This window comes from Talpa europaea, assembly GCF_964194135.1.
Source record: "Talpa europaea genome assembly, chromosome: X".
NCBI lineage: Eukaryota > Metazoa > Chordata > Mammalia > Eulipotyphla > Talpidae > Talpa > Talpa europaea.
Window position 1 is genome coordinate 27534876 of NC_140081.1, and position 72089 is coordinate 27606964.

A 72089-nucleotide genomic window follows, 5' to 3' on the forward strand; every position below is an offset into this window, starting at 1 on the left:
GAGTCATGGAAGGGGACTCACGGTAGAGGATGGTGAAGGTGTCCTGTAGAGAATGAGCCCAAAAGATTTTTGGGATTGATCTTGAATGTGCTGTAGCAGCAGAATTGTTGCTCTCATTATAAATATATAAAAGAAGGGGCCCACTGCTCTCTGTTTAATCAAATGTTCCCGTTGACTTTGTGAGGCTTTTGCGCACATAGAAAGAAAAGTAGAAAGAGGAATGAGCAGGATGGGTTTTCTGGCATTCCTTCCAACTAATTCTCCACTGTTGTTTGCATTTTCTCAATGTTAAACAGAGTCACATAAATGTATATTCCTCAAAGGCAGAGTAAATTTTTCTTGCCTGATGGTTCTCCACAGGGAATTGTCACGGTAACAGGCCTCATAGACCTATGCATATTTAATAGAATATGCTTTCAGTACCTGATAGTTGTAGGATATACACTTTGCAACTTTGCAACTTGTTGATGTCCCTGAAGTCTCATCTTACAGATGGTCCCCTGCAGGTAAGGCTGACCATATTTCTCCCAACATACTCCCTCCAACAGCCAGTCTCAATGGCTCTCAAGCCCAATTTTCTCGAGGACTTCAATTAGGGTTAGATGGAGAGAGCCTCACATGTGGTGATCATGTTTCTGATGTCCTATGAGTCCCCTGCAGCTCCTAATGCACACAACAGGGGCTTGATAAATGCTCTCATTAATAAATAGCAGGGATCAATGCAGGCACATCCATCAGATAGTCATTGGGACTGTTCCAGCCATTGGCTGCCTTAGCTCTCATAGAAAATCCTCCCTTGGACACAATTCTTCAAAGAGATTAACCCCATCCCAGTGTGAAATAGTCACTGTAGAAAATTTTGCCCAAAATTATAGGCTTTATTATTAGGGATTTTGAGAAATATGCACTTTAAAAAAAGATAAAAGAGAAGATTGCTTCATGGTTCAGGCAATATATCTCTGTCTCTATTGTTTAAGTCTTACTAGGGTCAGTTGTACCCTGATTTATTCCATTTCCCATCTCTCCATGCCATTACACTTCCAAATAATTTGAGACCCTATTTTTTTTATTTTAGTTTTTCATGGGGAACTACTGAGTATGACAAGGTCTGTCATCACCAAATAAGAAATGACTTGTGGCCATTTATAACTGTTATTAAGATCATGTTTTCTCCACTGAGTGTCAACAAAAAACTGACACGCATGGACTCTTAAAACAAAGGACACAGAAATATTAATTCAAAAGGGCACCTGCATCCCTATGTTTATAGCAGCACTCTTTACAATAGCTAAGCTATGGAAACAACCCAAATGCCCAAAAATAGATGACTGGATCAAGAAGATGTGGCACATATACACAATGGAATATTACTCAGCAATCAAAAAAAGATAAACTCATGCCATTTGCAGCAACATGGATGGAGATGGAAGGGATCATGGTCAGCAAAATAAGCCAGAAAGAAAAAGAAAAATACCAGATGGTCTCACTCATAGCAGGAATTTAGAAAACCTAAATAAGGGGACCAGGAAAAAGATTAACTATAATAAAGTAAAAATCAAAATCAACAAGCAACTATAAACTAGAGACACACTACAGGGTGGGGAGGAGGGAGTAGGATCAAAACAAGGGGGGTGGGAATTGTATGGGGAATATAACCAAGATGAAAATGCATGCAATGTGCAAAGATGAAAAAATGATGTAAAAATATATAAAATAAAAAAATATATAAAAGGAAAAAAAAAACAGTAACAATGAAAGGCCAAAGAAAAGACAATAACCAAAGAAAAATGGAAGAATCAGGTTTACAAGTTTAGGCTTGAGCTGGTAATATTGTCAAAGACATCTTTGGAAATTTTCCTTTAAAAAAAAAAAAAAAGCAAAATGACATGAAATAAGTGAGATCTAGTCTATCATGAGGTTTATTACTTTTCAATAGGCTCTTGCTTTAGTGACCCAATCTTCTCACAAGGAAAAAAGTCTCTCCCATTCTCTGTTCATCAAGAAACCTGGAGAAGGTCATTTCCAGATTGGTTCTGAAAGTCAAGATGAAAATCATTAGTATGACATGTATGTAGACACAATGCATTGCTGTAAAATTGGTACTGGTTATCACACTGCAGACATGAAGTAATGTATAGAAAACCTCCGCAAACTATCGAATACTTCCAAACACCATTTTTCTTTTTTGACAGCATAATGAAAAGTTTCAAAGCACTCTTGTCTTTCAAATTGTAGTACCATTTTATTTTATGATTTCATTTCCCAGTCGATCTTTAGAAATATGCCAAGAGTCATGGGGATGAGAATGGGTATGAAGATGAAATCACAGACTCAAAACTGTCATAACTAAAGCTTGGAATCTTGAAAGTTAAAGCAACTACCTGAGTTATGAATTGCAATTTTGTGTGGAAACCAACTTAATATTGAGTAGCAACTTTTCTCTAGAGAATAGCTTTGCTCCTTGGCTAGCACAGCTATGTTTGAAGGATGAAAGGTCATCCAAAATTGTGGCGGCATGGAAGCAGTGATATGGGGTTAGATTTTATTGAAAATGCTAATGTCATATCTAGTTCTATCATTTTTACCTAGATACCTCAGATCTCTGAATTGGCAGGAATTCAATATTTATCTAGGCCAGCGCTCTCAAACTTTAATGTGCTTGTGAGTCATCTGGTGATCTTGTTATAATGCAGATTGTCTTTCAACAGGTCTGGAGGACAGCTGTACTGTTCTGCAGGTCTAGCAAGTTCCCAGGTGAGACAAATGTAGCTGATCTGTTGAACACATTTTAGGTTGGAGTTCTCAGGTTTTTTTTACTTCGGCTTTCAGACATCCCAGGGTCATATAACTTTGTTACAGGCAATTTGTTATCAATACTAATTAAATCACCAAGGTTTCTTTCCACTTTAACTCTACAGATTCTATGTCTATTGCATATTTCTATCTCTGTTTCTCTGTGTCTCTGTTTATACTTATATCTATGAATGAAAGTAATTTAAGATTCCACAAAATAACATTACTCTCGTGACATCTAGCTTCTGACACAGTATCCTTAATATAAGATAAAATGGAAGAGTCTTCCCAGGGAATTGCACATAGTCTTAGATGCACCTTTGGGAATGTGTTACACATGTGAATGTCATCAACCATTAGTGGAAAAAAGATTGTGGATGGCTAATCTAATACAATCACTCAAATGTTGACCTGCAAGCAGTTGACATTAAACCTTAAATACATCTGTATTGGATTGTTTTTTAATTTACAAAAATAATGTATCTCCATTCAACTCTATTAATTGCTTGCTGTATGTGCTTCATAACAGAGTTTTTCTATACTTATATAAGTATATATAAATAAATATATATAGTAAACATATAAATATAATATATATGTGTGTGTATGTGTGTGTGCGTGTGTGTGTGTGTATATATATATATATATATATATGTGATCAACTGCTTTGGGTCCATTAAAAAAATACAACCAAATCTTTTCTTATTTAACATTATAATCAGCTTAAAAATAACTTTCTTGGGTTTTAATTCCACTTTTATGATCCTTAAATACCTTTATTAAAAGGAAGATGAATACCAATCAAAGTGTTTTCCCTGGATATTAGAATATAAATTTCATGAATGCCAAGATTTTTATCTGTCTGGATCAGGATGTATCCCAAGCTCCTACAATGGAGCCCAATACAGAGCAAGTGCCTGATGAATACGTAAAATGAATCAACATCAGTCAGTATCAGGATAATGGAGAGTTCGGTGGGGATGTCAGGGTAGACTGTCAAGAGAAGTGGGGCTGGAGCATGCCATATATCAATTAAATGTTTGCTATTGACATCATTCAGAAAGAATCAAAATATTACTTGGATAAATTGTGCCTGTTTCTAAATGTTGTTCAATAACTGGTCACATAACAAAATGTTTCTTCTTGATCTTAGCAATGTGATAAAGTGGATAAACATTTTGCTTGCTTTTCTAAAGTACTAAGATTACTCAAAGGAGATTATTAATTTAAAATAAACTGTAAAACACTGTGTAATTGACTAATTAAATTCTATTATTTACTGATATTATCTTCCTGATAGCCATGATATATATATATATATATATACATACCTCTGTGTGTGTGTGTGTGTGTGTGTGTGTGTGTGTGTAAGCTTTTGCCTGCAATTCTTTTCAACCTTCAGAAAGCATTTTATTAATTAAGCAAAGTGCAAATATTTCATCAGGACCTGTAGTGAACATGTAGATAGATCTTAGCAGTAGAATTAGGATGTAAGGGCAGGATGGATGACTATCAAAATAATCAGGACGTTCATCCTTAGTATTATTCCTTAGACTGCTGGAAACCTTCACAGTCAATCAGTTACTATCATCCTCAAGTTCCAAGTAAGAGAAATCTGGGTATTCTTTTTGTCAATTAGGAATAAAAGAGGCTTGGCCATATTTCGTATGGTGCTGATAACCCTGAAGTGCATTCTTCTATGGCCTTTGGCTCCATCTGGGGACCAAAATCATCAAGCCATTTGGTTTACAGATAATCTAGGACATCTAGAATTTTGAAGTTGTTATGCAAAGGAGAACAAAGACTCCTTTGCTTCAAGGGAATTAGTTATAAAGATCCACTCAAGCTTTGAACTTGTTTGTATGCAATTCTACACCTTTTAAGATTCAAATCATTTTGTCTGATAAGCCAGAGGAGAACTATTGAAAAAAAAAATACCGTAGACTTTGGCAGTTCAATAAAAGGCCCATTTTCAAAACATTGCCTTATGTAGTGTGGGTCATGTCAGGCTATTTCACTTTGATGATACTTGGAGTTAGTGAAGGAGCAATAACGTCTAACAAACAGTGTTGCACTGAAATAAAGAGAACACGGGAAGGATGGCAGGAGCCAGTTGTTATCCTCATTTCTATAGCTTAGAATTTTTGTGAACCCAAACAAATTGCTTAACCATTCAGAGACTTGGTTTCCCCATGTACAAATAGGATAAATGCTAATATCTTCTTGATAGGGTTGTAGAAAGGGTCAGTGGAGATAGTGTGTGGAGCATTAGTTCAGTTCCTAGCATTCAATAAGCGGTCAACAAAATCAATTAATGTCATTACCATGCAGAACAAAACATACCTCCTAAGCTTGAAGTGTTTGCATCAGTTTGTTTTACTGTAAATTCCTTGCTCTTCTCTATTGGAGCAAGGTCCAACCAAGTAGTGGCCTCAGCTTCCTGCCTTCATTTGGCCAGCATTATAGTTTGCTTTTAAATTTTTGCTTGGCCATGGCAGCAGACCTCTCCTGTCTCACCCGCTTTCCCCCTCAGCAGTGTATTTCAGTAGATCCACCTGTTCTGCTCCCTACTTTGTCTCTGGTGAATCCTCTCACCGCCCTGCACCTCTGGCCTACACCCCAGTTCTTGTATGCATAAATAAATAAATCTTTAAAAAATAAACTTTTGCTTGACTGCAACTTGAATGCCAAAAAATTTAAAAGCAAAGAACACAAGAGAAAATATTATTTTACAATTTCACTGACATTCTTATCTTGAGTTTCTTTGGACAGCAGTCCAGAGTGATGCTAAAGGCATCTTTTGCCCTGTCCTTGGCTGGAGAAGAGCTATCAGAAATTGATTTCCCCATTCCATTTTAACAAACCCATTCTAACTCATTATAGTTTCTTGGTTAAGTACTTTGGAACACATATCCTTTAAAGCTATTGCCATTGATTATACTGCACAATCTTAGTATTCAACTCTCATTCAATTAATATGTATATATGCAGTGGAAACTGATAGAAGTAGTGCTTTCGATAGAAAAACAAATATTTCAAATATGTCATAGTATGACTGTGTGGTTATAAGTCATATCATTTTTGATATATAATTTAGCAGTCTTAAGCTTACATCTCCCTGAGATAACATGAATTGTTAATCTTGTTATTGTCTCCCATTACCTCATGATGATAGATATTGCAGGAGATAAATAAACTTGTCCTTCCCCTCATTCTTTCTGGTCTTTCCTGTTAGTTCTATACACTCACCTAAAATAAAGAAACAAACAAACGCAACTACATACAATAGAAAACAGATCATTTCTGTCCCTTCTGACACCCATTCTCTGGGCAGGAGCCAGGGTGATCTTTTGAAAAAGTTAATCAGAACATGTCATTCTTTTGCTCAAAAGGCTTTATTGTCTTTCCATTGAATCTAGAAAAAGAATCCAAATTCCTTCCCCACCAAAGAATTGTATTATTTGGATCTTCCCTCCTCCTTCTCTGTCTTCCTTTTCCTCTGTCTCTCCTCAATGGGTCACCTACTTGCTGTCCCTCTAATTGCAGAGTTGGCTTGAGCAAACTGGAGACCTGGCACTTGCTCTCTCTTTAGAGCCCTCTGTCCCTGATCTTTTGCACTGCAAGGTTTTCAGATCTTAGTGTAAAAGTCACTTCCTTTGTGAGCCCTGCCTTGACCACCCACACTAAATTAGCACCTTCATCTTCCAAACACAATCTACTAGCCTGTTTTTCTTTTTTTTTTTAGAAGATTTATTTATTTATGCATACAAGAGCTGGGGTACCGGCCAGAGATGCAGGGGTGAGAGGATTCACCAGAGACAGAGTGGGGAGCAGAACAGACAGATGTATTGAAATACACTGCTGAGGGCAGCGGGCGAGAAGGGAGAGGTCTGCTGCACCACATGTGGGTTAGCTCCCTGGCCGGGGATTAAACTTGTGCCGTGCTGCAGTGGCTGCTGATAGCTTCATAGTGCTGCATCTTAAACCCTTGTACCATCAGGGAGGCCCCTACTATCCTGCTTTTCATCACCATCATCATTATTTTTTTAGCCCACCTTTTATTGCCAGCCAAAGTTAACTTCATCTACTTTCTCATTTTCTGTCTTTTCCCACTGGCAAGAAAGCAGGACCTTAGGCATCTTATTCATTGGTGTAAACCCCACTGCCAAGTACTGAGTAGATATTCAATAAATATTTGGACGAATAATGTAGCAATGGCTCAGAGAGATAGCACGTCTCTTTTAGGTACTAGAGAAAGTGTGTTAGTACATAAAGGCAGGTTTCTCATTCAAGCTCTGTATTTATGTCATTTTAGACAAAGTGTCCACATTGCTTAGCTGTACTTGATTTATCATTAAGATGAGGAAAAGGGAATACGATCATCTTTCAAGTTAGAACCAAAAAAATAATAATGGATACTTTCTATTTTTAGTATGTCAAAAAGGATGATGAAAAGCTGACATTTTATCATTATTTTTGTAGAGCTCAAATACAATGTAATTTTGTCTGTGTTTTCAATTTTATCAGTTCAGAATAATTAGCAGCTTTGTCTCTTTTATTTATAAGGGTGAACAAGTCAAGGATAATTTAGCTTTCTAGGAAAAATTTCAAATGGAAAAATAAAAGAATGGGTTACTGGGGCTGAAAAGACACAGAGGCAAGAGCAGCAGAAGAAATGAGCTGTAAGTGTCTTATCAGTGCCAAAATTCTATGATCCTTAATGCATATTTCAGAATTCCTAGCTACAAGCAACAGAGTTCATTCTATTGAGTTACCAGAGAAGTGGATTTAAGAATGGCAGATACCTCATAGAATCTCCAAGGCAGCAAGTAGCAATGATTAAACATATGTTGGGACTACAAAATAGAGAACTCTAATTCTATTATTGTCAGAATGAATTTTTATATCAAATTTCTTGGTTACAGTATTATTTATATTAATATTATATAATATCAATATATCATAGTATTAACATTATTTATTATATAATAATATTATTTTAATATTGTTTATGTTAGGTAATAATTTTCACCCACAAGTCATATGACCAACATTGAATGGGAGAGGATGCCCCTTTCCCTCACATCTTTTACAGCACCCCAAAGCATTAAGAGTTACTGACCAATACAAAGTAAAAATCAAAATCAACAAGCAACTATAAACCAGAGACACACTACAGGGGTGGGGGTGAGGGGCGGGGAAAGGAAGGACTAGAGTCAAAATAGTGGGGGGGTGCAATTGTATGGGGAATATAACCAAAATGAAAATACGTACATTGTGCAAAGATGAAAAAAGGTGTAAGAATTCTATAAAATAAAACATTTAAATTAAAAAAATGAAAAAAAAGAGTTACTGACCATCCATTTTTATTTTATTTATTGTTTTTATTTATACAAGCACTGGGTACAGTCATAAGTGCGGGAGTGTGAGAGAATTCACCAGAGCCAGAGCAGGGAACAGAACGGGCAGACTGACGAAATACACTGCTGAGAGGAGTAGTGGGCACAGCAGGAGAGGTCTGCGGGCCATGTAGGAACCTCGCCGGCGGCCAGGGTTCGAACCGGCACTGCAGAGGCTGCGGGCAGCTTCACAGCCCATTGCTCAATTGCTGAGCCACCAGGGGAGGCCCACTGACCATCCATTTATTCACGTCCATGCTAGGGCACATCTTTCCTCTCTGCAAGGTCCCTCACAACCATTTGCTCTCCTAGACTTCATTGTCATTCTGGGAATCCAAATAGGCATTTAGGTGATGAATCCCTTTACCTTTGGTTTTTCTAGCTTCCCATGTGGTCTTTCTAATACCCCCAGACACTAATCCAAAATCATGGGACCAGAATTTGTCTGTCTCTGGGAATCACAGGACTCTGGGTTCCTTGCTTCCTTCCTGTCTCTTCTCCTTCCTCTCGCCCCAAGAAATATTCTTTTAATTTGAGCGATGCTCTATTGTCACTCACATGATTCTTCCAAACAATGTTTATGTCCTGGGTCTACTGTAACTTCCCTAAAACAGAAGTCACAATATGGCGGTGAAGGAGCCAAATTTGACCACAAATTAGTTTTGCTTTTCTGGGGTAGCATTTTTAAAAGAAATCCAATTTTAAAGCTTTTAGGTAGGACAAAAACTTTTTCACCCAGAAAATATTTATCACAGCAACAAACATCTTTCTTACATTATTTTACCCATCTTTTCATTGTCTTTGAGTCAATTAGCAATTATTGGAAATTCATTCAAATCTCAACACTAGACTCTCCTTTCTGTTCCTCTTTATTCTATCCCCAGGCCATTGTATCCATGCTAGATGTTCTAATTATGTATGCAGTGATTCTCAAATTTATATCTCTAACCTAGATCTTTGATTTCTACCCCCTTATTTGACATATCTCTACTTCTATGTCTTAACTATTCTCTGGTTCAACACTTTCAAAGTCAAATTTATTATCACTCTTCCATTTTGTCCCATTTTAGTGAGTTGTACCATATCCTCTTGACAGTGCAAAGTCAAGCAAAAGGAAACACATAAATGACAAAGGCTGGAGTCACTCTTGGCATCTTTTTATTTTCTGTATCTTTTCAGTCTTAACTATTGACAATTCTTTTATATTGTTACCTTCAAAACATAATGAGTCTGTCCACTCATCTCTGTTTCTACCCAGTTCAAGCTATCATTTCTTGCTTGACCAATCTCATAAGTGATCTTTTTGCATTCATTTATTTCTCTCTAATTAGTTTTCCACAAAGTATTCTCTTCAAAATGCAAATCTTATCAAGTTTGCCAAGCCTCCTCTTCCCCAACTAACTCAAACAGTAGAAGAGCTATGATTTTTAAAATGAAGGTCTTCTTCGCAGATTTTACACAGCCCTGACTTTCCTGTTATATCTTGTGCCATGATGCTTCTAGATTTTCCTGTTCTTATCACACTGGTTTTCTTTCTGGTCCATCCACGAGCCATATTCTCTCCTGTCTTAAGACCTTGGCAATCCTACCCATCCCCTAATCAGACTCTTGCATAGGTAACTCCTATTTCTTCTTTAGATCTTTAGCTTAAGTACCTATCACCCCTCAAGGAGACTATCTCCAACTCCTCAAGTGATCCTCAAATCCTCCTGGTGCAAGTGCCACAATGCCACGTACTTCTTTTCCAGTCAGGATGGGGACATTTTTTTTTTACCTTTTTTCCTCCCCACTAATTGTCCTTAGGAAAATTACCTGTTGTGGACATTTGTAGTCAACATATTCAGGAACAATGCAAATGACTCTTGGTAAACATACAATTCAGTTGATGTGGAGTGAAAGAGCACAGGAAATCAAGAGTGAGGCTGTAACTCTCAAATACACTGTATGCCGAGGGCACCTGTCAACTAGTTGAACTGTGGAAATGGAGAACCCTCCCAGATGTCTACTATTTGTGGAGTTATCTTTGTAATGTCTGTATTTTAGTTTCCGATGGCTGCTGTAACAAATGACCAATAACTTGGTGACTGAAAACAACACACTTTATTCTCTCACAGTTCTAGAGGTCAGAAGTCTGAAATCTATCACTGTGCTGAAATCATGGTGGGTCTCCAAGGGCATATCTGTTCCCACTGTCTTTTCTTCTTGAACTGTCTTCTTTACACTTACTATTATTATTACTATTATTTTGATTCAGGGCCCCTTCCTCCATCTTCAAAACTATCACTGTAGAAGATTACTTCAGTTGTCACATATATTTTCTTCTATAGGACTCCACCCACCTTTTTTATTCAAAATCTTCCAGACTCATTCATTTTTAATATATTTTTTATTATTATTTTACTTCCTTAGTGATTTTTTCACAATAAATATATAAATATTTCACTCCTCAGGTATGATTAGCACACTTCTCCCAAAATACCCATAATCCTCCCTTTTATAGGATGCATGATTTCATTGGGTTCACCTGGATAATCCAAGATAATCTCTCCTTCTCAAGATCCTTAACCTAATCACATCTTCAAAAAACCTTTTAATAAAAATGGAAATTCCAAATGATGCAGCAAATACCACTCCAAGGCATTGACCTAAAGAATATGAAAACAGGGCCTCCCCAGTGGCGCAGCGGTTGAGCGCTGGGTTGCGAAGCTGCCTGCAGCCTCTGCAGCGCCGGTTCGATTCCCGGCTGCTCCCTGGCTATGGGAGGAGGGTCCCACATGGCGTGCAGACCTCTCCAGCCGCCCGCTGCTCCCCTCAGCAGTGTACTTCGGTCCTTCTGCCTGCTCTGCTCCCCGCTCTGGCTCTGGTGAATTCTCACCCTCCCATGCTTCTGACTGTACCCAGTGCTTGTATAAATAAATTTTAAAAAAGACTAAAAAAAAGAATATGAAAACAATATTAAGAGAAGATCTATGCATGCCTATGTTAACGGCAGCATTTTTCACAATAATCAAGATGTGGAGTCAAAATAAACACCCAACAACAGATAACTGGATAAAGAAATAATGGAATATATATTCAACAGAATACTATTCAGCTATTAAAAATGTGAAATTATGCCTTTTGGGAGAAAATGGATAGATCTTGAGGTGATTCTACAGGTGAAGTAAGTCAAAAAGCAAATGACAGTTACCAGATATTGTCACTCATTTGTGGAATATAAATAACCAAAAAAACAAACTAACAAGGCTTAAGGGAAAAAAACAAAATATAAAGACTCTGAAAAATGTAATGTTTACCTGTGAGTAGAGGTGAGGAAGGAGGAGGAGATGAAGGGGAGGAAAGGTGATAGGGTATTGGCACTGGGGGCTGTGGTGTAAGGTGAGTGAAGCATCTGCATATACAAAGGTATGAAGTTAAATCTCAAAATCATTGTTGTATAAAAGATTGGCAAACCAATAGAATTGGAAAAACAAAAACCAAAACTCTTTTGTCATGTAAGATCACAAATTCACAGATTCTAGGGATTAGTACATGGACATCTTGGGGATCAATATTTAGCCTAACATAGCTTCTCTCCTGTATTCAACTTTCAGCTCCAAGAAGCAAGGTCTATTTCTATTTTTATTCACTAGTGTTCATAGAAGACTCTATGGCCTATAGTACACACTTGGGAAATATATTCTAATGAGTGAATATGATTCAGCATCTTTTTGAAAGATTATTAATCATATGTGGTTTACTTTTTAAAATTTATATTAACATTGGTTAATATCGCTGTCTCTATTTTCAAAGCATAGGCTCCCTGCTCCACGCTATTACAATAGTGCTCCCACCACCACAGTACCCACAATCCATCACCAGAGTCTACTGTGCTCCCTTCTCTGCTCTCCTCCTCCTAGTCTTCCCCCTCTGAATGTCTCAGTCCTATAGTCTGCTTTTCAAGCGCTAGTCTTTGGTTTGGATTTTTCTGACCCTTTGCCTGGTTTCTTTTGAAAATTTTATTTCATAGTTTTGCACTGGAGTGAGACTAGAACACTCTAAAATTTCATTTACTAATCCTTCACAGAATAAGTGCACAGACACTAACATTAATTAGTATCAGCACTAATATTCTTTAACAGGTATTCAGTAAATGATTTATATAAATTTGTATTCAGTAAATGATTTAAATAAATTTAGGGATGTAAGACAATTTGTTTTAATGTTTATTTCACAGAAGGGGGATTGGAGATCTGGGAAACAGAAAACAATTTGCTTAATAGTAAACTGTGAAAGACAGGTCCAGTTAGGATTTGAACTGAGATTGTGTTCATTACTCCAAGTAATATCATATGATATGTTGAGGTTCTTCATATCATTTACAAGTTGTGAGCTAGGAGAAAGTTGCTTTTCCTTTCCATGGTTTAGTTATAAGTTCCATGGAATGAAAACAATATTTGCCTTTAATATTTGTGGTAAGGTATAAGTTATACAATGCAAATAAATACATCTAAGTCACCAATACATCACTGACTCTTGCTCTTTTCATAATTAAGTTGATGGCATATCTAGGCATCTAAATACATTTTAGCAAGGTGTAAGCAGAGTTAGTTTCACATTAATATATTAACAGATTTTTTTCTTTTTAAGTAAATAGATAATTCCCTACAAATAACCATCTCCTCACTTCGTGGCCATTCCAGGAGTAAATAAGAGCAAATTTCATTACATCTAGGGGAATATCGCCAACCAGGCATGAAACTTAAAGAGGCAGACTGAAGAGCTGGTGAGAAGTCAAGTTCAGTACATGGGCCCAGGCCAAGTCCCAGGAATCAGGGACATGGTTCCCAGCCTATCCAACAGCCCTTAAATGCCATGATATTCTCACATCATGTATTCTCCAATTCTAGTAAAAGAAGACCCTTCTAGAGGGGAAAGAAATAAGAAAAGGCCAAGGGGAACAAATTCCAGAAACACTGCTCCATTCCCCCACCACAGTAGTCAGACCCTGATGCCATCTAATCCCCAGGTGCTGGAGTTAAAGCTTCAAAAGTTGAATAGTGGTATTTCATTGTGGTTTTGATTTTCATTTCCCTGATTATTACTGATGTTGAACATTTTTTCATATACCCGTTGGCCATTTGCATATCTTCTTTGGGGAAGTATCTTTTTAGCTCTTCTGCCCATTTTTTGACTGGATTGGTTACTTTGTTTTTGTTGAGTTCTGTGAGATATTTGTAGATCTTTGTGATCAGACCCTTATTAGTTGTATTGTGTGCAAAAATTTTCTCCCAATCAGTAGAATGTCTCTTGGTTTTGGTTAATGTCTCTTTTGCTGTACAGAAGCATTCGGTTTGGCTTTTTCTGAACCTTTGTCTGGTTTCTTTTGAAAATTTTATTTCATATTACAAGATATCCAGCTGTTTATCTTTTCCTTCACTTTCTTTGCTTTAGGGGATGTGTCTTTAAAGATGTTACTGAGATGTATGTCATGTAGTGTTTTGCCTATATTTTCTTCTATATATTTTATGGTTTCAAGTCTTATGTTCAATTCTCCTATTCATTTTGAGTTGGTTTTTGTGCATGGTGTGAGGCAGTAGTCTAGTGTCATTCTTTTGCATGTGATAGGAAAAAGAAATATATCGGATGGTTTCACTTATAGGAGAAATACAGGGGAACCAAATAAGGGATCAGGAAAAAATAATAATAATAAAAACAGACAAAATTAGCAGGAAACTATAAATTAAAGACATTCTGCAAGGGAGAGGAATGTAGAGGAATCAAAACAGGGGAAAGAAGAACACAAAGGACTGTGGTGATGGTTCAAGGGTGAATTGGTAGTGGGAATTTAATGGGGGGTTACACCTTAAAGGAGAAAGCATACAAGCATACATTGGACAAAAATGAACAATGATGTAAGAAATACATATTATATATAAATATAAATAGTACAAAAACAAAAAAAAAATAACACAAAAGTTGAATAGTGGGGGTAACAATGACCAGGGACAGGGCAAGAAAGCTCAAATGTGATCAGGCTCAGGACATAGGCTGACAATCCAGCAGGAAGGTGGCCTTCCTCAGGGGGCACAAACCAGAGTGCAAAGAATGTGAGTTGGGGCTAAGGAAGCGATATTGGGGGGTGGGGTGAGGTTGAATATAAAGTGGTTACAAAGTAAGGGAGTGAATTGCAGCACGAGAGGTGACCATGGTGGACACTACTAGAACAAAACAGGAATGAAACAGACCCCAGATGTGATAAAGGGGCATGAGGCTGACCCAAAACTGGGCTCTGAGCTGGTGTAGGAAGTTGCGGGGCATACCACTAGTCCAGGGGCTCCTCCCTCCCCTCTACACTTGTGCATTTAAGTGTTTTATCATCATACCTAGAGAAAGGCAAGGCCCTTCCATTATTGCCCCATGCCAGACTCAACTCCACTGGGAGGGGAAAGATAGAGTGATGAGAGTTGGGAAGCAAGGGGAATGAGGGGCCTATCAGGTCTTCTCAGAGTGGGGGGCTTAGTAGCCAGGTGATGGAGGCTGGTTCTTGGGCATGTAGATGCTGGGTTGCCTGGATTGTAATAGGCACTGATAGCTGCTTCTGTGACCTTGGCTTGGGTTGCAGGCACGGAAGTACTTGAGGGCTGCTGACTGGAGGTTCAATGATCCTGGGGTGGGGTGGTGGGAGGGGCTAAACATATCCCATTCAGCATGGGAGATCCTGAATAGAACTCAGATGAGGGGGGTTGATAGGGTAGGCCAGAAGGGGCACATTCCATTGGCAACTTTGCGGGGGAAGATATAGGCCCCACTGGGCATCTATGTGCAGAGTTCCCATAAGCTCCACTGGGGCTTCACCTTAAGAAGCTTGAGAGGCCATTTGTAGCACCCTATGTCCAAACATGATGTCCTTGGTGTAAACGTCAATGTGAAGCCTTCCTAGTCACCTCCTGTTTTGGCCTCACTGTTCCCTCGATGTAGTTTGCACCAAACACAGACTGCTTGATCTCACAGTCCTTCATCAGATAAAAGGCTCTTATGAAGAGCTGCACAACAGTCTTCATCTTGGACAGAAAGATGACCCTGTTAGGGGTCAGGTAGATAGTGCATTTTGGGGTTCCTTTGAAGGTCTCTGGCATGTTCTTCAAGGCATTGCATTTAAAGTCCATATGGTCATAGGAAATTAGGATGCTCACTGTTGTTGACAATCACTCTGCTGCCTACTGAGTGATTCCTGTTGGATGTCAGTCTCAGAAAGACCCAAATGCATTTCTTACTGTGATTTTCTTTCAAGATCAGTCACTAAACACACACACACACACAATTTCTATAAAAGGAGACTTCAGTGTGGGGAGAGTAAGGGTGGAGAGCAAAGGGGTGAAAGGGCCCAAAGGACTATGGTGGAGTGCTTTGGTGGTAGGTGTGCTTTGGTGCTAGGTGTGCTATGGGTGCTTTGGTGGTAGGTGTGATGTGATAACATACATAACATACATTTGCAGAGGTATGAACCTGTACCCCTAAGTCTTATACAATGTTGTAAATCTAAGTTATTTAGTTAAAAAAGAGACTTCAATAAAAATTGTTTAGTTAAAAAAGAGACTTCCTGGGAAAGATGTGATACGAACATTTTAGAATTCTTAATTAGATTTTTAAAACCTAATTGTTAACTGATTCTTAATTATAGTAGATATGACAGCTAACTTACCCTGACAGCCCAAGTTACTGAATAACTCTAGGTTAACAGACACAACAGGTAAAGATTTCTACCTTTAAATATTTGTCAAGGGAATTTAGTCCTATCTTTGTCCCTTGAGGTAGAAAATCATAATTCCATAATGATAACTAAATGTCTTAATGCAGAAATGAATCATGAAAATGTTAAAAGATCTCCATCAGAAGGGCCCTTAACTTACACACCACAACAAAGAAGACAAGAAAAAATCATGGACCCTGAGTGACATAAAAAAACTGGTCACTCTCCACAGAATGCTCAAGTAAGGAAACAAGAAGGCCTTAACATTCACCATGGGCAAGATCAAACAAGAAATAGAGAACAGAGAATTAGGGTAGAAACGTAATGCTTCAGGCATTATAAGGTTTATATGAGGATGTTCACTATAGCGGTGGTTATAAGATGAAAAAAAAAAACTGGAAATAGTCTAATTGTTCACTAATAGTGATGAAGTTGTAGTGCTTCTATACTATGGATTGTGACACAGCAGTACAAAAACAATGATGTAGATGCCTATGTAGATACAGAGAAAGAAAGAACACAGATAAGTTCTTAAAAAGCTAAACTGCTATTTATGTTTAAAATGAGATAAAACAAAGGACTATTTCTGCTTTATTTATGTAGAAAACACCTAAAAGCATACACACCACAATGACAGAAATGATTTATTTAATGTCTTTTTTGTTTTCAAGGGCAGGCAGTTATGTGATTGAATGCAATAGACCATAAGTGTTTTGGTTTTACCCACATTATGTTTTTTTTAATATTATAAAACATATTTATGTTAATTATTATATTTTGACAATCATAAAAAATAGAATTCTAGTAAAAAATCATGACTTAGTGGTACCTTGAAAAGATTGGTGCATGCTCTTTTGACATCCAATGTGGATTATTATGTTAAGGTTAAGGTAATTCTTATTCATGTGGAAATGACATATTTTTATTTCTAAAGGAGGTTTTAGATTTTTTTCTTTGTTTTCAGTATTTGCAAATCTTACAGTGTTTTTAAATTTTACAAAGGCAGACCTTTTGACTTTCTAGTTAATTAGTTGCCTTTCTTTTCAAGTTTTGGAATTTTCTTATTTATTCACTCATTTTTTTCTCCACTGCAGTTTATTACATATTTCTGAAAATTATAGGTTGATTTTCTGTATCTCTAATTTTCTCAAAAATTTTCACTTTACTTTTTGGGGTCAATATTTCTGGGATAATTTTTGAACTCCACTTAACAAGACTTTATTATATTCGATATTCCAAAAATCATAGCTTTAATTCTGAAGATATCTTTGCTGATCTTGGATCATTCCTTTATCATCACATCCTCTTCTTGTTTTATATCGGTATCAATGCCACAATCTCTTTTGCACTCTACTTTTAAATTTTCATCTGCTTCTAAAATTATCTCTTCCTCTACAAAGCTAGTCTCTGTCTTTATTTTCTTTACTCATGTGTAGGTTTCCTTTAAATGTCTAAAGATTCCTGACTTTTAATGCAAATACAAAAATTGGTATTTAAAAGAAGATACAGTTTATGTGTCAACATGACTAGGCCTTCAGGTGCCCACATATTTGGTCAAACATTATTCTAGGTGTGTGTTGAGGATGTTTCTAGATGAGATTAATCTTTGAATCCATAGACTGAAAACATAATTCCCTCCTTAATGTGGGCGGGTCTCATCCAATTAATTGAAGCTCTAAATAAAAAGGCTGAGTAAGAGGGAATACTTTCTTCCTAATTTTTTGAGTTGGGACTTTGCCTTTTTCCAACCTTCAAACCCAGACTGGAGAGCGTACTGGACAGAGACTGAGGAAGCTAACAATTACATGTGTAGATCTTGAGTTGATCACCACTTCTTACCCCTTCCGTATCTGTCATGCCTGACAACTTCCATGTTGAACTTCCTTTAGGATTCTTCCAAGTCAATCATTTCTCATCCCTTCCCCACTGCAAACAATGCCTGTATATATAGTCCAGACTTTAGTACTGTCTTGTTTGCTTCAAGTAGTATTATTTTTCTGTTTTCTATAGTTTATAGAGTTGATATTCCCTATCTGCTAGTGACATGCATTTTCATTTTTTTCATTTTTAATGGGTTTATCCTTTTCTAAAATAATTTTGTTACTATTTGGATAACATTTCCTGAGTGAGAACACAAAAAGGTGACCGTTTGCCATTCTTAGCAAAAGAAGGACTTTGGGATTGAATTTGAAAGGAGTAATTAATTTTGATTATTTCTGTTCTATAGATGCCTTTTTATGGATCAAAACAATATTTCCCTTTTATGATTTTTAGTAGTCTCTTAGTAAGTTAAAATTAGGCTTTAAATACCATTTACAGGAGTGTGTGTGTCTATGAATGTGGGATTGTTTCTTTGTGCAGCATTGGAGGCTCATCAAGAACCATGGCTCCTACAAATAGGGGATTAGTTTGTAGCAAAGCTCTAAAAAGATAAATGGTGGATAGATTGACAGATGAGTGTATGGATGGAAAAGTAGATAGATAGATAGATAGATAGATAGATAGATAGATAGATAGATAGATAGATAGACAAAACTTTGAGTTGAATATGATCTCTGAGTTTGGAGCTGGAGGTTAGTTTAAAGCAGGAAATGAAAATAATGGTCTTGGTTACATAGCAACAATGTCATCCTGGCCTTAGGTTATAGGTATGACAAGACTACAACAGGCTAAATACAGTGTCTATTTCACAATGATGCCTATGAGGCATGGGGGTAGATGGGAGGAAATTTGTAGGAAAAAAAAACAGTATCATATCTGACATTGTCTCAATTGCTTCAATCAGATTCAGCTTTCATCAAAACACTTTCATCTTTCCTGCTGGCCAGTAACAAACAGTTTTCTGGCCTCCCTTCCCTACTGCTTGCAAGTACTGGTCTCCTTGCTCTTAGAATGTCCTTCTAAAAATCCTCTTAAGCTGGTAAAATAGATCCCAATCTTAAAGGTTATTTAAGCCTCATGTTCTACCATCTTTATTTATTAGCTCCCAAATGAGAAATAACCCTAATTGAATTGAAATCATATTTACAAACAAAATGAGGCCTTTCTTATGTATGAAACAGTATCATGCTTTGAGACTTCTCTGGTTCTTTCTGAGCAAGGAAAGTAATGTCTTACCCTCTGTGGCCATCGGCTGAGCAGTCAAAGTAAACCTTTCCTTTCAAATTTCATAGATTTCTTGAATTTGAGGTGTGGAAGCATTCTTAAAGTACTCAATTCACAGGTGAAAAAAACTGATGCCCACAGACATAGTAATTCACCTATAGTCAAATGTTCAATTTGTCAGGATCTAGGTCCAAAACCCTTGTGTTCTGATTATTGTATTCAGTTATTCTTCTATAATAATTAAAATAATATTATAGGCAATATTTTTGTAGCTATGAAGTGCTAAGTTTACATTTACCTTTATAATATCTCTAAGATAGGTAGAACTTTTATCAACCCCATTTGAAAGACAAGAAAGATGTAGTAAAGAGACATTAAACAACCTGCCCAAGGTCACACATAACCTTGCAGACCTGGCATTCAAAACCAAGTACTCTGGTTCCAGAATTTGTATGCTGTGCATTACACTCTGTTGCCTTTCTACACACTAAGCTTCATTTTCGTGGCTGCATTTCTAAAATGAGGCACTTCTCACTAATTTTCAGAGTGATAAATGGCATAAATAACACTGTAAGCACAGAAGTACTTCACCTGAGGCTTTGTCAATGATAAATTGGACAGGAAAACCAAGCAACTTGTATAAGAACATAGCAGAGCAAAGAAATTAGGAAGACATCCCATTTGAACCAAGATGTAAGCAGCAGAGACACTGCTTCATGGCCAGGACAGTGCCATTGGAAAATGAAATAATCAAACACGGACAGAGTTACCTGGAGTTGCAGAAGCTTTTTGTATTTCCCTTTTCTTACTAGGCATTTTGCCAGTTGGTCTTAAAAAAAAAAAAAACAGGTCATGTCTTCTGCTGCACTTTCAGACTGTACATACTAATATAAACTGGAGCTGAGAAACATTCATCATTGTAAAACTTTGTCTTGTAGGCTCAGATGAAAAACCTGGCTCCCATTCTCATTGTAACCATAGGGCCATACAGGAGCCTGTGGCTATAAAACCATGTAGTTCACCCTTGCAGGGGAAGCCAGGTCCCAGCACCTGAAACCTTTACAGACAGTAGCTGCAGCAGTTACCTACTGTTGCGTAACAAATCATCCTAGTACTTTATGATTTTGAACAATTATATTTTTACAATTCTATGTGTTGATTTCGTGGTTCATATGTGTTGAGCAGGAGGGGCAGTTGTTCCGTTAGAATAGTTGGGAGGGTTGGATCTATCTTTTCACGTGGTTTTTCACCCCAAAATTTTCACATCATGATTGTCTCAGGTTTCCAAGAGACCAAAAGTGGAAACTAAACTGTAACACCTCACAGGGCCTGAGCCTCAGGCTTGTGCTGCGTCACTTCTATCACATCCTACTCGTGTAAGCACCTTATAAGGACTGTCTTCATTCAATGCTAGAGGAGTACTGTTCAAGTCCGGGAATTCAGGGTAGTATGATTCACCCTGGGGGCTATTTTCTAGCAATCTAACATTTAAGCCTTCAAAAGTCAGACCAGTCTTTCTCTTCTGTGACTGGCTAGGATAGCACCAGCTTATAAAGAGGAGAAAAAAAAAAAAACATTCATTACGGAGGTCCCCTTCCAGAACAAAAACCTCATGCTATGCAAAATGCAAGAAATACAGTTATTTATTGAGTCTTTCCTTGTTGCATATGATTCCAATGGTGGCTAAGTGATTCTGACATGGTCACGGCCAAAAGGGAGTAAGGCATTGAGGATATTATCCACAGTGCAGTGGAGTATTTCTGGGTTAAAGTTGGTTAGGGTTGAGAGGAGGGAAGAAACTGTACCAACACAGTGTTGCTACAGGGCAGTCATACCCTAAAGTTGGGGTTAACAAAATAAATACCCATGTAGAGAAGATGGAGGGTATTACTACAAGAGTATTAATTAAAGCTTGATAACCCCCCTCCCCTGCAGTATGCTCAGTGACAAAGCTGGAGAGGGTTTCCAGTGGTAGAATCTTGGTCTTTCCTTGTCATTTACTAGGACAAGCTTGCCAGGAGGTAGCATAGCAAGGAATATGCATAGGCATGTGCGTGTGAGTGTGCGTGTGTGGGTGTGTGTACGTGTGTGTGGGGGGGGGGGGCAGATAGAAAGAGATCTTCTAAGACAGATGCTCCAAAAGGATATATATGTTTGCATCATGATCTTAAAATTTAATCCTGCAAAAAATCTTAATATCCTTGTTCTAGCTTTATAGAAAAAAAGCAACAATATAACAAGACAGGCGCTTGGGAACTACAAATGAACATAATAGGAAAAGGTTTCTTTCCTTTACCCAGACAAATTCTGATTATCTACAAAGCAAGTGGGGTAGGTTTGATCAAAGCTGGGTCAGGCTATCTGTTTATACTTTGTTGGTATAAACATCTGAGATAAGTGCCAAAATCAGGGTACCTCATAGGCCCCTGTCAAAATGCCTGGTAAGCATTTGGAATGGTCCACAACTGACCTTCTCTGACTGGAAGGTACATAAATGTTAGGAGGTGAGAGAAGGCCTTTTCTGGAAGAAGATAACAGGTATAAATTTCATTTCATTTGTATTGTTATCAATCCACCTGAAATTAATCCCTGCACACAGAAGTGGCTTGTATCTAACAAGTGGACCTTTAGGTCTATTTTTTTATGGCTCCCTACTTGAAAGAAGATATAATAGCAATCCAACTAATGCAATCCACATATTCTGGCATCTGCCCAGGGGAGAGGCACTCCAAAGGCAATAGTGAAGAGAAAATCATACACGTTTTGCACAGCCCCAAAAAACACTTGGTGGAATATTTAGTAGAATGCAGTTACAGGTAAAGAAAAGGGGGAAAGAAGTCACCTTGCCAGAAGTAGACTGAAACACATCCTTACAACCACTCAGATCCTACGTGACTCAAGAGATAATGTTTCTATTCTTTGATTAAATCATAGCAATTTACCAGAGGGCTACAATGATGAATTATGAACCTCCTTATGTGTCCTGGGTTCCTCTAGGCACATTTTTTTCTGTTTCTCTACTACTCTGTACATGTCACTACTCTAGGTCTCACTGCACTATCTCCTAAATACTATCCACTACTGGATTCAGGAACAATGTTGCGTTGTTTATACTTGCCTAGCACTTAGTACAATGATTGAGGCACATGTAAAACAAAATGTAGATGACTTAGATAAATATATTACAATTTGTGAAGCTTCCATATTACTATCTGAGACCCATTAGTATGTAGTGATGAGATTTGGTTAAAAAAATCAGAAGATAATTTATGATTTTAAAATACAAATAATTTGGTTTCAAATATCATCCATAAAGACTATAAAATAACAGTTTCCTTTACTGAGAGATTTTGCAAGAAAGAATGACAATGTTGTAATGATAAATGGGAATATCTGAAGGTCATGCTAATTAACAACTTAGGAAAAGTAAGAGGAAACTTCAGTACTTAAGTAACAGAAATATGACAAAGGTCAAATGAAGTGTACATTCTTATAATCAAAAGATAAGTCAGAACATGGTAGAAACCCAGTCATGCGGGAGAAAATTTAAGTCTAAAACCCAAACTTCCTTTCCCAGTTATGTCTCCCTTCCTCATGCTAGGAACGAGAACAGCTGCACGCAAGTAAACTGGGTAGTGAGCAGAGGCAGAGCAACCTGTGACCTTGCTAACTTCAATTTAGGCAAAGGCTGAGGAGAAGTCTGGGAAAGCACTGTGTTGCATATAGAAGATTCCATTACAAGAAGGATTAGGTGGTAATAAGAGATTGCTAGGTCTGTGAATTGGTGTCAAATCTGGGGAGGAGGTATGAGTTAGGCAAATATGGAAAGAGAGAGTAAATATTTGACCACTGTAATACTCCAGATCATAGATAATTTGCATTCATAAAATAAGCACTAAATAATTATTTATATTGAAGAGAAATAAATAGATAAATGAAATAATGAATAAAAATAAAAAAGCAAATGAATTTCATCCTGGGCTATTCAAAGAAACTGCTTTCAATCTTAGATCATTTGGGGTAGTACTACCATCTAAACAATTGCAAATCTTCAAATTCACGAACAGAATGTCTTCCCATTTGTTTCAGTCTTTTTTTTTTTTTTAAAGATTTATTTATTTATTTATACAAGCACTGGGTACAGTCAGAAGCACGGGAGGGTGAGAGGATTCACCAGAGCCAGAGCGGGGAACAGAACAGGCAGACGAAATACACTGCTGAGGGGAGCAGCGGGCACGGCAGGAGAGGTCTGTGGCACCATGTGGAACCTTCGCTGGCAGCTGGGGATTGAACTGGCGCTGCAGAGGCTGCAGGCAGCTCAACCGCTGGGCCACCAGGGGAGGCCCTTCTCATTTCTTTCAGAAATGTTTTGTACTTTTATTTCAGAATCCGTATACCTGCTTTGTTGTTTTTTTTTTAACTGACATTGTTTTCTTAATTTCCTTTTCTGATTATTCATTTCTAATATATAGAAATATAATTAATTTTTGTGCATTGATCTTGTATACTGCAATTATGGTGAATTTGCTTTTTTAAAACTCTAATTGGTTTTTTATGTGGATTTTTATGTATACAATTCTGTCATCTCTGAATATATTTACTTCCTTCTTTTTAATTCGAATACCTTTTCCTTCCTTCCTTCTCCTCTTTTCCTTTCTCTTCCTAATTACTACAATGTACTTAGTACAATGTTGAATAAAAGTGGCAAGGATAGACATGCTTGTATTGATCCTATATTAGAAAGAAAGCTTTCAGTCTTTCACCATTAACTATGCTGTCATCTATGGGTTTTTCATAGACACTCCTAACAGGATGAGCTCTTTTTTTTTCCTAGTTTGCTGAGTGTTTACGTCATGAAATTGTGTTGGATTTTTTTCAAGTACTTTTTAGCATCAGCTAAGAAAATCTTTTTTATGAACGAATTCTATGAATATCATGTGTTACATGATTAATTTGTGGACATTAAACCAATTAATAATTTCTAGAATGAATGCCATTGGTCATGATGCAAAATCCTTTTATATATTATTGGATTTGGTTTCCTAATATTCTGTTGAGGATTATTGCATCTGTATTCATGAGCTATTAATCTGCAGTTTACTTTTCTTGTGATTTCTTAATCTTGTTAAGGAATTAGAATCTTATACAATACATGGTGCAAATTCTGTGCACACACTCTATACAAGAGGAAATAACTGCAAGAAAAGAAAGTAACTTTAAGATCTCATTTGAAACCAGTGAGGAAAGGTTGCTGCTGTCTTCCAGGGGAATCAGTTAGTTGTATTTCATAGTTGTAGTACTTTCCTAGAGGTTCTCCAACAAAGAACCATATACTGGTTGACTTGGAGCAACAGAATTGTATCCTCTCACAGCTTTGGATGTTAGAAGTCTGAAATCCTTCGCATGAATGGTTCCTTGTTGGTGCTCTTAGGGACAATCTGTTCCATGCATTTATTCTAGCTTCTGATGGTTGCTGGCAGTCCCTGACATTCCCTGGTTTATAGTTCCATCACTCCAATTTATACCTTCAATTTCACTGATTCCTTCTCTATCTCTTCATATAATTTTCCCTCATCATGTCTATGTCTGAATTTCCCTCATTTTATAAAGATTCCAGTCATTGGATTAGGATGGGTCCTAATCCCATATAACTCTATTTTAATTTGATGACATCTCTACAAAAACCCTATTTCCAAATTAGGTCACTATTGCTTGCATTTCAGATCTCAAGTGCTAAATATTACCTGAGTGGAGAGGTTTCGTTTATGACCTATAATCACATATAATTACAATATAATTACAATATATAATATTCACATATAATTACAATTTGATTTATTGAGGGAAATACACATTGCAATAACACAAGCATGCAATTTAATGGGCAGTAAAAGGGAGGAGGTTATAAGCCACTAATACATGCTTCAGGAGGCTGACACAAGAACCATGGTGTAAGGGGTCCAGAATTTCCCTTGTGGCATCACCTTGTTGGGGTGGCAAGTGCTGTGTCTCTAGTCAAAGCCCCAGGCAATAGATACCAAAATCTGGGGGATGTTTCAGAAATTACACAAGAGACCGCGGGTGCAGGGAAGTACCCTCCTGACTCACCATTTTAGAACAGGGATCTCTGCCTCCGGATCCCACCAAGACTGTGTGGAACTGGGAAAGGGCTGCCCCCACAGCCAGGGGTGAGCTGAAGGCCCCCACAAGCCAGGCCCCGCCTGGCAGAAGGTCAGAGACAAAAGAGGGGGATCCAGTGATTTGGAGCCCAGCGGGCAATCCAGCCACTGCCAGGGCAGTCTGTGGGACGTCAAGAATTAAACAAATACAGGAGGAGGAGATTTTCTGGCACAGCGACCATTAACATATCCATAGTACTAGACTTCTGGCATAACATATCCCTACTAGACTTCTGGCATAACAGCATTGAACTTGATTGGACCAACTGTTTCCGACATCCTAGAAAGAGCACACCAAAGAGATGCCAGCCAGTACCGGCGACACAGTGTCCCAATGCATAGGACAAATTAGAAAACAAGCACCAGGGAGAAGAAAGATTACAAGCAACCAAGCATGTCCCCAGGGAAAAGACATACCACAAAAAGACAATCAAACACCAGATTGCAACTACAGTGACTTAGAGGAACTTAGGAGTCTTCCCGATAGAGAATTTAAAGTTGCCATGATTAAAAAACTGAAAGAAGTCAAAAATGATATGTGAAAAATAATCAATGATATGGGAAAAATAATCAATGACCAGAAGAATGAAACTGAGTCCCTAAAGAGGGAAGTGAAAGAAATGCAGGAGATCAAAGGATTAATGCAGAAATGACACAAGGGTGGAATGGAGTCCAAAGCAATTCTTATTGGCATATTTCAATATTAGTATTTGTACTGCTTTAGATATGTATTATCAAAGTCATTTGTTAGTTTTTAGGACTTGGGCCTCTCAGAATGGCTAAGCTTTTATCTATCTTTGCCTCACTTGTTTATCAATATCCTCATAAACAGGTGGTCACTTTCATTTTAAATTGCTATGTTATTCCATTTACACCCATTTCTTGATCAATGAGGATAATTAAAATATTTATCTATATATCTATATATAATAGTCACATTCTGAAGTTTCAGGTAGACATGATTTTTGGGGAGTTACTATTCAAACTTGTACAGTAGTTAAGAAATGCCGGAAATGGGCCTCCCTGGTGGAGCAAGGGATTAAGCACAGCACTGTGAAGCTATCTGGCAGCCTCTGCAGCACGAGTTCAATCCCCAGCTGGCCACAGAGCTACCACATGGCACAGCAGACCTCTCCTGTCTCACCGCTGCTCCCCTCAGCAGTGTATTTCAGTCAGTCTGCCTGTTCTGCTCCCCACTCTGTCTCTGGTGAACCATCTCACCCCCCACACCTCTGGCCTGTACCCCAGTTCTTGTATGCATAAATAAATGAATCTTTAAAAAAAAGAAATGCAGGAAATGCTTACAGTTTCTTGTAGCATATTGGCAAAAATGTAAATCAAGTATACTCTATCCAACCAAATTGAGTTTGAAGTAAGAGAGGAGAGACAAATGTAATGTTGAATATGCAAGAACTCAAGGAATATTAATGCCATGAGCACTTCCTGAGAAAACTAGTGGAACACAAATTTAAGACAGTAAAGGGGTTACCAAGGAAATTATGGAGAAAGAATTCACAATGAATTTTGAATATATGTAGAAGAGAAAAAAGCCTAAAACACATGTGGCATGAAAGTGAAAGAAATAATGTAGAGGTTATATATAATAATAATGGGGAAATTATACAATAAGTAGGGGACTCTGTCAGGGCCCCATCTGTATCACTGCAGTCTTATCACTTCTCATTGATTCCATCTACTGATATATGTGCCCTTTTCCTGAGGGCAGTATAAAGGAACTATCAGGGAATTAACCCCCCCCCCCCAGGAGAAGCCTTCAACAAATGATTCATGGAAGTTTGTAAATAAATACTCCAGATTCCTTTCTTTGGAGACATAATACTGAGACTTGTGCATTATGATCTTTCCCAGAAATTCTTCAAAACAGTCAGCCCAAGTCACCCACAGAAATATCTGACATAATATTTCTTTTATTGGTTTCTCTGTATTGTGTACTTCTTTACTGCCCTAGTGGTATTTCTTTACACACATAAAGAAGATACACCTGAATCACTGTCTTATGAACTGCTACTAAGGGAACCCAAATTAAAAGAATTTGATTGGGGTAGCGAGAAAGAAAATAGAAGGTATTGTATATATCTAATTGCTTCATCTGTAATTGCTGGGAGTCCAAGGAGATAATTTAAAGTTGCAAATGAAGTCTTAGAAGCATAAGCATAGTTGAGTGCAAATGATAAATCAAAAATATAATATAATTTAGTAAAATTGAATGGTAGAAGTGAAACAAAGAGATGAAGAAGAAAGACTATCCTAAGTTTATCATTGCTCAGATAATAGATAGTGCTTGAGAAATGGAGGATTAAGGGCATTATGTAAATTTACAGTCACAGAGTGAAAATGGCAAAGTAAGTCTTCCCAAAGTTCTTTTCCTCCATAAAATCAATGAGAAAACTGGCAAAAATTGATCAAAATCAGCTTTTTTGGAACTCTGGAAATTAACTAAAGACTTATAGCAATTCAGGGACTGTTTGTCCTAGAAAAACAGCTGACAAATATTGGTGAAAACAACAATAGGGGATATTTAAATTTGTCCTTTTTCCATTCCATGCTTTCCAGAATCATGGTAGTCTTGAAAAACACTGGCGCATATTGATGGTGAAAACTGGCAGAGAGCAGAATAGGGTTGAAGCTCTTTCAAAGCATCATTTCCCAAAATTGTCAATTTGTGAACTGACATCTCCTCTCTTTCACTGCAAGCTCTCTTATTTTACCTAAGTAAAATTATCTCTTATTTACTTGCAAGCTCTCTATATTTTACCTAATGTGGATCTTGACTAGCACAACAAACCTCATTCCCCAAGGACATTTATCAAAAAATAACAATAGGGCATTGTTTAACTCATGACTGCCTGAGGCGATGTATAACAGTTGAGGAAAACAATAGACTAATCAAATATCTTGAAAGTTAAAGCTGTGGATTGAACTTCTATACAAAAAGTGCCTATAGAGTCTTGGAAATTTATTATAATTTCAAGTACATATTTAAGGATTTTTGCATACCCAGAGCTGTAAACATGCTCAGGAGGGATATGAGAAGGTCCTAAGCTCTTACCTCTGGTTCACCTTGGGTCTGTGCAAGCAGTAAATGAGGAATAAGACAATGTCTTTAACTGCCTGGTCTAGAGTTGAAGGCATATCCAACACATACACAGAGGCCCTCAGCAAAGACAAGGAGAGAGTCACTGATTCTAGGCATTTAAGAGACTGTCTAATAATTAGCTGATTACTCAGCTAACCAAGTAGATTTCACTGGTCACACATGAGATAAATACAGACACTACAGAATTAATTCAGAAAACTCAATAAAAATAGACAAAAACTATAATCAAACAATAAATACTAGAGAGGGATAAGGAGCTGACTTTCAGAGTTGCAAGTTAGGTAACTTCAAGTGCCCAGTTTTCAACAATAAATTATGAGACATACAAAGAAAGAAGAAATCATGGCCCATGCAGGATAAAGAAATCAATTTATGGAAAATGTTTCCAAGGGAGTCCAGACATTGGACTTATTAGACAAAGACTCTAGGTCAGCTACTTTAAATAAGTTCAAAGAACTCAGGAAACCATGTCTAAAGAGCTGATAGTGTGAAATGATTTCTCACCAAACAGAATACCAAAAAAAAGATAAAATATAGAAAGGAACCAAATAGGAATTCTGGAGTTGAGAAGTACAATTGCCAAAAAGTTCACTAGAGGTGCTCATCAAATAGAAGAATCAGAAAACTTGGAAATTAGTTAATTGAGATCATTCAGTCTGGGGTATAGAAAGGAAAAAATAATGAAATAAATAAAGATGTGTTTTTGTCTCAGAGACCTGTGAGATACTGTCAAACATCCAACATACATATAAAGGGAAACCCAGAAGGAGAGGCTAGAAATAGAATATTTGAAGAAATAATAGCCAAAACCTTTACAAATTTAATGAGATCAATCTAAATTTAACGGATCTATATGTCCAAGGTGTTCAACAACTCCAAGTAAGAAAAAATTTAAGAGATTCACACTGAAACAGGTCATAATGAAAATGACAAAACTCAAAGAGACTCTAGATTGATAGAGAACACAAACATGTGAGTCTCAATAACATTAACATTTGATTTCTCACCAGAAATCAGGGAGGCTAAAAGGCATTGACATGGAGTATTTAGTGTGGGGTAGAGTGTGTATATTGGGGAATCTGCCAAGCAAGAATTATATGCCTGGCAAAACTACCCTTCAAAAAAAAAAAAAAAAAGAAAGAGAGAGATTAAGACTTCTCCAGAGAAACTAAACTAAGAGAATTCATGTCTAGCAGACCTGTCCTATAAGAAATACTAAAGGGCCTAAGAAAGATATACAAGTGACCATTAAACCCATGAAAAGATGTACAACAGTTATCAGGAAAATTCAAATGAAAATCACAATGATACGATACTTGACACATCCACATCATTAAAATTTTTAAAAACACAGAAAATAACAGGTATTAGCAAAGATTTGGAACAATCATGGTGGAATTTTAAAATGATGCAGCCACTTTGAAAATCATTCTGGTAATTTCTCAAATGATTAAATTTAGAGTTATCATATGACCCAGTAATTCCGCTCCTAGATATAAGGGTAAAAAAAAATATGTCCACACAAAAGCATGAACATGAAAGTTTGTAGCAATATTATTCATGGTAGCCAAAAGTTCAAAACAACCCAAATATTCATCAACTGATAAATAAGCAACAGGTGGCATATCCATACAATGGAATATTATTCAGCCATAAAAAGAATTAGGTATTGATATCTGCTACAACATGGATGAACCTTGAAGAAACTATGTTAAGAGAAAGAAGCTAGTCACAAAAAAAAAAAACCATATTGCATGACCCTATTCATCTGAAAGTCCAGAACAGAGAAATCTATAGAGACAGAACATAGATTAGTGATTACTTAGGACTGGACAGTGGGTGAAGGAATAAATGAGTGTCAGGGTTTCTTTTCTGAGGTAATGAAAACCATTGCATTTGGGTCAATTGTATGGTATATGAACTTTATCTCATTAAAACTATTAAAAAACAAAAAGAAATACTACTGGGAGTCTTTCAGTTTTAAGTGAAAGGAGACTAGACAGTGATTGGAATCCACATAAAGAAATATGGAAGACCAGTAAAGATTTAGTCATCCAGCTCTTCTCACCCCCACTCTGGTGCTTTCCAGGCATTTATATGGAGGATCTTCTAGAAACTATGTCCCATGTTAACGAAACAGTAACCTCTGCCTTTTTTAGATCAGGAAGGAGGGCAGACATGGAAAATGCTCTTTTCCTTATAATGACTGCTAAAATAGGAGATAGGCAGGTCACTGCAAATTATCAGCTTCAGGCTGAAGTCTTTTCCATGTTTCATTTCATGGATTTTTGATACTACCGTGTGAGGCAGGCAATGTTGACGTATCTCTAACTCACCATTTTATCTCTGCAGTGAGCTCAAAAGATTTGTCCACAGGTCTTAATTAAACATGAGGCAAAATGCTTGTTTTAAATAGAAAATAAGTTTTAATCAAACACAGTGAATTTTGATGTAACATTCATCTAATGGAATATTATGCAAACATTCTTTATGTAATTAAGACTATGTTAAAACATGACTTAGAAAACTTACTAGTATTCTGACATGTTAAATGAAAGAAACACAGAATTTTATTTGTGCTCTATTTATAACTTTGTAATGTATGTAAAATTATGTAAAAATGAAACACATTGCAGTTATAGATGATTGCTATAAGAATATAAATATACCTAAGAAAAATGAAAAGTCAACATAGTGAAACACTTGAAAAGTTATACAAGCAAAACATTGTCTTAGAACAAAAATGAAAGACTAATTTTCATATCAATAAATCTAAATGGTTCTTTCTTAAAGGAACTCTATGTTGGTTTATAAAGTAAATTTAGACATATGAAAATGAGCAATTCCAAAAAATCAAACATAAGGAATGGATAAATGTACACAAGGCATAAACAAACCAAAAGAAAGCAGGTTCATGATCTTAATTATCAAATAAAACTTAGGAACAAAATTGTAAAATTAGACAGCGAAAAGCACTTTGTAAAGCTAAGGGTAAAACCACAATGAGACTATTCGTAGTTCATTTTATAGAAATCAGCTTTAACCTTAAAAACTACAGGAGAGGGCCTCCCCGGTGGCGCAGCGGTTGAGCGCTGGGTTGCGAAGCTGCCTGCAGCCTCTGCCGCGCTGGTTTGATCCCCGGCTGCTCCCCGGCCACCGGGGGAGGGTCCCACATGGCGAGCAGACCTCTCCTGCCGCCCGCTGCTCCCCTCAGCAGTGTCCTTCGGTCCTTCTGCCTGCTCTGCTCCTTACTCTGGCTCTGGTGAATGCTCTCACCCTCCCGCGCTTCTGACTGTACCCAGTGTTTGTATAAATAAATAATCTTAAAAAAAAAAAAACCTACAGGAGATAACACTAAGTAGAAACACACTTCTAGTGGGTAATTTTAAATATATACCCATTGTGCAAGGTTGTTAAAAAATGAGGAAGGGGGCCTCCTTGGTTGTGCAGGCAGTTGATTGTCGCACTGTGAAGCTGTCCGCAGCCTCTGCAGTGTGGGTTCCATCCCTGCCTGCTGGCAAGAGCACCACATGGCGAAGCAGACCTCTTCTGTCTCACCCGCTGCTCCCCTCGGCAGTGTATTTTGTCAGTCTGCCTGTTCTGTTCCCTGCTTTGTCTCTGGTGAATCCTCTCACCCTGCCGCGCATCTGGCCTGTACCCCGGTTCTTGTATAAAAATAAAAAAAATAAATAAAAAAAAAAGAGGAAGGCTGCAGAAGATCTATACTGGATCTTCAATTTGCCTGTCCAGATTCACCCATCTTCTATCTTGTTCTGGTGCCCTGGGAAACTGAACTTTTGTATTGAGTATATCAAATGCATCACCAGGTGCCCTTGCCTCTGGCTTCCGGTTAGGTTCAGTTAGTAGGGGACGCTAGCAATAGAATAGAGGATGGAAGGAGAGTGACATCAGGTAATTTATTTCAATGTTTCCCTCCCTGTTGAGTTGCTGCAAATTGATTACATCCTTTTACAGAAACCACAGTCTTGTCAGCTGGCCCTTTTCCACATATTCTCTCTATCTCAAGTTTTGCAATAGTCCTCCTTCATGTTCATGTGGCAATGGCATGGGCCAAAATATCTGAGTTACTCTATGATCCTTTGTGCTTCCCTCTGCCACTGTAGACAATCCCTTTATTAAACTCTCTTCAGTTACTCCATTTACCCTGCCTGTTTCTTATGATACAAAAGCAAAATATAATTCATAGGATTGAACTAATTTATACATATCAATATTTTTCTTAAAAATAGAGAGTATATCTTTTCTAGTATCCATTAACCAGTCATAAAAACAAATGCTCATGTATTGGTCTATGAAGAAGAACAAGATGCAACAAAAACTTAATTCCAAAAGGAAAACAAAACAAAACAAAAAAAAATTCTCTTGTTCCAGTGCAATAAAACTGAATTAAAAATTAAATAAAACAGGGGCCTCCCTGGTGGTGCAGGGGGTTAAGATGCAGCATTATGAAGCTATCCCCAGCCACTGCAGCATGAGTTCAATCCCCGGCCAGGGTGGTGACCCACATGGCCAGCAGACCTCTCCCGTCTCACCCTCTGCTCCCCTCAGCAGTGTATTTCGGTCAGTCTGCCTGTTCTGCTCCCCACTCTGTTTCTGGTGAATCCTCTCACCCCCCAAATCTCTGGCCTATACCCCAGTTCTTGTATGCATAAATAAATCCTTAAAAATTAAAAAAAAATAAAAAATTAAACAAAACAAATTTAAAATATTATAAAACAAAACTACTGGAAATTAAGTCTTGTCATTTGTGCCAAGGAGAAAATACAAACTAAAAGTGCATATTGAGTGCCAGGCAGAATATTTAAAAATCAAAACCTTGATTCATTGTAATAAATTTGTAGAGCAAAAAAAGACAAAGAAACATTTTAAAGCAATCAAAGAAAAAAGAGAACTTACGGAGATAGTAAACTTTTGGCCAGATGGGACAGAAGAATAGTATTTCCACAGTGTGGAGGGGAAATATTTGTTACGCTAGAATTCTGATAAAGGCATCAGTTATGTGATAACTGGGAGAGTTTAATATTCACAGATCCTTGCTGAAAGAATGAAGGGGTGTACTTCAGTAATAATCCAAAAGGAACGTGTAGGATGCCAAAAGAAACAATGAAAGCAATGGTAACAAAGAAACTGATCAGCATGGTAGTAATTTTAAACAATTATAGAATGTTAAAAGAGGATAAAAGACCACTTCTGGTGTGTTTAAAACAAGAGAGAACTGAAATATAACATGAAGTGGAAGAGTAAACCTTGCATTTTTTTTTTAGTTCATTATTTGGAAACAAACTAGAAGGATGACTTTTTATTTTATTTGGCATACCCGTTAAAATCTAATCACAAAGCCACAAATGCTAATTTGCTTAGCATCCAACTGGCATTCACATTTGTATTACAGTCAGGTATTAGACACCCAGCAAGTAAAGAGAAAATGGAGGTCAGCCCATCTTGTGATAATAGAAAAAAACAACCTAGACTATCTTTTGGTTCCTGTAGAAGAATGGTTTTATACATCATACAGTACTGAATTGCTTCTTTGGTGACTTACTGAGTGTCAAGGTCGGTGGCTTGTATGTCATTGGCACATTCTCATTCTAAGCATCTGTTCTCAGAATGAAATGATCATAAATAAATAAGCAGCCTTGTTGAAAAGATTAAGTCACAAAACAAGCATTTGGAGCCTTGAGACATATAGCAGACAGCTTTCTAGCATAGTGTTGTCTGACAGTAGCTTACTATATTATATGGCGGCCTTCATTTCATGCTGGCCTTTCTTATAGCTAAGCTAGCATGTGTGGTTCCAGAGACCAAAATATGATGAGTATTGTGTATAGCAGCACAGCATTTTTTAGCCCTGGGGAAGGAAGGTCCAAACCTGTTTAAATGTAGCTTCCTTCTCTTCCAAATGTGTATTTATCTCCCCTCAGTTTCAAAGGCTATGAAGGGCTGGGAGTTGCTGGGAATTTCATTTGATGAACATTTCTGATTATTTTATAATGAAATAATTGCCTTTCCCTCAGGTGCAGATGCCATTTTTAATCTCTAGAGTCTGGAAAAGCACTCCCATCTTCATTTTAAAGTTGACTTGGAGGTCCCAGAAGTTCAATGTTCAGGCTTGCACAAACTGAAAGGAAAAGCAGGGAAACTCCCTGTTCACATTTCACTGCTTGTTTTCCAGATACTGGGGATTTTGCTGAGTCTGCTACTGAGAAAAATTGCTCTTCTCCCACACCCCATCTAATTAACCTGAAATTAACTTTCTCATTAACCTACAGATGGGAAATTCCTACATACATTCAGCATGTGTACATCTCATTGGCTATGATTAAGAACTAAATTCCAGCTGATATATGTAGGAAGAATAGTTAAAGAACTTGAACTGAAATTCTCATTGCAAAAATTGGTTGCCGAAGTGTGTATTCTTTGACTGTGAGTCAATACTTCAAATATAATTGTTAATCAAAAAAAATATATTGAGTCATCTAAGGAATCTGTTTCAAATTTCTATTGGTTTTGCCCCATCTTATGAATCTAACCTACTAGCCATCAATATACTCAACCTGTCACATGCAGGTTGGCATATATAGTAGCCAGGGAACATGGGGTCTCCTATAAACCCATTTCTATACTGAGGCCCTTACATCTGCTAATCATTTCTCATGTGGAAGCCCAATATTCTCCCCTTCACCAAGCCTTAACACAGTAGCTCTATTATTGACTGCCCATCATTCTTGGCACTAATTCTGAGGCAATCTCTGTCTTTTGATGAGTCCTAGGAAAATCTGTTCTCTAATTAACACCCATGCCTCAATTCCCTCTCACTTTACTTTGTCTTTGGGAGTCTGACTGTCAAAATCCAAGTATAAAGGCAAAAAAGGCAGACAATGAATTTCCAGTTTTATGCCTGTCTTAGCAATTCTATGAGAGATGTTTTGAAGCTCCTCTTGAAAAATCTCTGCCAAAGACCTGGTAATTGTTTTTTATGGTTTTTCATTGAAGTGTGAAGTCCTTCTAATAGCTGGGCTCTTCTCTGTAGCTGTGAACACTGAGAAAGAGGACCTTAACAATAGTTTCTGGGTTTGTTTGTTGTTTTTTTTTCTATCTCTACCATCATCACTACTTTGGTCTGATGGCTGGTTAAAAACTCAACAGTTGGATTATATCCGTGAAGAGCGTAAGGAACTAGGGGTCTATAAATTTCATCATGTTGAATGCCTTCTGAATTTTGAAAGAAAAGAAAATTATCACAGACTATATACATCCCTCTCTACTCAACTAGGTAACATACATTACAGTATAAAACCCACTGACTTTTACTCCATGCTGTGCATGTTGCTAGTTGCTGAGGCTATGGAGATAAAGAAAGGACATCCTTATTCTCAAGTAACTCCCAGCCTAGTTGAGTAGAAAGACAGGTAAATGAGAACATTGTAAGAGCATGTACTCTGAGGACATAACTAAAAGAAGACACATGACTTTTAGGCATGTTTCTCTTAACACAGCGTCCAACCTTCAATAGACATGCAATAAATCATGTCATTTTACTATCATTCAGGCATCCATAAGACAGTGAAATAATCTTCAATATGCTAATTTACTATTGTAGCTGATTAAAAGAAAAAGAAAAGCATCTATTTAAGCTTTTTGAAATAACTTTTTGAAGAGATGAGTCAACAAAATTATTTTCTTAAAAACTCTTTAATGTTTTAAGGAGGCACGTGAAATTATTAAGTAAATGTTTAATTAGTTTGTGTTGTACTTAGCATTGTAGTTTAGGTCAAATTTATGACTCACAAGAACAATATTTTTTGTGCCATATGTACCTTTTATGGTACATTGGAGTCCCTTTTGTGTAATCAATGAGGGTGATATATTTCTGCCCACTATATAAGACTTGAAACATGACTTTACTCTTTTAAACTGCTAAGGTTTGTAGTTGTTGTATCTTTGCTTCTATAATATACTGTTGTTCATGTTTATGACTTCTTCTATATCATATTTTTGGTTAGAAGCACAATCCCAATTATTACACTGTTACTTGAAGAGAAAAGACCTGTTTTAGGACTATATGCTCTGCTGCTGGAAATGGAAGAATACATGGTAGTAGAACTTGGTGCCAACCAATGCAGTTATTTATCAGTTGCTATTTTTTTTATAGGAATGTTAGAGTGCTTTTCTCAAACTGGATGTAACCACTTTAGAAATCATAGTTTGCTCCCCATTGCTCTATCCGATTTTTCCTTTCACCTATCCAATTTCCTATAACCACTGGTAGTTTTTCCTTCTAGGCAAGCTAAATTGGTCCAGAGTCAATTTGGAACACTATAAATATATGAACCTCCAGTGCAACATCAAGAGTAACATAGAATTAAGTTTTAATGCAATACACTAAGGGTCAGGTATGCTAAAGATACGTGTTTTCCCCTAATTCTTACACATAGCTCAGCCAGGTTTGTCCCATATTGTCTCTGCTGTATTCATCTAACACTTAACTGGGCTGTGAGGCCTGCTAAATTGTTGTCAACCCCCTCTCTGACCTTACTGGACCTCTGAATTTACTTATATCCTCCACCACTACCTAAGGCCTAGCTTTGAATGGACAGAGTTCACAAATAGGATGTCATCAACTTTCACGCAATTAAACCCCATTGTCTGACTTCAAAGATAGACTTCTCCAAAGGACTTACTGATTTTAAGACTGTGCTGCCAAGATTAGAATGTGTGAGCACGCCATACCCTTAGATGATGGATTTCTCTGCCTGGTCACGCTTTCATAGGCAAGCCTCGGTAGCCCTCCCAGACCTATCAGTCCTATTTTTGTCACCTTTTTCACTAGCCTAAGTTTCTGAAGTACCAAGATGTCTTACAGCAGCACTGCTATAGCCATAGATCCACAGAGACCAACATTCTATTAATATTCCACCCTGCACAGTATCTGCTAAGCAAATGCTTAAGCCAAAAAAAGGAGAGCTTCTCTGCAATTCCTGGTGAAGGGATTTGGGGCAAACAATAGCAGAGATAATGTGAACTAAATATTTATACCCTCATGAGTGTATAACTTGATGGGGAAAAGAAGATCAACACACAAGAAATAAGAGTGAAAAATGCAGCCTGTCTGGTTTTTGTATTTTCTAAGTAGATAAATGTTGTCTCTTCCTAACTGGCTGCTTAAGCAAGAAAATAAAATACCTCACTTCTTTTCACTCTTATTCACATTATTGTTGATCAAATACTACCAATTCTAACATAGTATTCTATCAATACCATGTTAAATATCGCTTTCCACCACCAGTGCTATTACCTCAACTGGGGTCATAATTGTTCACTTGGGCAATTGTTATAAACTCCTAATTGATCTCTGCATCCAAAATTTCCTCATCCTATCTCTTCTTCCCTTGACGATTTCAATGATTTTTCTTTTTTATTTACACCATTTAAAACTAAGTATTTAAAAACTAAAGATGTGTTATTTGGTCATTTATTTCCTGTGTTGATTCTCAGCTCAAATCCTTTCTCCATATATTTCCATCTGGCTTATGATCTTATTCTGCTAAAACAGTTCTGACTAAGGACAAACAATATCCATGTTTTAATGCAACAGACTTTAGACCTGTCATCTCAGTAGCTTGTGGCAGTGCTAGCTACATGGTCCTTTAAGAAACTCTCTTGGACCTCCCCGGTGGCGCAGCAGTTGAACGCTGGGATGCAAAGCTGCCCGCAGCCTCTGTAGCACCGGTTCGATCCCCGGCCACTGGCAAGGATCCCACATGGCGCACAGACCTCTCTTGCCATGCCTGCTGCTCCCCTCAGCAGTGTACTTTGTCAGTCTGCCTGTTCTGCTCCCCGCTCTGGCTCTGGTGAATTCTCTCACCTTCCCGTGCTTCTGACTGTAACCAGTGCTTGTATAAATAAATAAATAAATCTTAAAAAAAAAACAAGCACACATTTAAAAAGAAACTCTCTTAATAGGGCTCAGTTTACTTACATCTCCTTGGCTATTTGCTATTTCTCTTCTTTGCAGGCTAATCTCATTTCACACAAAATGCAATATTAGATTTGCAGAAAGTTTACATCAAATCCTCCGCTTTTAGGTTGTTTGATCACTAATCTTATGTATAAACTTGACTTGGGCTAAGTAATGTCCAGATGACTGTTAAATCATTATTTCAGGGTGTGTCTGTGATGGTATTTCTGGAAGAGATGAATGTTTGATTCAGTAGACTAAAGACATTCATCCTTATCAGTATGTGTGGTCATCAACTAGTCCACTGAAGGCCTGAATAGAGCAAACAGTAGAAGGAAGGGCTAATTCTCTTCTTTCAATCTTCTTGTGCTGGGATATTTTCTGCCCTCAGAGACCAGAGTTCTTGCTTCTCAGGCCTTTTGGCTTGAACAGAATTATACAACTACTTTTCCTGGTCCTCAATGAAGTCCTACTCCATATTGTGGGACTTCTCAGCTTCCGGAGAATCCCAGCTAATACAGATCATATACTGTTTATTTACTATTTATGACCCTTAGTTCATAAGTTAGTTAGAAAGTGCATTTTGAAATAAATAAATTTTAGATACATTCACTTTAAGCGTGAAAATTTTAAATTAAATTGAAAAAATAAGATTGTAAAATAAAAACATTTAAATATCCTGAAACATGTAAAGTGCAAAAGAACACATATAGCCAGCCTAGCTTGACAAATTATTAAAACATGAAAATATGCAACTACCACTCAGGTTGAGAAATAAAACATTGTCACCCACCCTCAAGGCCCTCTGTGGGCCCCCTTCACAATTATATTCTCCTCCTTGTTAAGTTTATTCCCAAGTGTTTCAAGTTGTGGAAGTTGTAAAATTGTTTATTCGTTTTGGGAAAGAGGAAAAAAAATCCTGGCATCTGGGAACTTATTGAACATAAACAAAATTAATGTCATAGAACCCCAACATCAGAAAAGACCACTCTGCAACTTTGTTGGGTTAAGACAGAAAGTAAACCACCCTATAATCACGTCTAAACACAGACAAAACCATGAACTCTGGCAAGCCACAAAAACAACCTTTCTAGCATGAGTGATTGCTCTCTCGCTACCAATTTGAACTTTGACGTCATTTCCATCTTTCTAGAGAGATTTATTAAGATGCTCAATCACAGAATTATCCCCCATTTCCTGAAAGCATGCAATCCACAACAAAGTTGCATTTGAACACTCCCCCAAAGCACCAGACACAAGCCAAAACTCCTGTTAAGTCCTTTCTAATGCCCTCTACAGAGCTATTCCATTGTGGTCTACGTTCTCCCTCATGACAATGAACAATATATCCAGCTTGTTCAAGTCTAGGTGTGTTCCTGGAGCTCTTGCCCCAAGGTAAGAGCACTGACATTTTGGACTATTTTTCCCACTTTTTTATTTTATTTTTATATTCCCCATACAATTGCAACCCTGATTTTGACCCCAATCCCTCCTCCCCCCCCTCCCCCAAAGAGTGTCTCTGGTTCATAGTTGTTTGTTGATTTTGATTTTTTTCTTTCTTACTCATAACAGGAATCTAGAAAACCTAAATATGGGCCAGGAAAAAGAATAACTATAAGAAAGAATAACTATAACCATTTTGGACTTTTTAAGTGACTTTTATTTGTGTAAAGATAGCTAATATTTTTGAATGTTTATTATATTAATTTTGTGAATAATCTCCTTATTGTATTTTCTTAATGCTTAAGTTTTTAAAAAATACATTTATAGAATTATGAAAAAAATTACCACCTCTTTTCCATTTATTCTTTTTATTCCTTTTTCTTATCTATTTGCATGAATTAGAACTTGCAGAACATAGTAATATTTCTGATGATAATAAGCATTTTTGCATTGTTCTGGCTTTAGTGGGAGTTTCTTGAGTTTCTTATTGCTACACAAGATGCGGGTTTGACATGAATATCATGTAAGGAATTATTCTGGTTCAAATTCTGGCCCTGCCACTTCTATTGTGTGACCTTGGGCCAGCTGCTTAAACTTTTAACATTAATTTCCTCATCTGAATGTTATGACAATGTATTTATATATAGTGTTTCATCAAAATTAAATTCATTAAAATGTTAAGAATGAAAAATTGCTGAGAGCAGTGCTTGACTCATAATAATTGCCTTATAAATGTTTAATTATTTTATATTAATATGATAGTTATGCAACATATATTATAAAGACAATGATAGTTCACATATTACAGAACTATTATTTGTTATTACAGTATTGTGAATTAATGAAAAATTTTATCAACACTAGAAGTTGGATTTTATCAAATACCTTTGTGGCATCTATAACAATCATGAATTAACCTTTCTTAAGCACCCATCTGATCATGTTAAACCTCCGTTTGCACTCACCCTACCCATCGAGGTGATCTGTCTAGGCATAACCCAGGCTTTTGTTTCCAAATGCACTTACTTCCTCTCTACACGTACTGCTCTGGATATATTCAAGTTTCTGCTCCATAAAAGTACCATACTCTATAATAATATCTTTGGCATGTGGGTTTGTTGTGAGGATTAAATCATTTATGCATTTTGAAAATATGTGAAATGTAGAAGCACAATACACATGCAATATAAGCATTCCTATAATTATTTTATTCTTATTTTACTAAGAACTTTACCAGTATTAGATATTGAATTTTATTAAATGCCTTGGGGGGCATTTATAGAAATATTTGTGTAGTATTTTTCTTTTAATTGAGTCATTTCTTACAACTCACATCTAATAATATGACTTCATCATACAGTCTCACCACTGACTGGAAAGCAAAACATTCAGGACTTGGACTACACTTCTTATATTTTGAAAGCCATGATCTAACTCTGCTTTTGGAGATTTGGCTGTGATTCTATATATAGACTTATATTTTTCTTTAACCCAAAACAATTTTTACCAGATATGGATTTTGAACTTTTTCCCATTTCTTGTGTCCCTGGCATTGATGTAAATTATAAAACAAAAGCATTGTATTGTAGGTGCTAGAGTTTATTGCTTTGAAATCTTTTAATTTATTGGAGCAATTTCTTGTCAACCTTGTGTTCCTTCTTCAGAGCCCCAGATGCCACTTGGTTAAATGCCTATTAGTATGACTTCTATACTGCATGTGCAAAATTTCTACATGTATTAAAAAAGGCTTGATCTCAACAATCAGGTCCTTGTTCTAGCAGTTTCCTGTTTACCAAGTATACATTATTGACAACTAAACAAGTATTGGGGATTCTCTTAGGACTGCCTGAAAATTCAAAGATATATGAAATCACATCAGTAATACCTCACCCTTTCATAATATATTATGTGATAGGTTTATACTCTCTCTTAGGGAAAAAAATAATTTTTCCATATTCTTCCCTTGTGAGAGAGGAGAATATAATAAATACTGTTTCTCTGTACCTTAGGAGATAATTGGTTGGAAAACGATTGGATGAAAACTGTTTTCTCACAAAGGTCACTTTGCTGCACATTAGCACCACTGAGGCATGCTTCTGAATATCAGGAACATGCCCTTCAGACAAAGATTAATTAAATGCAAAAGTTAAAAGACAGGAAGAGATGAATCCACAGCATGGCTTTCAAAATATAAGAAGTGCAGTTCATGTTAATGGCTGAATTAGTTTTCAAAGCTAGCCTTTTGAACTCATTATATATCTAGTTTAAAAGGCTTATATTGCTATTAATAATGAGATTTTAAAATGAAAGAGAGTCATATAATGATCTAGCATGCATGTAAAGGAAACAATTATTTACCATAAAAGAATTAATTTACAAATGTCACCTAATGAGCCAAGCAGAGGCAACACCCTTGCTTTGCTCATCATCTTTCATTAGATTATAACCTTCCATGGCAATGGAAAGGGCTATGCTGAGGTTGCAAAGATGAATTCCCACAACTTGATGACAAGCTCACCAAGAGCAGCAACCAGGGCCAATGTACAAATACCTCTGACACTAGTTAGAGGTGTTGGGACCCAGAAGAGAAATGACAAAAGAAGGAAAGATCACATTCCTTCTTCTGTTTGATACTTAGCTTTGCTTTATCATTTTATCCAAACTTTTATAAGTTACAAGAATATAGATGTATGTCTATTGACAAGTCAAGCACAGGGACATAAAAAGAAGTAGTTCATAATCTCCTCCTCCTCCCTTACATCATAAACAATGTGAAAGGTTTGATGTGTGACTTCTATACCTTGCTAGATTCTCATATTCAAACACCCAAACCTTTTCATTCCTTTACCAAAAGAGAGGATAATCCTATATATCTTTTTATTCAACTTTCTTCTGTTTTTAACTCTAGTTTAAGGTGTAAGGAACTAGAGATGCCAAAGCAATTCAATGAAGGAAACAGAAATCTTTTCATGGACCGATTGAAATGAATGGGTGTGGAACATGAAAAAAAAAAAATGATCCTTGATCCGTCTTCCTCTTGAATTTATTTATTTTTAAAGATTTATTTTATTTATTTATGCATATAAGAGCTGGGGTTTAGAACAGAGGTGCTGGGGGTGAAAGCATCCACCAGAGACAGAGTGGGGAGCAGAACAGGCGGACTGACTGAAATACACTGCTGAGGGGAGCAGTGGGCGAGACAGGAGAGGTCTGCTGTGCCATGTGGGTTATCTCTAGCCACACTAACAAACCAAATAGTCACAGATATTCTTCTGTATCATTTTTTAGAACCACTGTTTCCAATAAGGGACCTACATGTGGCTATTTACATTTGATAAAATTTAAAAATTCATTCTCTCAGTCACACTAGCCAAGTATCAACAGCTAAATAACCTTTAGGGGCTAAGAGATAGTTCCATCATCTCAAAAAGTTCTATTGGACAGTGCTATTTTATAAATGTCATTGTTTGACCCTTACCCTTTAGGTTTGTCTCCCATTTGGAGTTCATTTCTGAAAATAAATTTTTATTAAGGTAACATCGGTTTATAACATTATATAAGTTTCAGGTGCACAACATTAAAATTCCAGATCTGTATGAACCACATCATGATTGCAACCAAAAGTTTAGTATCTAGAAAAAGGTAGAAGTCAAGATTATTTTTTGCTGTATGGAAATCTAAATAGTTGACCCAGTGCCATTTATTGAAAAGTTCATCTGTTCTTACAGCATTTCATTATAAATTGGGTTACCATATCTGTGGTGATCTGGATGATGTGTTTCTCGGCTTTTTAGTCTATTCTTTTTTGTCTAGTAGTTTATTCTTGTAGCGACACCGCCGTATCTTAATTCCTCTCTTTATAATAAGTATTGATATTGATAATGAAAGCTTGTTTTTCTTTTTCAAATTGGCTTGATGATTTTTGACCTTTTTCATTTCTATGTGCATTTTATAATCAGCTTGTCAAGTTGCACAAACAAATTCTTGTATTTTCACTGGGATTGCATTAAAAACTTAAATTATTATTTTTTGCACTTTATTTTATTTTTTAAAGATTTATTTATTTATTTATACAAGCACTGGGTACAGTCAGAAGCGCAGGAGGGTGAGAGAATTCACCAGAGCCAGAGCGGGGAACAGAACAGGCAGACTGACGAAATACACTGCTGAGGGGGAGCAGAGGGCTCTACAGGAGAGTTCTGTCATGCCATGTGGGACCCTCGCTGGCGGGCGGGGATCAAATCGGCGCTGCAGAGGCTGCGGGGTATCTTCGCAGCCCAGCGCTCAACCGCTGCACCACCAGGGGAGGCCCTATTTTTTGCACTTTAATGTTATTAAATACTGTCCAACTTGCCCAGTTATATCCTTAGACACATTCTCATCAGTAATATGTGAAGTGCCTACTACTCCATGTTCTCATGACCACTAAGTATTATCAATCTTAAGGAATATACGTTGTTTGATAAATGAAAATAACATCTTACTGTTTTAACTGGAATATCATAATTTCTAATAAGGTTGAGCATCTTTTAATAGTTTTCCATTTGAACTTGCTTTTATGTGAACGGGCTATTTGCATAAAATTATTTTTGTTATTTCAATTTTAAGACTCTTATATAATGTGGAGGTAGTATGTGTTATGCTATCCCACCCAGGTAGCCTTTCAGTAAAGAATTGCTTTTTTCAACAATGGTAGCCAACTGACAGTTCACAGCTGTGCCCTGTCTGGAACTTTCCCTTGATGAGAGGATGCTGAGTCACACAAGGTTGTTTGTCATGATTGGTTAATGCCGATGAATAGAGACAAGTCTTTGCTTTCAGGTAGGACATCTCTAAAAGGCCACTCCAGCTTCAGAGCTCCCACACTGGATCAGTTGAAGAAAGCCATAGTTCAGTCTTTCCCTCTGCCTGATCTTCTTTCCCTTCTTCCTTTATAGGTACTTTGGTCCAATGACATTCCCTAATAAATGTCCTGCATGCAAATCTCAGTCTTGGAGCCTGTTTCTCTGGAAACCTAAGAGTGGCAGTTTATTTAGGAAGTGGTTATAGATGGAAGATTCTTAAACAAAATGGTATCTTGGGGATGGGTCATCTGCAGGCTGACTGGCAATAAAGACTTCAACACTGGTGGTAGGTGGAGTATGGAAGACCCCTGGAATGTTGTGGTTGTCCAATGGTAAACTAGTGTGGGATATTAGTGGAATGGCATGTACTAGTTGGTGCAATATCTCAGGCATTTCAGATATTCAGGGAACTAGTAGTTTTAAGATAGCAATAGCTATCTTAAAATGCAACGCTAAATAAATACATTAATCAATAATTAAAAGTTGAACGTGTAAGTTTAAATGATCTCCTTGGCAGCATAGAAAGAGGTTGTTCTGGGGCCTTCCTGGTGGTGCAAGGGGTTAAGCACAACACTGTGAAGCTATCTGCAGCCTCTGCAGTATGAGTTTGACCCCCGGCCAGCGGGGGAGGTGACCCCCATGGCACAACAGACCCCTCCTATCTTGTCCACTGCTTCCCTTAGCAGTGTATCTCAGTCAGTCAGCCTGTTCTGTTCCCCACTCTGTCTCTGGTGAATCCTCTCACCCACCCCCACCTCCCCCACCTCTGGCCTGTACCCCCAGTTCTTGTATGCATAAATAATCTTTTTTTTTTTTTTGAAAAAAGAAAGAGGTTGTTCTTCTACATCAAGGGAACAAAAAAGCAGGAGATCCAGCTCAGTAATTACTTATCAGACTAGCAATGCTCCAAAGAATTTGAGCTCTCAGAAGGGTAGGCACAGATTAGAAATACATGGTGTTTTTCAGATGAGCTTAAAACTATCATATATTTAAACATGAACTCATGAATATGACTGTTAGCTCTCCCATTTAGCCTTTTCTGACCTAATAAGCATAGATGTGATAGGTATGGAAACTAGGAGAGTTTGACTGCATTACTATAAAATCATTTATACCTTGATATTTATAACTAAGATGGCAATTTCAGTTTGGTCTTCTTGTATCATTTTCCTTCATTTCTTATTTTTTTATAATATGGAACATTTTTCTTATTCAATTATGTATTTTCTGAGATGTATGAGGAATACTTAGAGGATGAAAATTCATGAAAATCTTTCCAAGGTGTCAAAGTAAAATAAAAGTTTTATAACTCGGAGAACACAGCCCCTTCATGTTTTTTCAGCACTAAATAAACGATGCACAATATTAGAAAATCTGAAAAATATTCATATGAAGGACAATTGCATGTAGAGAAAAGGAGGAAGGGCAACATGGGATTAAGAAAAGGAAATTGATATTAAATAAAAAGTAAAATGAAAGTGTGTAGTCAACAGGGTCGTGGGATTTTATCACTAAGGCTGCTTCACAGAACACCAGCCTAAATTGAAATGAACAATTTCCTAAAAGTCAATATTGACAGATAATAGAAAAGATTGCATTTGCTTGCCTCATGGGTCCAATGCAAGACCTTTTTGTAATCACAGAACTCAGGAAGATATTGCTTCCTAGTTTTCCATTGTCCTACTTTTTAAAAAATTAGACCAGAAAAACAGAGATACCAAGAAAAACTAATACCGACAATCCTTCATGGGCTTGTATTTTTCTAAATGCTAAACTTTCAGAAAATGGAATGACAAGAAATCCCTAGGACATTGACTACGCTAGGACAGAAAGATCATCTTAGAACATAGTTTTCTTGTTACATAGCAGAACTCCAGGGTGAGCTGTGCACAATCTATAGAACATTTTCTCCTATGAAAGCTAGATGAAATGATATTCAAATATTCACTTGGCTTTTTATTTTTTAAAAAGCAAAAATGATGATATCTAATATTATTTTATGTAACCAGACTGTAGCAGTAAAAATTCCAATATCAATGTACATTGCACTATGTTGAAAGGTATATGAAAAATGACTAAATTATCACCATTTTTCATTCTGTTAAGTTTTTTCAATGATTTTACTGAATATCAGAAACCTCTGCCTACAGTGATATCAGGTGGAAAGTATGACTCTTCATTTAGAATTTAAAATGATCTTGACTCCAAAAGTGTCAAATTTATTCTCTATAGAATTTCCACATAGTGTCTACCACAGCTTTGAGGCTTCATTTTATTCAGGGTCCAGCTTTGTAAAAAAAGAAATTAAAACCAGTATATAGGTACAGGCACTGGCTTTGTTAATGTTATCACAGTCAATGTGTCAAGAATTGTGGATCATTGCAATTCCACAGGGTACTGTACTTGCTATAACCTTAAGGCCTGGGGAGAAGTTTGAAGCTTCTTTCAAGTCTTCCACACCTTCCCTTCCATCCTGCAACTTCTGGAAAATTGTATAGGATTTGCCAACTGAGCTTTCCATTTGACATTGCCTTGCCTGGCATTTTTCAACATTTTGTAAAAAAAAATAAGTGGGTTAACTACATTTTTATGAGTATTATATATTCAAATGATATTCTTTGTAAATAATCTTTCAATAGAATTTTAGAGAGTACTGGGGGTATAGCTATTTGGGGCATATCTTTCTCAGGATATTTCCAATCTCAGTGGAGTATATATCAACAAATTTACAGTGAAATAAACAAGTACAGATGAACAGCATTATTATATGATAGCTATCTCACCAAACCTTACTGTGAATCAGAATCACCTGGAGAGCGTGTAAAAACAGATTACTCGGTCCACCCTATTACTTGAGATTTAATAGTACTAGGGTAGTGTCTGAGAATTTGCATTTCTAAAAACTTCCCAGTTCATGTTGATGCTGCTAGCCACCAGGTTGTTTATGGACAGATTATGAGACTTTATAATCATTAGTGATATAGATTTGACACAAAGGAACCTGCATTTACAGGGGACCAAAGTGTGGCAAAACCACTATGAGTCATGGAGAATGAATAAAACTTTTGCAAAGCTCTTTCTTGTGATCCTCTTGAATTTGTGTGAGTCAAATGAGTTTAAGTAGCATAATCCCATTTTACTGATGATCAAAGAGAGATCAAGGCAGGTTAAGCAATTTATTCAAGATGGCACAGTTAACACAGTGCAAACCTACTGTCCCAACCTAACTGACTTAATACACATACTGTTTTCATACATATCTGTGCAGCATGTTGTGATGAGAATGTGGGGAACAATATAGGAGGAATTCTGGAGGAGATTAATGAAATCTTAAAGGACAGTAATTTGTAAATGACAGAAAGCAGAGTGTGAATGCACTGGGCCACCAGGGACAAAGATGTCGTAGTAAGAGAGCAAATGCCATGTATACAAGATGGCACATTTGGATCTCTAGTTATAGAGGTACACGAGATGGAGAGGAGAACAAGGACAAAGGAAACTAAGGAGCAGCTCTCTCGATACCTGGTTGTACAGTTGTATGCAAATGAACTCTCAAATGTGAAGCAGAGAGGAGGTGGCCAAGGAGCAAGCAAGGAAGATATTTTCCGTTTTAGTCTTGGGACACAAGTGTAAAATTTCAGTGCCAAAGCACAGAAAGGTCATTTTCATAATCCTGAGTGAGTCATTGAAAGAGAAGAGCTTAACATTTAGTGACAGTTCAATTAAGAGCTTTGAATTAATAATGCCACAATTCTACAAGTTGGAGGTCTGAATGGGAAAACCCCTAAATTGCAGCAGGCATTAGAATGTCACATATAAAGTGCCTAAATCGTTCTTTGTGTTCTGTGCAACAAAAGAATCTGTTCTTAGATTGGGGCCAATCTGGAAATTACTGTTGTTGATAAATGGAAAGGTATTCACACTGTTGCCCTGTTCCATTATTCTACTGAGGCTTGAAGAAGCAAAAGATGTTTAGGAAAGGGTCCAAAAAGGGAAGAACCAATGAAAATAAATAGCTAAAACATTCCAAGAATACCAAGTAAATAACAAAATGCAGAGTTTTCAGAATGTTTGTCAGAATTGATTGCATTTGGTTTCTGAGAAATCAATGTAGTGATACTCTTATTAAAAAAGACATCTGCATTACAGAGACAAAACCAGAATCAGTCTTGCAGAAAAGAATGAGTAGAACTCACCCAATAATAGCAGAAGATAATTCAGAACCAGATCAAGATTGTACCAGGGATTTCACCACTTTCTAGATCGAAGGACTGTCCTTGTCCCAACTCCACAATACAGTCTCATTTGATAGTTAATTCTCCTGGGAGGGCTTCATAAGCTGTCTCCTTACATAAGCTAAGACATGGTATCTATCAACAGATGTAGCTATCTATCAATTTACCTATATTTACTTCACTCTATCATTCATCTACATGTTTCATGGTCATAGCTGGCATTTGTAATAACCACTTTGAGGATGTTTAGGCTAAAATTCCTGCTTGCATATTCTATGGTATAAATCTTGATTCTCAACCACCTATTTTCAATCAATATTCATATGGGAGGAAGGACCCAAACCTATTTTTTAGGAAATTTTATGTATGCATAAAGTTATTAGGTTTTTATGCAAATAATATGAAAATTCTAATAGGATAAGATCTCTTTACACCTATGTACAGAGCAGCAATGTTTACACTTGCCAAATTATGGAGCTAACCCATATGCTCTTCAACTATGAATGGACAGAAAAACTGTGGAGCATATATTCAGTGGAATATTACACAGCTGAGAAGAAAGATGAAACGGTGGCATTTGGGACAAAATGGATGGATCTTGAGGTAATTATGCTGAGTGAGATCAGTCACAAAGTGAAAGATTTTTAGACGGTCTCTCTTATCTGTGGCATGTAAATACCAAAAAAAAAAAAAAACAACCCTGTTACACACAAACAATAGAAGAAATAAAAATTAGAACTTGGCAAAAAGAAGATATTGATTACCAGAGAGAATAGGGGAAAGGGTGGAAGGAATGGGTTGGGGAGACAGATGTCATATGGGTATGGGTGGCTTGGTGGAGGCAATTTAAAAAAATGAATAAAAATAAAACAGTAAAGGAAAGAACTTTTAAATCAGTACAAATCAAGATAACAAAATTCTTCACAATAATAACAAAGAAAGAAAAACCAAAAAGCTATGAAGAAAAAGAAAGAAAATCCAGGGCCTTCTTTGCATGTAGTTTTCTAATTACCTGCATGGGCAACTGAGCATTTGCCTGCACAACTTTCACAATTTCTTTTTAACTTTTAGATGCTCATTTCACCAACAACATAGAATATATTACTTCAGATACATTCAAGGAATATAATCTTGAATTATATTATTCTTAGCTAATATAAACATATAATATAAACCTCATTCTATGAATGGAGAAAAATCAAGAAATATGCAAAATTCCACTTCCCTACAGACTATAAAGTGTATCCTTTCATCAATCTACATGTTCAGAGTGCCAGTAACTTAGACTGTGCTTTTTTCCCCCGCCAACCCCCAGCTCCCATCTTGTTTTTGTTGAATCACACTTTGGCTTTATGTGAGTCACATAGATTGAGGGACCTGGCAAGAAAAAGTTCAGTGAACCTGGCTGTTGTAGCTAATTTGCAGCGTTGCTGGAGATATTTGGCTATTTTTCATTGCATTAGCTAGTTCTTATTTGTATGACCCGAAGGTCATATGAGAAATTCCAATCTGGCCTCTGATGTACTACTCCCGAACTACTTTGTGTCTTTAATTTTTTGGCCATCTTGAATAACTTTCTTCTATATTGGAGCTGATCACTAGAAAAACTTAAGGTTAGGAATCTGGCTCACGATTGCTGCCTCATGAGCCATTAAGCATTTTGTTTCTTAATCTCATGTCTGGTTTCAACTTGCTTTTCTTCTGTACATTTTCTCTAATCTCATTTTCTCATTTGCTTTTTCTTTCCATATTATATATATTTTGAAATTAGTCTAACATTATTTCTCAGTGTGAGTTCAAGACTATTTTCTCTCCATAAATTCATTCTCAAGAACTAAGAGTGCCGGAATATATCACGACAGGAGACACCATGATCTTGTAATTATACTGTATATATTCTAATTTAGTCTTCTTTCTTTTACTTAGCAATTACATTGAGATTCTTCCATGATGCTGTATGAATCAATAATTCATTTCTTTTTATTACTGAATGGTATTTCATTGCATGACTATATGCCAATCTGTTTCTCCATTCCCCTGCTAATGGACATTTGAGTTGTTTCCAATTTATGGCTATTACAAATATATTTCTGTGAATATTTGTATGCAAGTCTTTTAAGAATATATGCTTTCACTTCTTTTGGGGAGTTATTAACATAGTCACTCCAGTTTTCTTTTGAGTAGTGTTAACATGGTATGTCTTTCCTATCATTTACTGTTAACTATTTGTACTTTTAGATTTAAGTGTGCTTCTTGTAGGTAGCACACAATGGAATCTTACTATTTATCTTATCTAACAATCTCTGACTTTAAATGAGTTTGGACAATTTACACTTAATGTTATTATTAATGTGGTCAAATTTCTATTTACCATGTTGCTATTTGTTTTCAACTTGTCTCATTTTTTTCTATGTTCTATGCTTTTTTTTTATAATTACATTTCGACTCTGTTGTTGGCTTATTGGCTATAGCAGCTCTGACCTTGATCTCTTAATGTTCAGCTTAAGGTGTATAATATACGTTTTAAATTTGTTACAGTCTACCTTAATTTTATATGTCATTTAACATAAATAAGAACCTCAAACAGTATATTTCCATTTATCCCTTTTTGGGCCCTGTGCTTTTGTTATCATACATTTTACTTTTACATGTGTTATAAATCACACTCTAAAATATTTTTACCTTTGATTAAGCAGTCAATTATCTTTTGAAGATATTTAAATAAAACTATCTAGATTTTTATGATTTTCTTTTTGCCTGATCAACATTCTACGTAATATATCTCTTTTCTATGACTACTTTTAAGACTTTCTCTTTATGAATGTTTTTTAAAAATTGATTATGGTATGCTTTTGTGTGTTTTTTTCATGTTCCTTGTGCTCGAGTTTCATTGATCTTGGATCTCTAAGATTTAAGTGTTTATTGTCTGGAAATTTGGGGACTATTATTCAAATATTTTTTCTTGACCCTCTATCTTTCCTCCCCTCTAGGTATACCGATTACAAATATACCGGTTGTGTTCCCTATCAATCCCTAGTGACCTGTTCATTTATTTTTCATTTTTTTCTTTTTGTGGTTTAATATCTGTGTTGCTCATATTACCTATTGCTATGTCTTTAAGTTCACTAATTACTTATTCTGAAACATCTCATCTACTATTCATCACATTCACTGTGCTTTCATATCACACATTGTTGGGTTTTTCTTCATACTTTTGATTCTGGCCTTTATTTTTTATATACATACATCATCAATGTATATTTGACCTCACCTCTACCTTTCTGAACATATGGGATAGAGCTACAGTTACTGTTCTGATATCATTTGTTTGCCTTTTCAAATATCTGTGCCAGTTCTGGGTCTGTTTTGGTTGATTTGTCTCTTTATTATGAGTTCTGTTTTCCTGCTTTCTCACTTGTACAATAATCTTTAATAGAATATCAGGCATTGTAAATTGTACCTCATATGCTGGATATTTTTGTATAGCTATAAATATTCTTAAGCCTTTTGTAAGATTCTAATATGGAGTCCACTTTGGAATAAAGTAGAAAGAAAGAATTGGCATTTAAATGCTAGAATTATATTTGCAATTATTTATACATTGTTTCACAATTTTGTTACAAGTAATCATCCATAATTCTCTCCTCCTAATGTTCATTCAGTGTTTCTCCATGAATCTTTATTATTTCCAAAGTTTAATTAAAGATTAAGATCTGATCATAGATAAATGCTTGAATTTGGTAGATCCCAATGATGATAACTGCAGCTCACAAGAACAGAATGTCCAGACAAATTAAGCATCCCCTATACAGATGATTCACTGCAGAAACATTCCTTTCTGCACTGGTGAATCTGAGTGTGCAGATTCATTTATGGATATTGAGCCCCCCAAAATTTAAGAAATGAAATTTTATACTTAAAATTCTTGTCCTGCTCCTGGGAGTAATTAGCCTTTACCCAGATAGAGATTATCAAGCAATTTTTCTTCATATACTTACTCTTATCATTTGTGGCAAGAATATTTTACTGTACTGGAAAATATTCTAAAGGAGAAAAGGTTAACTTTTCATGAGCTTATGACTTTAGGGTCAAATGCCTGATAATATTCAATCTTGCTTTAAAAATAGGTAATAACTGAAAGTCAGTAGATGGAAAGTATTCCTTAGAAAACAGGTTGATAATAGATTTTCAAATACTTAGGGTGAGCCACTAGAAAACTGATTGAAAACACTTCTTCCCTCATCCCCTTTTCTTGGCAACAGAGGAAATCAAGTCATTAGTCTATGACCTCTCTAGTAAAAGGAATTAGGGTCCAGATGGGACATGTTAGGAAAGCAGTATGGTACAGTTGAAAGAACACTACCAGTCATTTTTGTATCTGAGTCCAGATCAACCATGAAAAAATATGAGTTTTATGCGATCCTGGGCCAATTTACAACTCCCTAGTTGTTAGCATAGCTGGGAAAGAGTAAACTTTTCATTCACTGAACAGATTTTGTGTGAGCACCTAACAATTTTGTACCATGAACCAAAAGAAGAAATGGCAAAAGTGAATCAGGTTAGCTTTGCCTCAAGGAGCACTCAAGTTCAGGGTCATCACACTTACTCACTTGATATATCCCATACACCACCTTTTTTCTTTGCTGCCAGGGCACTGATGGCAAGGGAAAGGTATAACATTTATGACTAAGACACTGATTAAGATGGATTTGACTACCTTTTGTACTTAATTGCATTTGTCCTTCTCTACTGAATAACAATGTACCCAGAGATAGGATTTGAAGCTAGGATTACTTTTCTAAACCTCCCTTTTCTTTCCCTCTCCACTGGAACCATTGCTGGAAGACTCCACAAATGATACCAAATAACTATTTCATAGGTTTCCAGGTCTCCAGCTCCTAAGATTGTCCAATCTGTCAGGTAACATCCAATGTCTCTGCTGTTTTTGACAGACTTTTATATAACCATTATCTGGTTTAGAATTGTATATTTTGGAGCAGAAAAAAAAATGGTCCATCATACCTTTGTGATATGCTTAGAAAGAAGTTCTAAACCTGAATATTCATATAATGAAATACTCTTTATCAGCATGATATGAACTACTGATACATACAACACGGATAAATGTCAAATGTGGTATTCTAAGTGAACAAAATGCCAAACTTACTATATTATTTCATTTAAATTGCACACTGAAGGCAAAAGTACAAGGGTAGAAAATAGATCAGCAGTTAATAGGGGCCAGCAGTGGGAGAAGGAGCATTTTGGGAATTTGGGGGAGTAATAGAAATACTCTGTATTTTAATATAATGGTGGTTACTATATATACTTGTCAAAATATATAGATCTGTACACTAAGAGTGGAATTTAATTCTGTGTAAATCATACTTAAATAAACCTAGTATCCTTTAGAATCTATATTCTTGACTCAGTGTGTGTTAAGGAAATGCTTAAAGTTCTGAGCTCATATAGGGATGCAATCTTTGGGGTAATAATAAAGGTTTCTATTAAAGGCAGGGTCTAATGGGATGAATTGCAGCTATGACTTAGAAATCTGGATGGGAACAATTGTTTCCTAATGTTCGAAGTGTTATTCTCTAATTATTAGAAAGGCAGCAGGGTGGCAGTTTACCTATCTTATGCCACACCTCAGTTTCCTGACATGGAACACAGATGATAATAGTATCGATCATATGGGTATTGTAAGAATTACATATTTTTTACATGTAAAATGCTTAAAAGAGTACCTAGCACATAGTCAGCTTTACCAAACTATCAGCATTTTTATCCCTTAACCTCAAGCAGTATACCTTTCCCTCATTGACTTAAATGAGGGGAAAAACACGATTACTAATCCTTTATTGACTGGCTGACACATCTGGGTACAAACTAATATATAAGATGCCAAAGGTCACCCAGTTAGTGACTGGCAAGGCTGGGATGCAAAGTCAAGGGTCTGGTTCCAGAAGCCAAACTCATGCACTCCACTCCACTGCCTTTCTAATATTAAAGAATATTAGTTAGAACATTAGGAAATATTTTTTTCCCATCTAGAATTCAAGTTTAATTTCCAAAATCACTTGTAATTTTTCGGAGAGCATTGTTCTCCCCACCTTAATCCACAGGGGGAAATTAGGCCTTGTTCATAAAGTTATTTTTCCGAGCTATGTTATATCAAAGTACATAGGACTTCATTTTTGACAGGGAAATGAAAGACAGTATTTTGCAAAGAGAGGAAGTTGTTTGTGGGGAGGTCAAAAGGCAGGCAATGTAACAGTTGATTAGGAGAGTGAGGTATCTACAGAACTGCTCCCCCCACACACATGTAATTGTTTCTTATTACATGACTTTGTCATGGCTTCAACCCATCCCATCAGCTCCACATGTCCTAGTACTACAGCTGTGTCTTTCAAATCACAATCCAACAGCAAAATCCTTGAATCACACACAAAATCCACAGCAATGTGTTTTTCTCCTTGGATTTAAGTGACAATCTGCAGAAAATAAATTCACTTGGATATTGGTATTTATTGATGCTCTACCTTATTGAAAAAAAAAACAGATATGGAATATGGTATTTTCTTTCTGCCAAGTCCAAGTTAAAAAAAAAATCTTTTAAAAAAGTTTTTGCATTCTCACCATACATAATGTATTGACCAAATAGGCTGCATATTACAATTCACTTTGGACATCATATTCATCTCCAAGCTGAAATCTTCATTTTTCCTTGTCAAAGACTTCTGGAAATGTAATGCTAAAAATAACAGACTTTTAATGTGAGTAACAGGTTAACAAAATGAAAGTTGCTATAGAAACAGGATGCAGACTTCAGAAAATGGAACAGCAAGGAGAGAGGATTTTTATCAGCTGCAGTGAATTAGCAAAAGATTATCAATATACATCCTATAGTCTGTTTTAGACAGCCAGGTAGCTGCTAATAGTGGTATTTCCCAGTATCTTCCTGCGTTTTAAGAACGGATGCGATCATGGATGCTCAGTCAAGAGGCAGGAAGCAAAAAAGATGGCTACTTTACGGATTCCTGGATCACTCAGCATAAGCAAAAGTGGTTCTATTAGGGCAGGGTCTTCATGTCTCCTTAACGCTGTTTTTGATTTTGATGTCTTAACTGGTAGTACTTGGAGGGTTGTCAGAATTATTCATGTCAGCAGTGGAATCACTGAGAATTACTATTTGCATGGGATTTGGCGTGCTTGGTTTGCTCTGAGTGGTGAGCTTGCAGTGTATTTAGGCAAAGCTTTAGTGATTGGATAGCTCTTGTTTAACTGCATTAATAAGGGATATTTTATTTATCGTTGCTCTCCAACTGCAACTTTAGACTGAATGTTGCCATGATTCGCCTATATTCTATGAAAGAGGAACAAATAGCAGTTTTTTCTACAGCATATACCACTCTGCTTTTACAGCCTGCATTTTTCGTGCAGTAAATCCAGACACTTTGCAATCATTAAGAATGTGTAAGTCTTGGCTTCATAACATCCTCGCTCCAGAGTTCAACCTGTGCTACAAAATAAGTCACCACAGAAAACATACATTCAGGGTTAGCTCTCTAAAAGCCAAAACCCTATTGTAAATAAGTTATTTCTGGTAGAAAAGTCCTAGATAGTTTGTGTGGAATGTCTTGCTATCTTTGATCCAGATGATTGTTGCTTCTTCCCAGCTCACCTCCTTCAAATTACAATGTGCCCTCTTTCTCAGCACATTAACAATGTAGCCTCTGGTAAATGTGTGGGTTTTAAGTGAGATCACTATATTGTGGTGGCTAAGACCTAGGTGGGTTTTTGCACTGAGGTTATACAAGACTCTAACTAGGCATGTTTTTCCATCTCTTCACACATCTGGAAAGCTCCCCTCTAAGGAATTTTGAGAGGGTTGTGATGGATGCTGTTCTGGGGTTTACTGAAGTTGCCCTGGGACTCATTTATTCTCATGCTGTCTGTCCTGCACCTGGCTCCTCCTGTGCACAAGGCGGCGATGGTAACCAATGGGGCTGTTTGGGCTAGACAAGGAGAGGAAGATCAAATAGACTCAGACTTAATTGTTCTCCTACCCGAGAGTGCAGTGTTCTCCAAAATATGGGGATGGATCTCTGGAGAAAATGGAACCAAGATTGATCAGGTTGTTTTTCCAAGCTTATGGAATTCTGGACTTAAAACAGTACACATGGCCTTCCTTTCTTCCCTGGACCCCAAACAGAGGTCCTGATACTATGAAAGAAGCACATCCAGAGACAATCACACCCGATGAATACTGGGCCTCTTGAGCGTCGGTGCTATTTATTGAGTCTTCACTATATGCTGGGCATCCTGCCTTATCATGTTTTAGCTCATTCCATTTTACAACAGCCCTTTTACAACAATAAAGTAAGATTTATTCTCATAATGCTCAATCAATTCTTTTTTCACCCCAGTTCTTTTGAAGGCTGGTTCTCTTTTTAGTTGAACACAGAAAGAAGTCAGAACTCCTGAATTATCTTTTTCCTTCTGTCATTTTTAATTCTATATCTTCTTCAAGCAGGGATCCTAGTCTTTTCTCCTCTATAGTGTTGCTATAAGAATAATAATTTTAAGCCTATCTTTTTAGGATATTTATCTATCTGTTTAATTCAGGAGCCAGTATGGTATAGTGGAAAAAGAGGTCAGCAAATGTTTTCTATAAAGCGTTAGATAGTAAATAGTTCAGGCTTTGCAGGCAAAAGTCTGTCTCAGTAACTCAACTCTTCTTTTGTAGTGTGCAAAAGAAGCATAGACAATACTCAAAGGAATGGGCATGGCTTTGCTCTGATAAAACTTAATTCACAGAAATAAGAGACCTGTCCGTGTATCTTAGTTTGCTGACCTCTGGATTAATAATTTTAAAAAGTGGCAGGAGATAGGAAGCAAAGCAAAAAGTTAGCCCTCAATTCATTTCCAGGACCAGCTTATTAGCTTTGTGGTCATGGGCAAGTTACTTTATTTTTCTTTAATTGTGGCTTGGTTTTCATAACTGTCAAACAAGGGTGATAACTTTCTCATGGGATTATTGTGAGGATTAAAAGAAAGAAACATCTCCTCCACCTCAATTTCTCTCCTTTCTCAGTTTGGTTGACACTGTTTGATTATTTACAATATCCCAGGCACTTGTTTAAATGCTGATGATACAACCACAAGAGAGGGTGTTTCTTGCACCACCGCCTTGGAATTCAAAGAGCATTAATCCTGCCTTGGAGGTTAAAGGAAAACTTCAGATAGGAGGCATTCAAGGTTGACCTTGAAGGATGAGTGGATTTTTTAAGGTTGAAAAGCAAGAAAAGGGCATTCCAAGTAGAGATAACAGCTGGAGCAGAGATAAAAGCTTTGCAGAATTGCATAGTATTTCAGGGAACTGTGGAAAATAGTCCAGAATAGCTACAGAATAACATGATGCATGGTGAGCTACATACTAATAGGCCCTACCTGAATCCATTCTGCCTTCTACCTTACTCATAGGTCATTGATTTTGTCCAGGGAAGAAAATGTACCCAGTTCTAAATCCTCAACCCTCTGATGTCATGTGACACTGTTCTAGTCAATGAGATCTCTGGGGAGGGCTTCTTATTCTGAATAAACAGAAAACAACTACTAGGAGAAGACTTTCTTCTGATGTGGAATATAGATGTAATGCTTGGAGATTCAGCAACCTTTTTGCAATCATGAAAACAAAAGCCCCATATTCACAGTGACAGGGAAGAAAGACAAAAGGAGACTGTGTTCCCCGTGGCATTGTTGAGCTGTCAGCCCAGACTTAGTGATCTATTTCCAGACTTTTACTACATGAGAGAAAAAAACCGTGCCATTATTTATGACATTGCATATTGTATTTTCCATTGTTCACAACTGAACAAAATACTGATAAATAATGGAAATGGAGGTGGTAGGCATGATCCTGAAAAAGTAAATTTGGCTAATATGGTGAAGAGCGTTGAATGTCATACTAAGGAGTTTAGAATCTATCTAGTTGATAAGCAAGAAACAGCAGTGTTTAAGCAAAGGAGAAATATAAAATAATTTACTTAATAGCCGACCATTAAGCTCCAAGTATGTGCTAGGTACTGTGGGGAAGTACACAGACAAAAATAAAGAACACGGAGACATACAAACAAATACAAATATGAAGGAAACTGATGGTTTGGCTAAAGAATAATCAGAGTGGCCTACTTTTGATATGGTGGGAAAGTTAACGATAGAGTTAACTTTAGATAGAGTTAACGATAGAGTTAACGATAGAGGAGAGTTAACAATAGAGTTCAGACCTAAAAGGTGAGAAGCTGGTCAAGCAAATATGGATTACAATAGCATTCTAAGCAGAAGAGCCAGCATTTGCAAAGGCCTGAAGCAAGAGAGAATTTAATAATGTTGGTGACTCAGATCTCCAAACCTGCATACTCTGAGTGGGTTCTGCCATTCACCACATAAAGACAAAGCATATTCTTAGTGTGTAAGGCCATTAATAGAAAAGAACTTTAAAGAGTTAGTATGTATAGCAGAGAGAGAGGAGAGAAATAATAAGTTTCCCAATGAAACACCCAAAGTTACCCATCCCACTGTAGGTAAAAGCCCAGCCAAACAGGGTTGGTCCAAAGCAGGGCCACTGAGGCCCAAAAGCCTGCCACGAGTCTAAGGCCCCTTCTGGCAGGGAACCACAGGAAAGGAGCAGAAGGGGCCAGGAAGTCTGGAAGAAAAGGAACAAAATCAAAATACAAGTCAAGATTGTATTTTCCCAGGGGTCTCTCACCCATGTCTCTTCCAAATGTTTCCTTCCAAGTCTGTGGTACATGACCAAGGCCAAGAATCAAGAACAGCTTCTTCATATGGCTCTCTGTTTCATGTGCCTCCTCCAAGTCTCTCCATCATCCTGTCTAGCTTCCCCTCACCACCCAGCTCCACCCTTCCTTAGGTGAGGCAGGGTTCATAGAACCTCCCCCTTTCATATTAGTTACAATAATTCTTAGAACTTGAAGAAACTCAGTGTGACTGAAGGTCATGGCCCAAATTGGGAGTTGATGATTTAAGATGAGGTTGGGGAAATAAGCAGAACATTGCAGGCAACAGCAAGGAGTTTTAAATGAAACAGGAACCTATTGAGGGGTTGAAGCAAGCCATGATCCAAGCCATGTTTTAAAAGAGTGTTCTTCACCTGCACCCCTATGCTTATTGCAGCACTATTTACACTAGGTAAAACCTGGAACCAATCCAAATGCCCAAAAATAGATGACTGGATTAAGAAGATGTGGCATATATACACAATGGAATGTTATTCAGCAATCAAAAAGGATGAACTCATGCCATATGAAGCAACGTGGATGGAGCTAGAAGAAATTATGCTCAGTGAAATAAGCCAGAAGGAAAAAGAAAAATATCAGATGGTTTCATTTATAGCAAGAATATAGGGGAACCAAATAAGACATCAGTGTAAGAAAATAATAACAGTGCAAAACACAACAAAGCAAAAATGGACAATTATAAATCAGAGACATCCTGCAGGGAAGGAGGTGGGAGAGGTATCAGAGGGAGGCAGGGAGGAGCACAGGGGACTGAGGTGATGGTGCACGGGTGCATTGGGGAAGGAAACTCTATGGGGACTACACCTGAGGGGATCAGGGGAAGCAAATATTGTTCAAAAATGAATAGGGATGTAAAAAAAATTAAAAATACATTAAAAATAAATAAAAATAAGGAGGGGATAAAGAAGCCCTAAAACTATAAAAAATATATTTTAAAGATTTTTTATTTATACAATAGCTGGGGTATAGGCCAGAGGCACGGGAGGGTGAGAGGATTTACCAGAGACAGAGTGGGGAACAGAACAGGCAGACTGACTGAAAGCACTGCTGAGGGGAGCAGTGGGCGCAACAGGAGAGGTCTGCGGAGCCATGTGGGAATCTCCCTGGCCAGCTGGGTATCAAACCCATGCTGCAGAGGCTGTGGACAGCTTCACACCACTGTGCTGAACCCGCTGCACCACCGGGGAGGCCCTAAAAAAATATTTTATAGTACAATTATGATTGAGTTCTTAATCATTAAAGAATTTTCTAAAACCAAAAAAAAAAAAAAAACATTCTTGCTATGGTGTAGAAATGTATAGAATGGTGTAGAACAGATAGTGTTTGCTACAATAGTCTAGGTGAAAGATGATGGTGGCCATTCTTAGGTGGTGATATAGAGGGTGGAGACACATTGACACTTCAGGTATATCAACATGACTTCTTATTTGGATTGGATGAGGTTAAGGGGAAAGAAGAATCAAGGATGATTGGCTCTGAACTGAGCTTCTTCAAGGAGAGTGATAATACTGATTGAGATGGGAAAGACTGTGGGGAGGGACACTGGTTATGGATGGGAAATTAATTGTTCTATTTTAGATATATTAAACTTGAAATGCCTATGAGACATCAAGTAGGCTGTTGGATATGTAAATATGTGAGACTGAGATTCAAGAATTCCTCTGGCTGGATCTAAAATTATAAATCATCAGCAAAATATCAATAATTAATGTAAGAGAAGAGATTACATCACTTTGGAAGATTTTATAGAGAAAGGTCTGTTTGGGAAGGTAGGTGGCGAATGATTAGAGAGACTCAAGGAAGGGAAATCAGCTCAGAAGATGCTGGAATATTTTTGAGAATTAAGGGCAGTTGGAACTAGACAGAACGGAAGCAGTGGGAATGGAGAAAAGGGGATGGATTCAATATGCCTGTGGGGAACTTTGGGAAACTAGAAAGCCTTACCTGCATCTGGGACTTTATCATGGATCGTCTACCTCATTTTACCATCTTCACAGAAACTTTATATTTCTAGCTAGTCGACTGTTATCTTTGTGGATCATATCATTTATTCACTGTTTAAAGGGAATTGCTGCAAAGAGTTGGGTAGCAATAGCTGAATTGATAAGGAGAGCTAGAGAAGCCACAAAGGAGTTAATATCAGAATGCTAAGATAACAAGTGGACCACCTTTGACGTAAAAAAAAAAAAAAAAAAAAAAAAGAAAGAAAAGAAAAAGAAAAAGAAAAAAAGAAAAAAGACTGTGGTTAGGAACAAAGAAAAAAGTTTTTCAGTTTGGATTCTGGGATTGAAATTGGAAATGATCACAGTTATAATTTCCTGCTTTCTTCTGTTCCTTCAAGTCAAAGGATGAAAGCTACCTGCAGAGAATGAAATTATGAAATTTTGTCTGAGTAGTAGCAGAAATTGGGTATGTGTAGCATTTTAGTTGTGGACTAAAGGAGTGAAAATTAAGCAGAAAAAGTTGTTTGTCTTTTATTTTAGATTTTTTTTCAGAGGCAGCAGATTTTTGAAATAAGAATTTCAGATATAAGAGATTTTACTTGTGGGGGGAAGTCCTGGCCATAACGATAAAATAAATAAAAGTTCTATCTTCACTAACCTTATCTAAAAATGTAGATGAAGAATATTTGAATACACATTAGGGTTTCACTTATGAAGAACTGTTTTAAATTTGGGGCACTAAATGTTTGCCTTTACTGCCAGCAGTGACCTTGTGCTCTGTGATTTGTTTAAACTAATTGGAGTTTTTAAAATGTGTTCAGAGACAGCCACTCAAAGTTAATTTTCTCATTGGACTAGACCTTCTTCAAGTGGAAACCACAAGTTTTTCAATGAGGTAGAAAATGTCCATTGATTAAGGTGTTCGAGAAGCAATTTCTTTTCTGAAACTTTTGTTTGAGCAATAAAGGTTTGCTTGCATCGAGTCGTTCCAGGAGGTGTTTAAGTATGATGAGAAATTAATAGCTACATATCATTTTCAAGGTAACCCGCAATTCCTAAGTATACTAACTGCAATAACATTGTGACAATGTAACTAAAATGGCAAATTATTGATTTTTATAATCATAGATAAAATTTTGCTTAGGAAAAAACAAGCTTCGTGAATGAAGATGGGGGAAGTTGACCCCTCCAAAGTTATAAATCTTGGGCCTAGCAGAAGGGAACACAGATATGTTTCCAACAATCTTAGAACTATGAAATATGGAAGGATGTGATAAATTTACTCTCCCCTGAAACATTTGTAAACGATGGAGAAATACTAGAAAAGTTTTTATTTAAGTTGCAGGAGAGGGTCTTAAAGAATAAGTAAACACTGGGCCTCCCTGGTAGCGCAAGGGGTTAAGCACAGCACTGTGAAGCTATCCGCAGCTTCTGCAGCATGAGTTGGATTCCCGGCCAGCCAGGGAGCTACCCACATGGCGCAGCGGACCTCTCCTGGCTCGCCCGCTGCTCCCCTCAGCAGTGTATTTCAGCCAATCCGCCCTAAGCTGTCTCTGGTGACTCCTCTTACCCCTCCATGCCTCTGGCCTGTACCCCAGTTCTTGTATGCATAAATAAATAAATCTTTTTAAAAAGTTAAAAAAAAAAGAAGTGGATACTAGCGAGAAAGACAAATGTCCGAGAGAGTTCATGTTGGGGCAGGTGCTCTTTCTCAGATGGCCTGGAGTGAGCTGTTCAGGTGGCCAGTACAAAATACCACAGAACAGACATAAACAACAGAAATGAATTTCCTACAGTCCTGGAGGCTTGAAGTCCGTAATTCAGTTTCTTGTGGGCACCCGTCCTGGCTTGTGGTTCCTCACCTGCTGTGTGTTCTCACCTGGACTTTCCAAGGGCTTCCCACAGGGCATGGAGAGGGAGAGCACCGCTCTCTGACGGTGTCTTCTTAAAGACACTCATCTGTTCTGATCAGGGCCTCAGCCTTGTCACCTCATTTAACCCTAATTACATCCTTAAAAGCTCCATCTCCAAATACAGCCGCACAGAGGATTAGGGCTTCGACATAGAATTGAGAGGGAGGGGGGTGACAGAGGTATTCAGACTGTAACACACCCCAAGATCCAACCGTGGAAGAATGTCAGGGCTGGGTGAAATATCTTTGTGCAGGCCCAGTCCAGATTTCTTCAGCCTGAGTGAGCTATTATAAAGAGAGAAGCCCTTCTTCCTGGCTATATAAGGAAGCCTGAGAAAGCAGGGAAGCAGGGGGTGGGGCAGAAAGTTTAGATGAGAAGTCACTGTGAGACCAAACTGTGGCCTCTGGGCCTCTCTCCCACTGAAGGCTGTTAAAGCCTGAAGTCAGGGTGCTATGTGCCAATACCTAGAGACCAGTGTTAGTTCAAAAAAGCGACAGGCAAAAGGTCCCAGCAGGACCACACAGAACCTTCAGGTAGGAGTGCTTCTACTTTCTCAGTGAAGATCGAAGAAAACAAGCAGTATGCAAACCTCTAAAATTGCCAGTTCCTAGGAAGCCCTCAGTGGGAGGCATCTGATGCATTACCAGAGGCCATTTAAGAGTGTCTGCATGTGACGTTAACAAGGATACAGTGGTTAGCCAAAAACCAGGGTTTCTTGATGCATTTTGCTAGATGGTTCCCTTTGGATATTTTTCCTCCTTTTATCTTTTGCGGGTATCAGAGGACCTGTATAGAGTCACATTGCTTTCCTTAGATTCCTCTTCCTTTTTTACTTCTTTTTGGTGTAATATTTTACTGCATTATAAGAATTTCTAGAACTTCTCATCTCTTTCGAACACTCTTTAGAAACCATGATCATGAGATTATAACCACATACTGTCTGACATTTCAAGAGTATGATATTCTGAAGTCTGAGGTTCCTTTATTTCTGTTGCCAACATTTCACCTTTAGAAATTCCAAGATCACATTCTTCTAAAGTCCCTGTCAGAATCATTTTAAGAACTCTATTGTTCTTGTTGATGGGAATGAAGCCCAGAGTAAAAGTTCAGCTTGATATTTTCCTCTATGTGCAAATACGACATTGTTAGCAAGGACAGTCAAGAATGTGTCAAATACTTAATAGACTACAACTTTCTAGAGATGTGGGTTCCTTGCCTACAAACCATACACAGAAACAGTATTACCAAAGCATAGTCTATTTATGAAGCCATAATTATCGCAATACTTTCTATTCTAATTTTTTATATTGACATAATTTCTGACTTACCAAAACACTGCTAGAATAGCACAAAATATTGTCATATTCAGATGCCCTGGAATGTTAGCATTTCACCACATTTCACCATATCTATGAAAATAATTTTAAATGAAAGGCACAGGAAGAAATGCGAGATGCTCCTAAGATGTGCAAACTGTGACCCCAAATATGGCCTCTATTCATTTGTACTGATCCCTCACCAGCCTCCTGGTTGGGCCTTGTCAGCTTCCTAGTAGCTTCCTTTCTCTTACATGATAGTACATGGAGCTGCCTGCCGACCTAGACGCCGACTTAGCACCCTGGAGAGTGGCAACTGTCTAGTATTTATCTTTCAATCCCTTGTCTACTATTCAGTGCCCAGAATATTGTAAAAGTACTCAGTGGGTGCAGAGTAAATTTTCCCTTTTATGGGGTTGGATTTGTTCTTGTTTTTGTTGTTTTAGCATTGATCTGTTTCTGAAACAGATGCTCCCTTTCATATACAATACTTCCAGTAAATATAGACTTTCAGGCATTTAAGTCATAAGTGAAATTCCTACATCTAGAATCTATGAGTTTGTCACCAGAGTATATGTGATCGTGGGGAATAATTCTGATTCAAGAAAGAACAAGGGTGTTGATGGTGTTAAGGAAAGCCTTTAAAAAATAGTTTGGCACAAGACCGCAAAATTATAAAAAATGTTACAGATCATTATGTGTTTGAATAGGGTAGTAGTGCTAGTTAGCTAAAAATTAAAAATTTGGAGCATTCAACAGCACACTTTCAACCTAGTCAATACAGTTCAGATTATGGAAGGAAAGTCAATTAGGTTACACAAGCAAATATTCAAATGTAAAACTATTAGAAAATATAGTATGGAATCTGGTTGATGGATTCAAGCAGTGACTAGAACACAAATAAGAAAGTCAAAAAAAAAAAGAGAGAGAGGGCTATATCTACCCACTGTTTTAGTAATCATATTTTTCCATCATCCTTTGAAAAAATTTTCTCTATTTGAGAAAACTCCAGCTTATGCCTGCTGCCTCTGCAGTGTTGAAGTCTGAACTCAAATTCCCAGCATCTTTTGCAGCAAGCATGCAGTCATGTGACTTAGGTTCCACCAATCAGACATGTCTATGAGAGACTTCCATTTGGAAATAAGCAAAAAAAAAAAAAGAAACAGTCTTGGTATGGTGTATCTGTTTGTATCAGCACAGATCATAGCCAAGGCATTTGACTTTCAGTTGGCAGTGCATTCTAGTGCTACAAATGAGTTCCTAATGCAGAAGCAGCATAATGTCTGACAGCAATAATGACTGAATGGAGTTAAATCCTTGGCATTTAGTGCTTGGCTGGGGCAGCAGTGGTGTTTTTTTCTTAGGCCAGTTCTGTGATAGGATTTTAACCATTACTCTAAGAAATCATTATTTGAGTTAACACATTTGTCTTTACCTATAATCTTTTTTTACAACCAAACTGGAGTCTATTGTTTGCAACTGCTGAAGGCAATATTACAATTATCCACCACTTAGTTATTGAAAGGCAAGTAATCAACAATTTTGAACCTATCAAGAAATAAGAAGAAACACAACTTTCAAGAAAAGTAAATACAGAAACCCAACAAAATTAAAGCACTCTGGGGTAGCTCGTATTTCATTTGATTTCTTGGTTCTTGAAATTCAGAGTTGGCCCTTCATAGGAGTTCCCTGAGAGAGAACCAACACAAGATTAGAAATGGAAATCTCCGAGGATTTCATGGATGGATAAATGAAAGGTGGCATGGCCATCTTGGAACAGTGCCCCATACTTCCATTAGACATCTTCATTCCTTTCCTAACATTCTTGTCTGAGAGACAGAAAAGGTAGAAAGGGTGAATTCTGCCATCAAAAACATTTTCTAAGGCAAATTTTAAAAGTGAAGAATGACTTGAAAGTAGAACTTCCCACAGAATGGGTATCATAATCTTAAAAATTTCTCTAAGTTTGGGAAAATCTCTTAAAACTCTATAACAATTTTCAGGGGTAGGAACTATCTAAAGAATATTTTCTCTCATTTTCATTTTCTAAATGGGGATAAATAATAATTGCTGTGGAGAAATGGTGAAGAAAGCAAGAATTGTTGTTTTCTTTTTTTAATTACCTGTGTGTGTGTCTATGTGGTGTGTGCGTGTGTGATAGAAAGGTTATATAGATGATTTAAGTGGCCATCAGCCAGCATGCTTTCTGTGAATTCTCCTGGCATTTCTCTCAAGTATTTAAATGTTCCATGCTAATGGGCTTGCCCATCAGAGCCCTTAGGAAGAGCAGATCCTGGTCCTTTATAAGAGCCAGAGAGGGTCTCTTTTCCCCATAGCTGACTGCCTCTACTTGTTTTCATTAGTGGAAATGAAAACAAATGGAATCTCTAGGTACCCTAGGCAGAGGGGATGCTGCACCTCCCTGTCCCACAGCCCCTACTGCTGCTGCCTACAGACTTCTGAGCTCATTCAGAAACCTTGTCAGGAGAGGGATGCTTCTGCCAAGGGTCTCCCATTCAGGAGCTCAAGGCACATCATTTTGAATTATTTTGGAAGAGAACCATTGGCCAATCAAAGCAGCACTAATATTAGCTCATTTTCAACCAAATGAGGGCTTTGTAGGAAAACAACCTCCTCGGATTGTGTCATTTCTAGACTCTTGCTTCCTCAGTCCAAATTTAGTTGCCATCTTCAGAACACTGAATCTCTGTTGCTGTCTTTGGAATTTTGCACGAACAAAGGATCTCATAAATAGCTGCAGTTAATTGTTGGAATTTGTGTTTACAAAAGTTCCTTTCCTGTTTTGCAAACTCTAACTCAGTTCTCCAATGTTGAAAAGCTACTACCGCTTAGCAGATGTTCGGTCTAGCAGTGTTCTTTCTGCATTCATTTGGTCTCACCATACTATCTATTCATACAACTAAAGATAACATGGTGGGGCCTCCCTGGTGGCTCAAGGGGTTAAGATGCAACCTATGAAACTGTCCGCAGCCTCTGCAGCACGAGTTCAATCCCCGGCCAGGGAGATACCCACATGGCACAGCAGACCTCTCCTGACTTGCCCACTGCTCCCCTCAGCAGTGTATTTCACAATCTGCCTGTTCTGCTCCCCACTCTGTCTCTGGTGAATCCTCTCACCCTCCTCTGCCTGTACCCTTGTTCTTGTATGCATAAATAAATCTTTTTTAAAAAAAGATACCATGGAAAAGTGATTGCTCCTCTTCCCTAGGCAGCCCTCCCCACTAGTAACTTGCCCACTGCTTCATTCCAAAACCACAGCAACCAGATTCTACATTACTCTCCATATTGCAGTTATTTCTGCTCCAGGGCTCTTCACAGTTGGACACTAAAAGCATTGATGACTAAAGCTTTCATATTTTCTCCTGACACCACCTCCCCATGCTTAAGCTTTTCTGTCACAGTGGGAGACATGACCACTGTAAAAATTCAGTTGGCTATCAAGAAAGTCTTAGAGTAATATTAACCCTTTCCTCTCCTTTTTTAATATTTAAAATAATTACTATTTGCTGTCAAAATGTGTCCTTTAAATCTTATCACCTCATCTATAATAGTATTATAGTCAACACCTGGTTTGATCTCTAATCCAAGCTCTTCCAACAGTTTCTTCACTGATCATCATATATGGGTCCTTAATTCCATAAGTGCTTATTGAGAGGAGAGGAAACATTTGCTGAGATACTGCTTCTGATGTGGATTCCCTTTTTGGTCCTGTTCTGAGGACTGTGGAGAAGTATGAAGATCACTTTTTTTTTTTTTTTTTACAGAAAACTGTAACTCTTTTTCCATTTTCTCCTAAATGGTTTTGTGATAAGATCTCTTTTGTTACAGGGGATAATGTGGAGATAAAAGAGGCAAATGAGAAGATGAGCCTATGATTAGCTGATCTGTCATCACTATAACAGGTAAATGGTACTGGTGTCAGAGGAGTGTTTGTTTTTCTATGGCCAGTTGTGAAATTTGACAATGTGTTATAAATCAAGTGTTTTCCTTGGTTAATATATTGTGTCTTACATTCTGCACCAATGACTGTGTTGGGAGCACAGAAACAAGAAGGGGAAGACATTTGGGAGGGCAAATGTAGCTCTTCCAAGCACCCACGGAAGACGGTAACATCTGGTCTGATGTTGTGTGGGGTCTAAACATCTCAGTCTCTCCGCATTATCATCTCCCTTTATGATCTGAGTGACTTTCAAACCTGGATGCACATTAGCATTACCAGAAATTTAGAAAATAAATCTAACATTTAAAATGGCCACACTGGGCCTCCCTGGTGGCACAAGGGGTTAAGACGCAACCTATGAAGCTATCTGCAGGGAGCTGACCCACATGGTGCAGCAGATCTCTCCTATCTCGCCCGCTGCTCCCCTCAGTAGTGTATTTCGGTCAGTCTGCCTGTTCTGTTCCCTGTTCTGTCTCTGGTGAATGCTCTCACCCCCCGCATCTATGGCCTGTACCCCAGATCTTGTATGCATAAATAAATAAATCTTAAAAAAAATAAATTGTGGGCCTCCCCTGGTGGTGCAGTGGTTGAGTGCTGGGCTGCGAGGCTGCCCGCAGCCTCTGCAGTGCCGGTTCATTCCCTGACCGCCGGCAAGGGTCACACACACACACACACACACACACACAAAATGTAAAACCAAATTGGTGGTTACCAGAAAGAAAGCTTTTCTCACGACAGCATGCTAAGAAAGAAAGGGGAGAGACATGGGTAAATCTGCTAAATGGGGTCAATTGCATGGTGAAGGAGAGAATTGGACTTAGAGTAAAAACTGAATAGTGTATATACAGAGGTTGATTTGTAATGATGGTCACCTAAAATTTATACAATGTTAGAATGCAATGTTGCTGCAATATTTTATATCAAAATATTGATAGAATATTGATTTTTATTTCAAAAAATATATCAAAATATATTGAGGAACAGTCTACCTACAAGATACCTAGCCAGTAATCTTCAAAATTGTTAAGGTCATCAAAAACAGGGAATGTGTGAGAAACTGAGAGGAGCCTAAAGACACATGACTATAAATATAATGTGGTAACTGAGATGGGATCCTGATTCAGAAAAAAATATGTTAGGGAAATACTAAGGAAATCTGAATCAAGTATGGACATTAGTTAATAAAAATGCTCCAGTATCACTTCATTAATTGTTACAAGTACTCCATATTAATGTAAGGTATTAATTGTGGAAATTGAGCATGGAATATATGGGAATTCTCTGTACTAGCTTTTTTTTTTTTTTCCCCAGAACCCCAGTTCATTTATTTATTTATTTATTTATGTGTTTGTTTGTTTGTTCTGTTTACACACTGGGTACAGTCAGAAGCGCGGGAGGGTGAGAGAATTCACCAGAGCCAGAGCGGGGAGCAGAGCAGGCAGAAGGACCGAAGTACACTGCTGAGGGGAGCAGCGGGCGGCAGGAGAGGTCTGCGCGCCATGTGGGACCCTCCTCTGGTGGCCGGGGAGCAGCCGGGGATCGAACCGGCGCCGCAGAGGCTGCGTGCGGCTTCGCAACCCAGTGCTCAACCGCTGCGCCACAGGGGAGGCCCTCTGTACTAGCTTTTGCAGTAATTCTAGTACTGTTCTAAAAGAAAAAAAAATCTACTAAATAGATAAATATGCTTTTATCTCACCCCAGCTAAATCCATATCTTTGGGTATGAGGTATGGATGGATAACTAGTTCTACAAGCTCCCCAGGGGATTCTGATGCACAGTGACATTTAAGAATCTTTGGTGCTCTGCAGGTTAAGATTCAGCTGTTAGCTCACTGTCCCATGTACCTGGCTTTGCCTTCCTCAGCTCTTACAACTAGATTTATTAATGAGCCTCATGTCTTGGCCCAGAATCAGCCAAGTTTATTGGGTCAAATCTGAGCAGGTAAAATAGATCCACTTTATTATGGGAATGAGCTCAAGTTAGGACTGGGAACATTTTTTTTCCTACCCCAACCAGACTTGGGATGATGTTCAGTCATCCTTGGCTTTTCCTAGCCAGCCATGACTCAGTGTGTAGGAATGTGCTGTCATGTGGCTTCCTTTTTCCTGGATTCTCTGTAACTACTTGTAGCAAAATTCCTCTTGGGAGCTTGTTTGAAGGTCTTAGCAGGTGAGTGCAGCTACTCATACACACTTGACTGAAGAAGGATCCATCTCCATTGGGCAAAGGCCCGCCTCTTCAACAGAGCATGCCGCTCCCAGAGGGACGCACATGGAGTGGGGAGGGAGGAAGGGGACACCCGCCTACCCTGACTGATAAGCCTAATCAACCCTGGCGATCAGTGTGGTGACAGATGTCACAGCCAGATCACCCTCACACCCAAGATTCCTTTTGGGTAAGGGACGCGAGACTTCTTTAGATACCTCTTCTTTCTTAGTTTATTGATTAAAGACTTTAACCTCCCTCCTCATCCACTGATGAGGGTAGAGAGAGCCACTAAAATGATTCTGCCTGACTTCTGTGTCATTGACTTATAATTGTCTGTAAATTTTCCCTGCCAGGTATCATCTGCCAGATGACCTACTTTCTACCCAACTTTCTACCCCACTATGCAGTCTCTATGCAAGCTTCTCCAGTCCATTCTTGGCATATCTACAAATGATCTTAGCACACTTCATCTTGGAGACTTTCTTTTGCTCACCACAGCATGCTAAGACTTGAGCCCATTATCATTATAACGATGGTCCTGTCAAGCCAAACTTCCTTTTCCTGCTGCTCAATTTGTACCTTCAAGGGACATGCCACTCTATTATCCAAATAATTCAGTCTGCGAACGTTTTCACATCTTCTGCTCTCAACTAAAATGTCATCCTTATCCTACACTCACTCATTCTACTCTGCTCCATTTTATCTATATATTCTTCTTGTTCTTTGCTTCTGCCATTCCTAATAAAGTTCGTTCAATTCTTCTTTGTCCCACCAATACCATTTGAAGACAACTTGTCACTTGAAGAATAGCAAACAAAACAATCTTGTGGGAAAAGGGAACTTAGAAGAAACAAAGATAATGCAGGAAATAGAAGATAACTTAAAAGAAAAAGGCCCATAATTTCTTCCTAAAAGAGAGGAGTAAAAATACTTCATCTAGGAACAGAAACACAATCTACATTTAAAAGGTGTAAGAATAAGAAAGAATTCTTAGAATGAATTTCATATGGAAAATGTTAATGTCATTAGAAAAGGTTCTCTGTTTGATGTTTGTACTTTCACTTGAAGATAGGATTGACAGGTAACCCGAAACTTGCCTCC